Source organism: Rhinoderma darwinii, chromosome 6 (genome assembly GCF_050947455.1).
Source record: "Rhinoderma darwinii isolate aRhiDar2 chromosome 6, aRhiDar2.hap1, whole genome shotgun sequence".
Classification (NCBI taxonomy): domain Eukaryota; kingdom Metazoa; phylum Chordata; class Amphibia; order Anura; family Rhinodermatidae; genus Rhinoderma; species Rhinoderma darwinii.
The window spans coordinates 35,375,884-35,447,972 of record NC_134692.1 but is presented as its reverse complement, the minus strand read 5'-3'; the positions used below and the strand labels follow the sequence as shown (position 1 = coordinate 35,447,972).

Genomic DNA, 72,089 nt, shown 5'->3' with positions numbered 1-72,089 from the left:
TATTATAAACTTTATTAAACTTTTTTTTAAGTCCCACTAGGGGACTTTACTGTGCGATCTTTTGATCGCTTTTATAATACACTGCAATAATTTTATATTGCAGTGTATTATTGCCTGTTAGTGTAAAACTGACAGGCATCTGTTAGGCCATGCCCCCTAACAGGCAATCACTAGACTAGAGGCAGACCTGAGGATCTTTGTTAGGTCCCTGGCTGCCATGGAAACCATTGACACCTTGCGATTGCATCGTGGGATTCCAGTTGGGTGAGAGAGGGAGCCCCCGCACTCTAAATCCACTCAGATGCGGCGGTCGCAATTGAATGCCGGATCTGATGGGTTTAATATGATCGGAGACCACTGCTAGTAGTCTCCAAATGTTGCCCTGAAGCCTGAGGCTGTTAGCAACTGCACGACCTTCAGGAGTTTCCCGCCGATGCAGGAAAACTTCTTCTGAAGTGCCAACGTGAAAAGGACGGCACTTCAGAAGAACTACCCCGAACAGCCGCCTTAAAACCACTATAACTTCCCCTTCAAATTGAGGCCAATCAGTGAGTCTATCTGATAGCAAGTTAGATAACCCCTAACGAAAATGACAGACGTAACTGGCTTCCTTCAGCAGTGAAAAGAGTAACTAGCTTCCCAATTGGTTTACAGCAAAAAATTTAACTAGCCTCCTGATTGGTCTGCAACAAAAAAAGTTGTTGGCTTCCTGATATGTGTACAGCGAAAAGGGTAACTAGCTTCCTGATTGGTCTATAAAAAAGTGACTGACTTCCTCACTGGTCCTAGACTCCATGTTATCACATGCATCAATCACTAAGCAGAGCGTTGCTAGGGACGCATCGCTGTGTAAGTGAAGAGAGAAGGAAACATAAGGAAACAGTGGGGTATAGTTAGAAAAAATTGCTGATCCTATATAGACATAATAAAATACAGAGGTAGTGTGGACAGCTCTTGATGCCCAGTAGGAGCGGATAGTTGGTTTTTTGACCAACCCCATATTTAGCGTTAGGTTTAAAAAAAATTTAAGTACAGGGACACTGGTGGGGTTCCATGATGAGTAGATGGATGTGGGTTTCTGTGCAATAAACTGTCTTGCATATATATTTGCCTGTTGAACAATTAACTCCAGGACTTGCTCACTGAGAAATATGTGGAAGAAGTCCAAAGGGGTATAATTAGCAACATCTACTTTTATTCCTGGGATTGCTGACAGTTGCGGGACTTGGGAGGGAAAATGAAATTGCAGGATCCCAGAACATGGGAGGCACTGCACCATTAGGCCTTGATCCACTAGGCCCTGCACCACTAGGCCCTGCACCTGGGGATTTGACAGCGACAACTGATTCCACCACCATAGGGCTATGGGGTCCAGAGATAGAAGTAGAACTTGAGTCGTCACTGTCTGAAAAAAGTTCTACCACTGAAGCAGAGTTGGTGTCACTACCTGAACTGCCGGATCATAGCAAGGTGTACGCTTGCTCCGCAGTAAACATTCTCCGAGCTATTATTTAGGTAGAACTGTAACCGTTAGGCTACTAGCTTTTTTTTAGGGTTTTTTTTATTATTTTATTTTTTATTTTTTTTTAAAACTAAGAAAAAAAAAAAAAAGATACCCTGCCTATCACTAGGTAGATAAATAGATTCCTAAAAGTAGCGTCGAAAAAATTACGTAAAACTGGCTAACAACAGGTAATAAATAACCTGACGCTGCCAGAAAACGTACTGATCACTTGTGCTCACACAGGGGATGAGGGGGCACAAACGGGGTGATCAGGGGGCACAAATGGGGTGATCAGGGGGCACAGACTTGAAGTTTGTGTGTTTTTTTCACTTTACTTCACTTCTACAGCTCAGGATTTGGTTATAGTGCCTCTCTCTCCTCTCAAAGATCAACTACAGTGAGGGGAGAGGAAGACACAGCCCATGTCCTGGCTGTATTTTATAAATATAACATAGATCACTGTGATAGGTATATCACAGTGACTATGTCAGCAGGGACCACTCAGATTGGACCCTGCCTGTTACTATTTGCCATATGCTGCCACAGGCAGCATTGGCAAAATGCTAACGGCGCATGCGTGCACCATTTTGATTATCAGGGATGGGGATTGGGTGTCTAATAGGGGGTGCTGGCCCTTATTTTTACTATTTCTCTCTTCTCTCACAGAATATATTCTGTGAGAGAAGAGAGAGCACTAACCACCGCTGTTTTTACAGTGATCGCAGTTATTTGGTGAATAACGTCGATCACGTGACCGGGGACCGGAAAAAACGGTCCTCAGTCTGTGCTCCGAGGCCTCAGCTACCTCCATAGCTGAGTACACAGAGTTTAAGCACCTCCCGGGGGTGATATCTTATGCCAAAGTGCCACGTGAAAAGGCGGCGATCTGGCATAAGTACCCTTAATGGCCGCCATGAAAACACGTCTAGGCGGTCATTAAGGGGATAAAGTTAATAACTATTATTTATTGCATATATGGAAATTTTAGAAATAGCATCAATAGTAATAAACGAAAAGCACAAAAATCACCGGCCCCAACACCGGCCGCCAACACATTATAAAAATGGTGTAAATGTAAAGCCTTCATTCAAACCCTTTGGGGAAAGTGAGTCCAACCTGTAGATGCCTCTGGCACGGCCTAATATGCATATAGTAAGGGCAGGCCTGGGGGCCTTTATTAGGGCCCCGGCTGCCATGACATCCCATCGGAGGCTCGAGATTACATTTGCAGGCCGCCGATCGGTGAGAGAGAGAGCTCCCTCTCTCTGTAAATGATTTAAATGCCACGGTCGCTATAGACTACAGCATTTAACCGGTTAAACGGCCGCGATCAAAGTAAACTTCGATCGCTACCGTTGGAGCAGGAGCCCGTCTCCCCTACAAATTAATTGATATTTATATGTCCCGCAAATAAAGAAACAACATTTTTTTGGGGGGTAAACTAAGAAACAATTTTGCTCTGGTCATGAAGGCCCAAAACTACCCAGGTCATGAAAGGGTTGATATTCTCCTCACTTTTAAACCTATTCTGTCTCGTTTTGCAATAGAAAAGTAATATATAACAAAATCTTTAGTATGTATTCCATATCAGCCATCTAATTTTCACAATTCTCTGCCTTGTTTGTTAGACAACTGGCTGCAGAAGGAGCCTTCCTCTACTGCTCAGTCAGAAAAAGAAGACATAGAATGTTAAGCCCCGCCTCCTTAGCTAAGTCCCAACTCCCCAGCCATCTGGCAACCCAAAGAGAACTTGGAAGAGATCAGAAGGAAATGAACAATTATGTTTTCGGTAAGACTTCTACAAGACTGCTTGTTTCAGAAAAATACGGAAAATTCTGCAGACTGACAAACACTATGGGTAAGTTTATCTCCTGTTAACTTTTATGATTAAAACCTAGGTTTAGTGTTCTTTCAAAGGGGGTTAGCAAAAGAGGCGGGGCTTAACATTCTTTGTCTCCTATTGCAGACAGAATAGTTGGGCAAGGCGACTTCTGCGGCCAGTTGTCATACAGACAAATCAGGACTTTTAGGGTAAGGCCACACTGAGATGCCCCCGACACGGTCGCAACGCGGCTAACAACCGCGCAGGCACCATGTTCGGTGCGGCAGTCAAACAGCCTGTTAGTGGCTGCACGTTAACGCGGGTAAACCGGCCCTTTATCTGCAAAATCATGCGGCCATGAATTAATACACCCTGTATGGCCGCACAATTTTGCAAATTACAACAACTTACCACCTATTAATTCCCTATGGCAGCGTCGGAAAAAGCCGAACACTTCACTCGGCTATCTCCGGCGCTCCCATAGAGAATGAATGGAGCGGCAGCACGCATGCGCATGTAACTGGAATACTCCTTAAAGAGGCTCTGTCACCAGATTATAAGTGCCCTATCTCCTACATAGTCTGATCGGCGCTGTAATGTAGATAAAAACAGTGGTTTTTATTTTGAAAAACGATAATTTTTGACCAAGTTATAAACAATTTTAGATTTATGCTAATTAATTTCTTAATGGACAACCGGGCGTGTTTTTACTTTTTACCAACTGGGCGTTGTGAAGAGAAGTGTATGACGCCGACCAATCAGCGTCATACTCTTCTCATTGTTCCAGCCCAGCTTCTTTCACTGCACAGTGTGACACTGGACACTTATAATCTGGTGACAGAGCCTCTTTAACGAGGTATTTGACAGCCCCTTCTACATAGTGCCAGCGCGGTTGTTGGCTGCGTTGCGACCGTGTCAGGGCCGCTCCCTTACCTTACCCTTATAAAGAAGGAAGGGGAAAATGGCTGATCTCTTGGGAGACATATATTTCTAAGTTTTGATTGTGAAATGACACAAAACAGGATCAATTTAATGGAGGATATTAACCCCTTAACACAAAATGACGTAAATGTGTTAAAGGGGTATTGAAAACATCAATATCATGGTCCATTCAATCACTGCTAAAATAAATTATACATTTTTGCAAATACATCTAATTAACTAAAATTAACCAGTTCAAAGATATTACCCTATAAAATACCCCATCCGTTTAGTTTGTCAATACCCGGTTGCCCTCTGAAACATTCCCCAGTAATTATTTTGCTACAAACCGAGCATGTGCATAACTTCATCGCTATGTCAGTATAGCGCTTCTCTTCCTTGCTCTGTGAAGTGAGACCGCACATGCCGTTTTCCCAACCGTGCAGCTCTTCTTGCTTTCAGAGCACAGCACACACAAGAGAGGGCAGGTTGCACCAGAGAAATGTTCCAAATAGGTGCGCAGTGGTCAAGTGGTCCATAGTGTTGAACCACTCATTCTGCCAGCGTTCCTGTAATACTGTGACAGAGCCACAGATGATCCATTTGAAGACTGGAAAAGACAGGTTGGTGTGCATTTTTAACATAAAAATGTATATGGGACTTTTCATTTAAGGCACAATGCTGTACATGTAATCGCATAGTGCGATCAACAGCGATAATTGGCAGCCATGCTCCCGTTGTAACTGCTGGGATCAGGTAAACCTCTGATCTTGGCAGTTTAACCCCCGAAATGTCACAGTCAATAGCGACCGCTGCATTGAAGGAGTTTAACAGAGGGAAGGGGCATCTTCTGTCAGCCCATCAACACCCAAACAAGATTGCGAGGAGCCGATGGGTTACCATGGCAGCCGGTGAACTAAACAAAGGCGCCCAGGTCTTTATAGGCATGATAGATTAAAAAGGTAATAATGTTTTAGAATACTATGTATTCCAAAGCATTATGTAACCGAGCAAGAAACGTAAAAACAGTTTAACAAAAAAAAGTCTCCCCAAAAAACTAAAAGTAAATCCGTAGGCGACATGTGACGTAACTGTATGTCACAACCGCCAAGGGGGAGTATGGAGTGGGCTCTCAAACTGACCCCGTTCCATACTCAACGGGTGCCTGCTGTATGTTACATCCGACACCTCACCGTAATGGATTACGTCGATCCCGGCCATTAAACCATTTAGATACTTTGGTCAATAGCAACCACAGCATTTAAACCTATAGAAAAACGAGGGCTGGTCTCTCAATCAGGACATTGCCTTCCCCTGCGCAAAGCAGTCGCGGGGTGCCGATGGTGTTCATGGCAGCCTGGGGAACGAATGAAGGCCCACAGGTCTGCCATGTTTCTCCTTCTATTAAACCCTGCCAGAGGCAGAGCTTAATAAAAGCCTGTTAAAAGTTCCATATACTGTGTGGGGGCAGATATTTGGCATTATACTGTGTGGGGGCAGCTATTATGGCATTATACTGTGTGAGGGCAGCTATGGGGAAATTATACTGTGTGGCGGCAGCTATGGGGGCATTATACTGTGTGGGGTAGCTATGGGGGCATTATACCGCATGGGGACAGCTATAGGGCATTAATTATACTGCGTGGGGGCAGCTATGGAGCACTATAGTGTGTGGAGGCCACTATGGGGGCATTATACTGTGTGAAGGCCACTATGGGGAGGGCATTATACTGTGTGGGGACAGCTATGGGGGATTATACAGTGTGGAGGCAGCTATGGGGGCATTATACTGTGGAGAGGCACTATGGGATCATGATACTGTGTGGGCTGAACTGGGTGTATATGGGCAGGGATAGAGGCATGGCTTAACGGGAAAAAAATTGCCATGGCGCATCAGTTGTCCCTCTGTACAATGCTTGAAAGTTGGGAGGTATGACAGAGCAGAATTCACGAACTGCAGAAGGTGAGGGTGTGTCCCTTTACTGCCTGTCCATGCAAGTCTATGGAGATTTAAGGGCGGAGCAGGAGGAGGGAGCAGATAAAGAAAGACATAGACAAGCTGCCCATAGAAGAGGGGAGGGGGAGAAGGGACGAGAGAGAGTGAGTCAGTAACAGACACGCTGCATACAAATCTTTGGAGAGAGGAGAGGTGAGTAGGGGGAGGAAGCAGGAGTTAAGGAATCCTCAGCTACACTAGACATTAGTACAGTTTAATGTCCTCCATTCTGCTGCAGTTTCTTTATATATGTGATAAATAGAGATAGTAGAGCAGGATTCACACACATTAGCTCAGAGACAACAGAGAATTAGAGATAGAGCCTGCAGAGGGGAAAACTGCTAAAAAAAATGTCATATACAAGTCATAAAATGGCCCGAAATAGTGTTATTCCTCATGCACCCAGGCTATGGCAGAATATGTCCTCCTGAATCCACCGGCTGAGATGTTCCAACACCTGCGCGTCAAGGCCCTGGAGTCCGGACTAGTAGGTGGAAGTGGCATATTCCGGACACTATGGTGGCGTGGAGGCCGGCGTAGCAGCTCACACTTTCGAAGAGGCAGGGACGGACATCTCTGCCAAAGTGGACTCTTCGAGGCTGCTTGCTTTGGAGTCTGTGCTGCCTGGAGATCGTGTGTTCACAGGCCCAGTTACCATTTGTGTGCCATCTGAGTCCAACATTGGCTCTGGTTGCTGAAGATTGTCCTTTGTACTATTGTGAGAAAAATAAAATTAAACTTTTTAAAATCTGTCTTGGATACAAATGATCTTGGAGTATGCTATGTACCACTGGTGTCCATGGTACCTAGCATAGTCGCATGCATCACAATATGCACCAAAATGCACACAATTGAATAGTAAAAAAAAAAAACTACACAGCTTATCCGCCCCGGTAGCCGCAGGGAATTCTGCCAGCAAAACCGCACCAAATAGTGGCGCAGGTTTCGTGAGGCATGTCCGCTGCGGGAATCCTGCAGGGAAAAAAAAGTTTAGACTTACCCGGGCCGTAGTTTAGGTGACGCATCTCTCTCTTCTGAACGTAGCCCCGCCTCCTGGGATGACGCTGTAGACCATGTGACCGCTGCAGCAGTCACATGGGATGAAACGTCATGACAGGAGGCCGGGCTGCGCTAAGAATAGAGGATCACGTCACCAGGACTACGGCCGGGGTAAGTCTAAACTTTTTTATAAATGTAAAAAAGTACCTTTTTTTTTTCTCATTTGTGATTTTTGCGGCAGAACCGCAGCATTTCCGCAACAGAGGAGCAGCGATTCCACAGAATAAATTGACATGCTGCGGCTTAAAAAGCTACACTGCAGGTCAATTTTTTTTGCAGCGTGTGGATGAGATTTGTTCAAATCTCATCCACTCTGCTGCGACTGTAATACGCTGCGGATTTTCCGCAATAAAATGTGTTGCATCAAATCCGCAGTGTTCATGCCTAGTGTGTTCCTACCCTAAGGCCAGATTTACACAAGCGCGTGCTTTTTGCGCGCGCAAAAAACGTGGCATTTTGCACATGCAAAAGGTCCATAACAGCTCCGTGTGGCAGCCCTGTATGATGCGCGGCTGCGTGATTTTCGCGCAGCCGCCATCATTATGACACTCTGTTTGTATGTTTGTAAACAGAAAAGCACTTGGAGCATTTCTGTTTTCATTCATAGTTTATACTGCTGCGGAAGTGCTGGGCGTGATTTTCACGCACCCATTAACTTCAATGGGTGCGTGATGCTTCGAACAATGCACAAGTATAGGACATGTCGTGAGTTATACGCAGCGGACACACGCTGCGTGAAAATCACTGACAGTCTGCACGGCCCCATAGAGTAACATAGGTCCGTGCGAGGCGCGTGAATATCACGCGCGTTACACGGATGTATTACACGTTCGTCTGAATAAGCCCTAACAATAAGGCCCAGTTCACAGAGTTTTTGGGCCTTGATATTGACTCGGACACTGCGTCAGAATCAGCACCAAACAACTTCCAAAACCGCCTCCCATTGATTTAATCTGAAATCAATGGGAGCCAGGCGCGGAAAAAAGAAAAAGCAGCACGTCTTTTCTTGCCGCTGTTCCGCCTCTGACCTCCCATCGAAATCAATGGAAGGCAGAAAATGCATTTTTCGCTGCGTTTTTTGTCTGCTGTCCTCAATCGCCGCGTTCGTGAGTGCGGGCGTTCGCGGGTGCGCGCTCGTGGCCGCTTGCGAGTGCGCACGCGCGGGAGTTTGCGGGTGCGCGCGATCGGTCGCGCGCGCGGGCGGTGTTTGACGGCCCCCATGACGAGATGGGGGGCCCGCAAATCACGACATTCTTTTGGTGAAAAGGCAAGTCGCGGCAGTTCCCGGGCCCCCCTTTCAATTAGGTTTGGCCGGGCCCCTCACATCAGTACCCCTAATACCCCTCTGATGGCGGCCCTGTATATATGTACTGAGCTTGGGTCTGGTGTTGTATTTATGTACTGAGCTTGACTCTGTTGTTGGATTTATGAACTGAGCTTTTTTCTGGTGCTGTATATATGTACTCAGCTTTGTTCTGGAGTTGTAGTTATGTACTCAGCTTTGTTTTGGTGCTGTATATATGTACTGAGCTTTGTTCTGGCGCTGTATTTATGTAGTGAGCTTTGTTCTGGTGTTGTATTTATGTACTGAGCATGGTTCTGGTGTTGTATTTATATACTGAGCTTGGTTCTGGTGTTGTATTCAAGTTCTGAACTTGGTTCTGGTGCTGTAGTCATGTACTGAGCTTGGTTCTAGTGCTGTATTCATGTACTGAGCTTGGTTCTAGTGCCGTATTTATGTACCGAGCCTTGTTCTGGTGTTGTATTTATGTACTGAGCTTTGTTCTGGTGTTGTATTTATTTACTGAGCTTGGTTCTGATGCTGTATATATGTAATGAGCTTTGTTCTGGGCTGTATATATGCACTGAGTTTTGTTCTGGTGTTGTATTCATGTACTGAGCTTTGCTCTGGTGTTGTATTTATGTACTGGGTCATGGCGCAGGGTGTGCACCCACTGGGCCGTACCGCGTAGGATAGCAGCTGGCCAAACAGGTACAATGCAATGTCTATAGTTCAGAAAGGGTACCTGAGGCAATGTAGACGGTAGCGGTGGATTCAGTAGACGAACAACAGTAGACTAACACCCGGCGGGGTGCAACACAATAGATGCAGCGGAGGGCACAACACGACTTCCACTCTTGAATGCACAGGGCCACGGTAGCACGGGATACAGGATACAGGGTACAGGCAGCCGGAACAGGTAACACTGGGGACTGGAAAACACTAGGAGACCATTTGCAATGACAAACTAAAGGTAACACAACAACGCTCAGGCAAGGATCGAGAGGGCAGTGCCCCTTTTATAGTCCTAAAGCATTCTGGGATGATTGCAGTATTCTGCAACTGTTCGCGTACTGGCCCTTTAAGGCCGTGCACGCACGGGCACGCGCGCCCTGCGCGAGACAGTGTCCGGACCAGGAAGTGAGTGTCGGCGTCTCTCAGGAGGGAGATGCCGCCGGGAACTCACTCGTCCATGGCCACGGCCGTCAGAGGGTAAGTCAGGATGACGATCCGCCAAAAACGTTATACTAAGCTTGACTCGGGTGCTGTATTTATGTACTGAGCTTGGTTCTGTTCTGTATATATGTACTGAGCTTAGTTCTGTTGTTGTATTTATGTACTCAGCTTGGTTCTGGCACCGTATCTGTGCATTAGTTGGGAGATTTGTTGCGGTTTACTGCGCACGCCGCACTGTCCTCCACCCTTCTCACAGTGCACAGCCTAACTAAATGGGCTGAGAATGCTTAGGATATTGAATGTGCACATATAGGCCTATATGTAATGGGTGAGTTTAATATAATGTGTGGGTAGGTAAGTATGTACGCTTATGTAATTATATCATACCTCCCAGCCGCCCAGGGACAGCGGGACACCGCACGGAATCCTGGACTATCCCGCTGAATCCGGGACGATTTGTACAGGGGACACTGAGCCGCTATGTACATGGGCACTATCTACAGTGTCACTGTCACTATCTACAATGGCACTGTCACTAGGTGCAGCTAAGGGGGCATTATACTGTATGGCGGCAGCTATGGGGGCATTATGCTTTATGGGGGAATTTGTTTTGGCATTATACTACATGGGAGAATATGTGTGGGCATTATACTGTATGGGGGCATCTGTGTTGGCTTTATACTGTATGGGTGCATCTATGAGGTAGTATACTGTATGGTGGCAGCTATGGGGCATTATGCTGTATGATGGCAGCTAGAGGGCATTATACTGTGCAGCTATTTGGTATTATACTGTGAGCGAGGCACTATGAGAGCATGATATTGTGTGGGCTGAATCGGGTGTGTATGGGCGGAGATTGGGTGGGATTGGAGGCATGGCTTAAAAGAAAAAAAAATTGTCACGACGCGCTGCATCGGTTGTCCCTCTGTGATACTTGAAAGTTGGGAGTTATGATTATATACATAGTGTGGCAATCCAGTTCAAAATTACAGATAGTAAGTTTCTTTATTTAGAGTTCACGTTAATATATGGTGTATTTGGGATATTGCAATTGTTTTATTTGATTATTAGAAAAAGTTTTCATGGTGCGATACACCCCGAAACACCGCAACAAACCTATTGTTAAAAATTTGAATCCCACCCCTGCCAGGACAGTGTTAGGGCCTGTTCACATCACCGTTCGCTTTCTGTTCAGGGGTTCCGTCTGAGGTTTCCGTCGGGTGAACCCCGCAACGGAAAGTGAAATCACAGCTTCCGTTTCAGTCACCATTGATATCAATAGTGACTGAAACATCGCTAATGGTTTCCGTTAGTCACCATTCCGGCAGGCTTCCGTTTTAACGACGGAATCAATAGCGGAGTCGACTGTGCTATTGATTCCGTCGGAAAAACGGAAACCTGCTGGAATGGTGACGAACGGAAACCATTAGCGATGTTTCCGTCACCATTGATATCAATGGTGACTGAAACTGAAGCTGTGGTTTCACTTTCACTTTCCGCTGCGGGGTTCACCCGACGGAAACCTCCGACGGAACCCCGGAACAGAAAGCAAACGGTGATGTGAACAGGTCCTAACTTGAATGCCAGGGGTCACATGACTGTCACCATGTTTAGTCCATTCAGTTATCCTATGGATGCATTTCTATGGACTGATCCGTGGGCTATACCATTTTTTTTTTCGGACAGAGGCAACTACACTGGTATAAGAAAGGTATGTGAGAAGAATTTGAAATACATGTATATTAGAAATCTGTTGGTTTCCTATTCCATAAATAAATTAATCGAAAAAATAAAAAGTGGACAACCCCTTTAACCCCTTAGTGACCACTAATACGCCTTTTTACGTCGGTCACTAATGGGCTTTAGGCTAGGCTGACGCCTTTTCACGTCAGCCTAGTCTAAGTCCAGCACGGGTCCCCCGTGCAGGCTGGAGCCGGGGCTCTGCTGTCTGATGACAGCTGAGCTCCTGCTCCAACGCCCGCGATCGAAGTTTACTTCGATCGCGGCCGTTTAACCCGTTAAATGCCGCCGTCAATAGCGACCGCGGCATTTAACTTTGTTTACAGAGGGAGTGCGCTCCCTCTGTCACCCATCGGCGGCCTGCGAATGAAATCGCGGGTCTCCGATGGGGTGTCATGGCAGCCGGGGGCTTGATAAAAGCCCCCAGGTCTGCCCTGGACATATGCCTGTTAGGACACGCCGGAGGCACGTCCTAACAGATTGCCTGTCAAATTTACAATGACAGGCAATAATGCTCTGGTATACGAAGTATACCAGAGCATTATAGCAGCGATCGGAATATCGCACAGTAAAGTCCCCTAGTGGGACTAATAAAATAAGTCATCAAAGTGAAATAAAGATTATTAATAAAAAGTACAGTAAAAAATAAATAAAACCATTTTTTTTTCATAAAAAGTGGTTTTATTTAGTAAAAGTGTAAAAAAAAAAAAAAAGTACACATATGTGGTATCGCCGCGACCGTAATGACTCCATTAATAAAGTTAATATGTAATTTAAACCGCAAAGTGAACACCGTAAAAAAAAAACGCAAAAAACCATGGCGAAATTGCAATTTTTTTCCATTGCCCCCCAAAATAGTCATAATAAAAATGAATCAATAAGTCCCATGTACCCCAAAACAGTACCATTCAAGACTACGTCTTGTCCCGCAGAAAACAAGCCCAAAAAATCACTACATTGATGGAAAAATAAAAAAATTACGGCTCTTGGAAAGCGACGATGCAAAAACAAATAATTTTAGTTCAAAAGTGTTTTTATTGTGCAAAAGTCGTAAAACATAAAAAAACCTCTACATATGTGGTATCGCCGTAATCGTACCGACTCATAGAATAAAGGTAACATGTTATTTACGTCGCATAGTGAACGGCGTCAATTTAAAAACGCATAGAACAATGGCGGAATTTCAGTTTTTTTTTATAATCCCCCCCAAAAAGGTTAATAAAAGTTAATATAAAAATTATATGTACCCAAAAATGGTGCTATTAAAAAGCACAACTAATCCCGCAAAAAACAAGTCCTCATACAGCTATGTAGATGAAAAAATAAAAACGTTATAGCTCTTTGAATGCGACTATAGAAAAACGAATAAAATAGCTTGGTCATTAGGGCCTAAAATGGGCTGGTCACTAAGGGGTTAAACTATATGGAGGCACCGAAAAATAGAATATGGTGTGTCTACGGCCAAATAATACAGAACTGTAGGGAACCTGCGTGTATAAAGCCTCTGCTGCCACAATTTGAGCTTTCCCGCCAGTTTTAAAACGGCCACGTCACTGACTGCCGCTGTCACACGCCCTCGTCGTCCCATTGGCTGCCTTGCGGTCCGTGCGCGTGACGGCGGCGTCTGAGGAGTCGAGGGCGTGGATGGATTCTTGCTGAACAACTGGCGCTGTGTGATTATTTGCAAGTGAAGGTGGAGGAGGCGGCGTTGGCTTTGTTCTAGCCCTGTCACTCGCAGGTAACGCTGTGTCCGTCTGTAGGCTGGCTAGTTGTGTACGGTGGGGAGCCGGCGTCTAGGGCTGGCGGAGGCCTGTGAGTTGAGCTTGTCGCTTTCTGTCACCTGTCACTTAGCACGGCGTGGCCGTATGACAGCTGCAGCTCGAGTCATGACTGCAGGCACAATAACTTGTCTGTCGTAAGGATTATTCTCGCTGCAGTAGCATATCCCGGGCATTGCAGCTGCACTAGACCTATAGTTTATACTCTCCACATGCGCTATATAGTTATGTGTAAGCATCCATTTATACTGAGCAGATTCTGTTATGTTCCTCAATGACAGGAAGTCCAGAGAAATATTTACTCGATCAATACTTTGTCACATGTTCAGTTCTGAGACCCCCCCAGAGACACTTTTGAGGATACGTCTCCCCTTAAAGGGGTATAGTCCTTTTCGGCATCTATAGCATTCCCACGCCTATCAAAGAACTGGGGGTCCTGAGACCCCTATTTGTGTATTTCCATGGACTTCAATGGCGGGAGCCACGAGCAACCAAGGCCACCTCTCTATTGACTTCACAAAGCCTTGACTTGGCGAATGGGGGTCGTGGAGTTCCCATTATCCTGATCGGTCCGGATCCCAACTCTGTCATGAATGGCATATACTGTGGATGTGCCTGAAATGAGGATATCCCTTTAATTATGTCTGTATATTAGGGAATTGCTTATGACAAATCCCCTATGTGATTTTACTATTCTATCCCATCGGCCATTTGTGTCTGCTTCGCCATATACCGTATCCGTGCTGCCGTAAAACTCTTCTGTAATCTACTGATGGTCACACAAGGTACCGACCTGTCACTTACCTGTTCCCTAAGGCCTCGTGCACACGACCGCATTCGGGCCGTGATATACGGTCCGTACATCGGCTGCATTTCCCGGACTCTTCAGGGAGCCGCACTCCTAACATAGTTATATATGATGCTAAGTGTTCGGTCTGGGAAATGCGGTCCGTATATCACGGACCGAACGCAGTCGTGTGCATGAGGCCTACGGCCGGGTTCCTACGTAGTATAAATGCTGCAGAATTTCCGCAACAGAATTCTGTGGAAATTCTGCAGTATTTACAGTAGCAGCAAAATAAGTTATACTTACCCTGAAATCCCTTCTGCTCCAGTCTGGCCTCCTGGGATGACGTTTCATCCCATGTGAACGCTGCAGCGGTCACGTGGCCTGCAACGTCATCTTAGGAGACGGCACTACACACAGAAGAGAGGAAGGGGTAAGTATAATCGATTTTTATTTTTTATTTTTTATTTTTTTTTTATTTTTTTTTTCAGCGCCTCTTTCCGCCGCAGAAATTCCACCCAATAAAAACGCACCATGTTGTGGGTTCCAGGTCGGATACGCTGCGCAGTTTTTTTTCTCAGCGTATCCTACCCGTGGGAACCTGGCCTGAGGCTCCATTCACACGAGCGTATCAGATTCACGCGTGTTAATCTGGTCCGTGTATGTTGCGTTATGCATCAGTGTGCTTTGCGAGTTGCATGTGTTATTCACGCACTTGCAAAGCGCATCTTTTTTTTTTTTTTTCAATCTAATGCGCAAATCACGCATCGCACATAGGTGTGCATCCGTGTGCAGTGCATGGTTTTCACGCACGCATAGACATCAATGGACGCTTTGGTGCGTGAAAACGCGCCAATATAGGACATGCAGTGAGTTTCACGCAGCGCACTCTCGCTGCGTGAAAACTCCTGCATGTGTGAACGGCCCCATTGAAATCAATGGTAATTCAAACAGAAGCTATGGTCTCTGTTTGGCTTGTCGTTCGTCGGTTCCTCCGATGGAAAGGTTGAACAGAACCCATGAATGGAATCCTGTAGCTGATGTGAACAGGCACTAAGCCCTTATTCACACGACCGGGTTACGGCCGTTCATAAAACAGCTGTCACCCGGCTGCAGTAGGAACAATATACCCCTAATGGGGCTATTCACACGACCGATTTTTTTGACGGGCTGGGAAAACCGGCCGTCAAAAAATGGGACATGCCCTATTTTCGCCCGGCTCCCATGGAAGTCTATGGGGCTGGGTAATACACGGCCATCACCGGAATGTGTCCCGAGTGACGGCCGTGTCTACCGTCGCTCGCTCTCTTCTCACAGCGCAGAGTGCATGTGAGGAGGAGGAGTTTATGCCATTCGGACGAAGCGCTGTATGCTGCAGGTAAGTTTCTACAGTGGGGGTGCTGTATACAGGGGTACTGTGTGGCAGGGCCGGGGTGTATAGCAGGTGGAAGGGGCGCTGCGCTGACTCCCTTCCCCTGCTTGTTTTAAAAGCACCCTGGCCCGATGACCCCTCCCATGGCCGATGGCGCAGCTAGCGGCTGCTACTGCTGTAGCGACGCCACTATAGCAGAGCAGGGAGGTATCTCCCTGCTCTTCTATGTGCTAGCCCGGGGCTAGTAGCCCCACTTTAGCTCCCTGAAGGAGCGGAATCCCTGTGTGTTCGGGGATTCTGCTCCTGGACAGAGCGCTTAATGTCTCTGTCCATATATGGACAGTGACATCAGGGGAAACTCCTGAAGTGGAATCCCCGAACACTCTGTGACCGCGGATTCCACACCAGGAGAAGCCAGTAACGTTCAGTCTCCATAAATTGACTCAGACGACAGGGGCTTTTCCTGAAGTGGAATCACCGGCCACATGGGGATTCCACTTCAGGAGTTGCCCCTGTTGTCACTGTCCAGATATGCCCGGCTCGCAACGGAATCGGAACGGATGCAAAGCGGCCGATTTTATCGGCCGACACTCGGACCCTGTCGTGTGGATGAGACCTTATCCTTCAGGTACAGTAGTATTTTCATAATATAGATGGCCTGATGTAGAGAATTTAGCAGACTACAGACTGCTTTATCATTTGTCTCCTTCACCGTAAACAGCTTGTGTTCCGCTCGTTTCTGATTATTGGCCCATGTCAATGGGCCTTAAGGGTAAGGTCAGTGCCAGATTTGTTGCAGAAATTTCTGTGGCTGGAAATAGTTTTTGTACATTTTTTTTTTTTTTTTTATATAGCATGTGCATGGATTTCTGTAAGCCCCATTCAGATGAGATAGGCAGTTGCAGAAATTTTTGTAACAAATCTGCCTCATTTGAATCTATGTTGGTAGCGGCAGTCTCAAATATTGCATAGACTATTTCAATTGTATACATTGCTGAGTTTAAACCAGGACTAAGGCCCAATGCACATGAACGTATTTTTGTGGCCGCAATTCACCCGCAAATCTTCATTTCAATAGGCCAATGCACACGACCGTGGTTTCCACGACCTGGACCGCAAAAAAAAGCTCGTTGAAATTAACGCACACGGCACTGTGCACGGCCTGTGATCTGCGGGTGACACTCTGGGGCTGTCCAAGCCTCAAGTCACGGCCCGTGTACGCCACTACTGTCCTGTGCGTGAGGCCTAAGGGCCCATAAACACTAACGTGAATAACGTCCGTGTGCTACGCGTGGAAATCAAGCGCAGAACACGGACCTATTGATTCCAATGGGGCCGTTCACACATGCGTGAGTGTTTACGCAGCGAGAGTCCGTTGCTTGAAACTCACTACATGCCCTATGTTGGTGCATTTTCACGCACCTACGCGCCCATTGAAGTCAATGAGTGAAAACCACGCACCGCAAATGGATGCACATCAGTGTGCGGTGCGTGATTTGCACATCAATTCAATTGAAAATAATAAAAATAATAATTTGCTTTGCGAGTGCGTGAATAACGCATGCCACTCACCGAGCACACTGATGCATAACGCCACACACATTGACCAGATTCTCGTAGCCTAAGTTCAACATTAGCCTAAGATCTATACAGGTTTTTGTTCCCTGGATATAAACAAGAATATTTTCATTTTGGTCGAAAGCAAAGTTGTTGAATAGTGAGGAATAGAAGCCAAGAGGCAGATTTACTAAGCTAAGTATAATAACACATGAATGTTGTTAGAGCGGGGCTGCGGCTGTGTAATACATCCATTGCCCCGCTACTGAGTCCTGACAAGTGTGCGCGTGCATTCAGCATGAGGTGATTCGAACAGCGCTGCACTAATGATTGCCGACACTGAAGACAGAACATGGCGGACGCACTACAAAACACCCCCATGTTCTCTGTCTTCAGTGCCTGCACCGCTCTTCATTAGTTTATTATTGTCAGGAGCGGGTCAATGGCTGTATTAGACAGCCGCAGCCCCGCTCTAACGGCGGAGATCAGAGAAACCTAATCTCCGCCGCTATTCTGAATGCTGCGATCAAAGCTGACCGCAGCATTCAAGTGGAAAATGAGAAGGGGGGGGGGGGGATGTGCTTTGGATCACGTGTCAGGAAATCCCTGTGATGCGATTGAGGGACGTACCATATATGGGCAGACAGCCCAGGGCCCATTGAAGGACCCTAGGGCTGTCTGACCATATTTCCTCTTGGGTATGTCCGAACAACTGCCTGTGTACTGTTCGCTAATAGATATATGCCAGTACATTAAAGTTTAAAAACCAAAAAGTAAAAAAAATACAAACACATTTTTTACAATAAACATTAAAATAAGTTTCAATAGATAAAATATACACATTCAGTATCGTCGCGACTGTATTAACATATTTTTAGCGCCATTTATGATGTTTATGCGGTTATAAATAAAAACTGCTTTCTTTCACTTATTAATGTGAGGCATATGGGATTATGAATTTTGAACCTCCATGTGCCTCACATTAAGGCCTCGTTTACACGAGCGTGATATACATGCGTGCGACGCGCGTGCTTTTCACGCGTGTCGTACGCACCTATATTAGTCTATGGGGGCATGCACACAGTCCGTGAGTTTTGCTCAGCGTGAGTCCGCTGAAAAAAACTCACGACATGTCCTATCTTTGTGTGCTGTTCGCGCATCACGCACCCATTAAAGTCAATGGGTGCGTGAAAATCACGCATGCCACACAGAAGCACTTCCGTGCGAACTGCGTGATTCGCGCAACAGCTGTCAAACTCTGAATGTAAACAGAAAAGCACCACGTGCTTTTCTGTTTACAAACATCCAAACGGAGTGTCATAATGATGGCGGCTGCGCGAAAATCACGCAGCCGCGCATCATACGCTGATGACACACGGAGCTGTTAAGTGCCTTTTGCGCACGCAAAACGCTGCGTTTTTTGCGTGCGCAAAACGCACACGCTCGTGTAAATCAGGCCTAAGGCCGGATTCACACGAGTGTGCATTTTGCGCACGCAAAAAACACGCCGTTTTGCGTACGCAAAAGGCACTTAACAGCTCCGTGTGTCATCAGCGTATGATGCGCGGCTGCGTGATTTTCGCGCAGCCGCCATCATTATGACACTCCGTTTGGATGTTTGTAAACAGAAAAGCACGTGGTGCTTTTCTGTTTACATTCAGAGTTTGACAGCTGTTGCGCGAATCGCGCGTCACACGGAAGTGCTTCTGTGTGGCATGCGTGATTTTCACGCACCCATTGACTTCAATGGGTGCGTGATGCGCGAAATACGCACAAAGAACGCATTTCATCACACCATATGCCTCACATCAGAAAATAGCTATATTTTTAAAAAAAATTTTTGGGCAAAGTATCGTTTTGGTATTGAGTATCGCAATACTACACAAAGTATCGGTATCCAAGTCCAAATTCTGGTATCGTGACAACCCTAGATTATACCGCAATAATGAACAGTGTAGCTGTGAATCCAGCACTGGGGTGATCTATAACACTTATATATATCTCCTATAAGACACAGATGCTATAAAGATAAGAGGTATGCAAAAAATAGAAAAATCTTTATTTAATTACATAAAAAAATAAGAAATCCATAGACTGACATAAAAAGGACCGTACGCTGTGCATCTCATGAATAGACAAGAAGTGCAAGATGTGCCAGTGAAGCAACCTCCAAAAGAAAAATATAGACCAAAATTAAGTGACCATATACAAATGCAAAAGGTGCCATATAAGAACATAATCTATACAGTATTAAGAAATGTATTGGGTCAATATTAACATGGAGAACAATTACACCAGGAAATGCATGAGCATATCAAAGGGATATAACATACCCATAATGGATGCAGAAGAGACAACACCGAGAACGTCCACCCCAACGTGTGTTTCGGGGATCATGCCTGACACTAGGAAACGGCTGCAGCATCTTTTTCTTTGTCTTACAATGTTTCTTATATTCAGTTGTACTGTTGATTTATGCAAAGTTCAGGACGTGAACTACCCTCAAGCTGCCTCGTGCTGATTGGTCAGCGTCAGAGGCAGGGAAGCTAGCTGATGTCCAGCGGTCGGGGTTCTAAAAACCTGTGCCATAGAGTATTTACGGCACTGGTTTTAGCTGGCTGCCCTAACGATCCTGAGGTTTTAGCTTTTGCTGCTTCTAACGTCTCAGATCTATTGTACACAGCGCTCAATGAGCGCTGCGTATATGGACAGTGGCAGCACCGCTGCCTTTGTTGGTCCTGGTGTTCAGGTGACTGGTCACGTGATCGCTAGGTGCCGTTAGTGGCAGGCTGCTGTTGGGTCTAACCCAGCAGAGCTCTATTAGCGACAATAGTCACTATAAGAGGGCTGATTTCCTCTGGGACCTCTGCATCTCCAGTTACACTGAAAAAATAAAGTGTAAAAGAAGAAAAAATAGTCCACCAAAGGTCTTCTCTGACCTTTTTGAGGGACAGACCATAATAAAAAAAATAAAGTGCAAAAAAATAAAACTACACCCAAAATAACCCCCCCCCCCACTAATCATTGTCGTAACGCTAGCCCCGACCCAATTACCCTAAAATAGACATGTAATATATAAAAATTTACGGTAGACAATGGCGATCATAAGTAAAAGGTCTATTTTAGGGTAAAGTTACCGAAAAAAATTAGCTGAAATGTAAAAAAGCATAAATTAATTTTTTTACTATTTTCGTACTTTAAGATTTGAAATTCTAAAATAGGAAAAAGGATGCGTATAAAAATGATAAAAGAAACCTGCATTGTCTACAGAAAAAAAAACATTGCAAAAATTACGTTGCTCGCCCGACAAAAAGTTATAGCATTTAACTGACGTGCATCCGTGTGCTGTGCGTGATTTTCACGCACCCATTGACTTCAATGGGTGATAGGTGCGTGAAAAACACCAATATAGGACATGCAGTGAGTTTTACGCAACGAACACACGCTGTGTGAAAACTCCTGCATGTGTGAACAGCCCCATTGAAATCAATAGGTCAGTGTGTTGTGTGCGTTGTTTTCACGCACAACACAGTTTTACGCTCGTCTGAATGAGCCCTTAGTCTGTGGTGGTCTGTTTTTTTCTATTATGCCTGAAAAGACGTTAATGACCAGCTCAATTTTTCTGTTTTTGCCTCTCTGCGTTTCAGCAGCCATAACTTTTTTATATTTTCATTGACGTGGCTGTATGAGGCCTTGTTTTATGCGAGAAAAACAGTATTTTTTTTTTTCCCACAGATTGGTGGTAAAAAATTTTTTTTTACGGCGTTCTTATAGGAAAAAGCGATTCTCGGTTTAGTTTATTTTGGTTTCTTTTTTATCTCGTTCACGTTTCACACTAAATAACCCATTAGATTAATTCTTCAGGTTATTACGGTCGTGTAGATACCTAATATGCATAGGTTTTTTGTTTTTATTTAGTGTAGGGGCAATAAAATGTATTTTATGCAAAATAAAAACTCTTTTTGGGACTTTTTTTATTTATTTATTTGTTTTACTTTTTTTTTTTTTAATCCCATCAAGGGATAACTTTATTTGTAACTTTATTTTTTACTTGTAATGTATTAGCATACTCCTGTATGCTAATACATTACACTGTGTCACTATGACACAGGCTGCTGATCGGGCAGCACATAGTGTGCCCGAACAGCAGGCACACGGAACAGACAGCCCTGGCGTCCTTTGTAGGTCCCCAGGGCTGACTGCAGAGGGATTCCCCGGTGTTTGATCGCTATCACTGGAATCCCGGTAATGCGATCAAAGAGGGGAATTCCCTTTGATCTTGCCGCGGTCACGGACCGCGGTAATCAAAGAGTTAAACAGCTGGGGTTGGAATGTTTGCCGACCCCAGCTGTGTTCAGGAGGCTGCTCTAAGATCAGGAGCTGTTAGTAACAGCTCCTGCTTAGGGGACGAGCGCTCTCACGAGCGCTCATCAGCCTGATCTGCAGCGACGCCAAAAGACGTCTCTGTAGATTAAGCACCCGCACCGCCTGACGTCAAAAGACAGTGGGCGGTCGGGAAGGTGTTAACCCCTTAATGACCAGCCTATTTTAGACGTTAATGACCAAGCTATTTTTTAAGTTTTTCCATCGTCTCATTCCAAGAGCTATAACTTTTTTATTTTTGCGTCGACATAGCTGTATAAGGTCTTGTTTTTTGCGGGACAAGTTGCATTTTTTAATAGCACCATTTTGAGGTACATATTATTTATTGATTAACTTTTATTAACCTTTTTGGGGGGGGGAATAGAAAAAAAATCAGAAATTTCGCCACTCTTTTTTGCGTCCTAAATCTACGCCGATTACCGTGTGCTATAAATAACACAATAACTTTATTTAGCGGGTTGTTACGATTGCAGCGATGCCAAATTTGTATAGTTTTTGTATGTTTTACTACTTTTACACAGTAAAAATGCTTTTTTTTTTCAAAATTATTTGTTTTTGTGTCTCCATATTTGAAGAGCCGTAACGTTTTTATTTTTTCGCCGATGCAGTTGTATGAGGGCTTTTTTTTTGTGGGACGACTTGTATTTTTTATTGGTACCATTTTGGAGTAGATGCGACTTTTTGATTACTTTTTAATCACATTTTTTTAAAGTCCGGATTCACAGAAAACAGCAATTTTTCCATCTTTTTTTATTTAATTTTTTACGGCGTTCACCGTGTGGGTTAAGTAATGTAATAGCTTTATAGTCAGGGTCGTTAGGGACGCGGCGATACCAAATATGTGTAACTTTTTAACTTTATTTTGTTTTTTTAATACTAAAGCAGTTTGTAAGGGGAAAAAGTGGGTTTTTCATTTTTTTTTCACTTTTTTTTATTAACTTTATTAAACTTTTTTACTAGTCCCACTAGGGGACTTTAATATGCGATTCTCCGATCGCATATATAATACACTGCAATACTTCTGTATTGCAGTGTACTATTCCTGTCCGTTTAAAACGGACAGGCATCTGCTAGGTCATGCCTCCGGCATGACCTAGCAGGCATTCGCTACAGGCAGACCTGGGGGCCTTTATTAGGCCCCCGGCTGCCATGGGAGACACAGACACTCGGCGATCTTATCGCCGAGTGTCGGTGGGATGAGAGGGAGCTCCCTCCCTCTCTCCAAAACCACTCAGATGCGGTGCTCGCTATTGAGCACCGCATCTGAGGGGTTAAACGGGTGAGATCTATACTAATATCGATCTCACCCGGCAGAGCAGGGACGCTCCCAGCCCTCAGCTGCCTCTGGCAGCTGAGAGCAGGGAGATTTGACAGCTCCCTGCTCTGTTTACTTATTCCGATGCCGTGACGTAAAAAGTCTATGGCATCGGAATAAGGCCCGTTAGTGACTGACGTAAAAAGACTATGCGCCGGTCACTAACGGGTTAAATTAACGCAGTTCACTGTGCGGCGTAAATAACACGTTACCTTTATTCTATCAGTACGGTTACGATGATACCACATATGTAGAGGTTTTTTATGTTTTACGACTTTTGCACGATAAAAACACTTTTGAACTAAAATTATTTGTTTTTGCATAGTCTTTCCAAGAGCCGTTGTTTTTTTTTGGCCAATGTAATGATTTTTTGGTCTTGTTGTTTGCGGGACGAGATGTAGTTTTAATTGGTACTATTTTGGCTTACATGGGACTTATTGATTAATTTTTATTATGACACTTTTGATGTGCAATGGATAAAATAGCAATTTCGCCATTGCTTTTTGCATTTTTTTTTTACGGTGTTCACCTTGCGGTTTAAATGACACTAACTTTATTGTTTGAGTCCTTACGGTCGCGACGATACCATATATGTGTACTTTTATTTATTTTTTACACCTTTACTAAATAAAACCCCTTTTTATGGGAAAAAATTGCTTTGTTTCTTTACTGTAATTTTTTTTTTTATTACACATTACTTACTACTTTTTTTTAGTCCCACTAGAGGACTTTACTATGCGATCTTCAGATCGCTTCTATAATTCTTTGGTATACTTAGTTTACCAGAGCATTATTGCCTGTCCGTGTAACTCTGACAGGCAAACTATTAGGACGTGCCTCCGGCATATGCCCAGGGCAGACCTGGGGGCTTTTATCAGGCCCCCGGCTGCCATGACACCCCATCGGAGGCCCGCGATTGCATTTGCGGGCCGCCGATGGGTGAAGGAGGGAGCTCCCTCCCTCTGTAAACAAGTTAAATGCCACGGTCGCTATTGATCGCGGCATTTAGCAGGTTAAACGTCCGCGATCTAAGTAAACTTCGATTGCGGCCGTTGGAGCAGGTGCCCGGCTGTCATCAGACAGCCGAGCCCCGACTCCAGCCTGCACGGGAGACCCGTGCAGGACTTAGACTGGGCCGCCATGAAAAGGCAGTGGCCTAGCCTAAAGCCCCTTAGTGACCGTCGTGAAAAGGCGTATTGGTGGTCACTAAGGGGTTAATATTTTATACACAACCACCTTCACACAACGTTGCATCAGTGATTATAAGCAAATATTGCACAGAAATTCTAATTTGTGAATAAAATGCTTACTCAAGCAGACCCCATATGCGAACTAAATGTAATCTGCAAAAAACTGTAAGATGTGAGAAATTCATACATCCCACACATGTCTACGTTCACTGTTGCGTGTGTTAAAGAAACGCCAAAGCCACAAGAAAGTACCAACCAATTTTTGCATGTAAGTTTATTTGGGGATTATAAATGTATGTATTTTTCCATTCCACTATACGAACTTTGATTCAAAATCACAAATATGTAAACCTAATCTAATGCATGAAGTAATACTATTTTTTTTGTTCGGAACTAATTGAAAACTATTGTCATTAGTCAATAGGGGAAAATTCGATTTATTGACTGACGGAAATCTGTTCCATTCGTTAGAAATACCTTGTCTAGTGATAATGATTATCGCTATGAATCAGCGTGTAACAGGTATCGCTAGAGAAGCGGTCAGAAAATTTTACTCTGATTGTCCTTAACTTGTCTGTATCAGGTGATGTAAAATGTAGAAGTTTTATTGATCTTTGTGTAATTTGACTTATTTGGTGCTGTGATGTGGATGCTGGTAAACATCCGTGTCAAGCCATCAATAAATTACCTAACTAGCCACTGTGGGGTGATTTAGATGAGCTACTGCTCATCTTCTCATTCCTTTTTTGGAAAAAGACAAGTCCCACTGCATAGGACAGTTGGCATATGCTCTCTGACTGAGTGGTGATAACTTAAAGAAAAGTTCATCCCTGTCCCTGGGGTCATCTGAGGCATGCAGGGACATGCAGTGAATCTCAGATCCCCCTCCTTCTCCCTGCACGTTGCCAGCACGTCTGCTATGAGCAGGTGTAGATTTGCACCATAATTTACACAAGTTTCTGGCGAAACTGTCGGTCTGTGCAAACCCAACCACCACCTGCTAAACCCAGCCCACTCTTCTTTAAGTGGCGATAGGTGTGAAAAGCTGCAAAATATATTGCAAATATTGTGTGTCCTAATTTGCGACTTTTCTACGCTACTATAATGGCATAAAAATTTTGGTAAAGCATATTAGAAAGTTGACCTTTAATGCATAGTGATTAAGCGTTGTTTTATATTAAACCAGAAAACTCCTGGTTAGTGATTTGGTGTAAATCACCTGAATCACACCTCCTCCCTTTCAGGGCTGGTATTGGTATAGTGGTGGTTAGGGACTTGTCCCGGTATGCATTAGGAGCCTCAAAGTGACTATTTACCAACAATAAGCTGATCATAGGGTGGTCTGCTACTTGGACCTTCAACATCTATCTGTAACATTTGAGATCTGACATAGAGTGCTTAATTCCTCTGCAGTGCCACCTCAGAGGTAATGAAGCATTGCGACGGTCCCAAAATCAATAAGCTGTCCGTGTAATGCATGGACATTCCAGGACCAATAAAGTAAGACTTTTTGCAGTTGTTTTCCGCTCTGGAAAAGACCAGCTTGAATGCTGGCATACAGCCAAAACTACCTGGGGTGAATTTAACAATGTTTCGGGCCAAATCTTACAAAGTCATGACTGTCTTTTTCGCCTCTCTACATTTTTAAGTGGACAGAGCTTAGTGGAAGCGGACGAGGCCACATGCAGCCCACAGTATTTACTGGCCTAAATTTTATGTGCTTGGCGTATATTTAATTCAGTGGCAAACGGACAGCTGGCAGTGCGCCTCTTAAAGGGGTTTTTCACATTCTGACAACTCATGACCTGTCCATCAGTAGGTCATCAGTAAATCATCGGTGTCTGACACCTGAACCCTGCATGATCAGCTGATACGGCTGCCTCTGGGCACCGGATGTTTTGAACGGTATGCAGTAGATGGAGCCGCTAAACAGTTGTCTCCAACCACTGCATAGCGGCCATCCGGCAGAACTGTGGCTCTGCTCCTATTCACTTGAATAGGAGCAGTACTGCAGCTCAGCTGCTGTTCTTTGATCGGATCCATCTGTTTCCGGCGATATCATCCGATGCCCGGAGGCAGCCGCAGCAGCTGATCAGTTCGGGGGCTGAGTGTCGGACCCCGCACCAATCATATACTGATGACCTATAGAGTGAATGGGTCATCCGTTGTCGGAAAGTGGAAAACCCCTTTAAACACTTTCGATTGAGCAGTCTGAGGGCTTTTTTTTGTGAGGCCAGCTGTAGCTTTTATTAGTACCATTTTGGGGTACCTAAGACTTTTCGATCACTTTTTTTATTCCATTATTTTTTAGTTCACCATCCAAGTTAAATAGTGTTAAATTGTAGTAGTCAGAAGGTGCGCCACCCTACTTTCTAATGGCTTTTGACCATGGCTTCTAAGGGGTTAATCAAGCGGGACCCCACTCTTTACACTGAAGTGTTGGCTGTAACATACGATTGATCCGCTCATCTTATGATCATACTGCCCTTGTTTCATCTAAAGACTGGCGTATGGAAACGCCAGTCTTAACTCGAATAAAAAGGAACTCTCTTCACCCGTGCGTGGGTGAATAAAGTTCCTTTTTATTTGTTGTGCTACCTGAATCTCCTTGTTGTTGCCATTGTGTCGGACGATTGGATCCAGTCTTCCTGGGCTCTGCACTCCCATTTTATTCGTACCTTTTCTGGTGCTGTAAAACATAAACTAAGCTAAGACTAATGCAAACAATCACGTAACCATGGACAAAATTCTATGGAAGTCTACTGAAAGTAAACAATTCCTACCGAATAACAAGCAGAGATTTTGAAACTGAGTATTTATTACAGAAAGTTTATTAGAAAATTACGTAACTTTTAACCATACAAAAATGAACATTAATTTGCTGAAACCGGACAACCCCTTTTAAAAATTAGAGACCGCATTTGTTATGACTCATGGACAGATACTTAACACTTAGTCATGATTTCTAATTGCTGTCATCGTAACTGGACCAATTTTTAATAAGTGGTTTGTTAACATAAGCGAGTATAAAAGGATATTCCTTCATTAGTCGTTGACATACTTAAGCAAAACAAGGATTTGTGGTTACAAATGCATTTTCAATAAACTGTCTACTTGCCAACAATCGTCTTAGTACTACTTCCCAAAAACAGAAAATAAGTGGAGTCCTTTTTCCTTGGCATGGGCTGTACAAAGTTTATTTTCCCCCTGAAGAACATTATAGTGTAGTCTCCTGCGCTATTCTAGACCGGGAAAAAATTCAGAATGGTGACCGGCCCCACTATTTCAGTGGGAGGTCATTTCTGTCATGGATCCTCTGAAAAAACCATGCTGTATGATAAATTTGGTGAATCTTGTGAGACACATTTTTTATTTTTATTTTACATTTTTTTTTACATTTTCTTATTTCACCTATTAGATGCCTCAGTTTACACCAGATATTGGCACATTTGAAGCTACACATCCTTTCCGCTAAGCCACAGCTCTTTCCTGCAAAACCACGCTCCTTTCTCAAACGTGTCGAACAAGGTGTCTAAAGCTTTAAATGTGGCGGAAAGCATGTACCCCAGAATTCTGCCTCCATTTGGAATCCTGGTGCACTATTAATAGTATATCTGCCCCACTGTTTAGTGTTCTATAAAAATGACTTTTTGCTCTGTGTAGGATTGCACAATTTGGCTCAGATCTCTCCTTTACTTCGCACATCCAATCACTTACATGCTCCTGTCACTTTCACCTCAAACATCTCCAGAATCCGCCCTTTTCTTACTGTGGAAACATCCAAAACTCTCGAATTCACTCTCGTCTTCACTGCTATAACTCCTTACTAATTGGCCGTCCCCTCACTAAACGCTTCTCTCTTCAACCCATCCTTAAGGCAGCAGCCAGGCTCCTCTTTCTTACCAACCGCTACACCAACGCCTCTACCCTGTGCCAGTCACTACACTGGTTTTTCATTCCCTTTAAAATTCAAACCTTAGTCTCACCCACAAAGCTCTCCACTGTGCTGCACCTCCTTACATCTCCTCCCTCATTGCTCTACGTTCTGCCAACAACCTTAGATTAACATCCTCCATAATCTGAACCTCCCACTCCTCCCTGAAATTTTTTTCTCATGCTGCACCAGTGTGCTGAGTGCATGATTAGAGACTCTAGTTGGTTATGCTAATATTGCTGAAAATTTACCAAGTCATTCAGTTATTGTTTGCCATTGTTATGGTGATTTTTATTTTATTTTAGCAATATTTTTGGTAGGGTTTTCTTTTTAAGCATGGATTGGGAGAAGTTTGTCAAACGTTTAGTTACACTTTAATACCGCCAAGTTTTAATGTCTGAATAATGTGCAAGATAACTTCAGGCGCGACGCCAAAACCCACATGGCTCAACTGAAGCAAGATTTGGTTACCCAACAACCCTATGGTGATCAAATGGGTACTGCTAAAAAAAAACTGTTTGTTACTCTAGTCTGAAACTGGCCTTAGATGCCTCTTCCTTACTCATGGCTTTAGTGCGTGTACATGAATATTTAGCAAAAGCAAAATGGTTCACATTTTACACCGCTTAGCCATGCCCCGTTTTTCTAGACTTTTCAAAACTGTCAAGGTAGGCTTAAAATATAATACATAATAATTCCATTCACTGTTAAACTATTTCTCAAAGACTTTTGATATGTTACCTATGTGAGCACACGGGCAATGTGACTATTACATTCTGCCTTCAAATAATGTGGTATGTTGTAGCATTGACGTTCGAAAAGTAACATGGATCTAAGTGATTATTTTGGGCAGGTACGCTGTGTATTTTGTTTTAATTCTGGGCATAATTCTTCTTTTTAGGTGGTGGATTTCACAGCACTAGTGATTTGAATTTATCTCCAGCTACGTAATGGGTGTGCTCTTTTCCAGATGGAAGGTATGTATGTCAGATCAATTAAAGGTGTTGTCCAGAAGTATGACATACTTAAGTTGCGTGCAGTGATCTTTCAACATGGTAGCATATGTGTAGTAGTAGAAGGGAGTTCGGAGACTACTAGGTTGAATACGTTTCTCCTTCATCCATTAACAGGCATGGATATTGCTGTTGGACATCAGACATTAACAATTTGCTCATAGCAAATGAAAAAAAAAAAATCTTAAAGGATATATACGCCTATTTGAAATAGTCTTTTTTAAAAAAAATAAAATAAAATAAATGTCTGGTCCAGCTTTCAAAATACTTTTAATTTAAAAATATTTTTAGTTTTTAAGATACAGCTGCTTTGTATCCTGTAGACAGAGTAGCTGTATTGTGAGCTAAGACCTTAATTTGTCTGGTCCCTGGGACTGACTGGTTCAGAGAAAGCAGGATCCACCTGTAATCTATCACCGCTAACACTGAACCGGTCAGTCCAGCAGACCTGACAGATACAGGTTTCAGCGCTAGATACAGCTGCTCTATACAAAATACAAAGTAGCTGTATCTCAAAGTAAAAATTATTTTTAATAAAGTATTTTGGAAGTTGCACCAATCACTCAGACACTGTTTTATTAAAAAACAAAAACCGTCAAAGGTTTACATAGCCTACAATACCTGTTCTATTTATGAAGCTACAAGATATAACATTGAAGGCTGTAAAAAGAAAAAAATCACACACATCAATAGCACTTTATACACTGTATAATAGGTTCCAAAGGAGCACTGATCATTTGGGAGAGAGCAATTTCTAGTATTTCCTCACTTCTGGGCAGGAGAAGCTACATGGGATTGACTATACCTAAAATGAGTTCCTTGTCAACTAGCCTTTGGTTGCAATGTATTGAGAAAAATGTTGGGAAATTTCTCTTTCTGTTAGGGTTCCTCTTTAAAACGTTAAAATGTTTCTTGGGGCATTACACTATATAGTAACGCAAATTTCAGTTGTTTATATACCTTATAACTACGACTTTATTTAAAGGGATTATTCGACCGTATGTGGTCTGTGATGGGGATTGGAGAGGTACTTATTTTAGAACATCTGCTTTTTTTTTTTCTCCCCATGTCTGATAATCCCTTTTAAATAAAGTCGTAGTTATAAGGTATATAAACAACTGAAGTTTGCGTTACTACATAGTGTAATGCCCCAAGAAACAGAGTGGGACTAAGCTGTTATTTTTTTCAGAAGTCTGATAACCCCTTTATTTAGTTTTTTTTATTTTCAATTTAAGAAATAAACAAAAAACCGTTACAAATGTGTATCCAACTTGTATTTCCCCTCCCCCCCCCTAATAACCGCTTTTTACTTTGAGCATAATTTGTAATAAAGACTTTTTTTTTTTCTTATCCTATCCCTATTTGGCCTATAAAATGAAGAATGAAGGTTACACATGCATTCTTTTATTTTATTTTTTTGGAGGTTTTAGTCTTTGCTTATGCAGTGATTGACATGCATTGGATGGCGGATAGACCCCCTTAACAAATGGAACAACTTGTAATTACTATTATACCATATGAATAAGTTATCTTACTAATAGAGGGCGTCTTTTGTTCTTTTAAATAATTTACTGCATTAACGTGTGCTATGTATGGCAGGCACATGGTTCACTTGATTGTTACATAGACAACGTTCTTTTTTTTTTTGTAGAGGAGACGAGGCATTAATGTGTTGGTGTGTGTATATAATATACACATTTTTTAATTCTTAACAGGCAAAGCCTTCTACTGTTGAAGTTTTGGAGAAAATGGAAAAGGTACTATTAACTTACCATTACTTTTTATTAACTGATTAGTTGTAGGCAGAAATGTTTTAAAACGGTGAGCTGGGCTACATTTATTAATATCTGATTACATAACTGGTTCCAGTAAATATTTTAGTATAGAAAATGTATTCACTTCATTGATCGTTAAGCCAAATATTAATCTAAATGCAGAATTTACCATAGATTTTTTTTTTTTTTCTTTTTTTTTATTCATTCAATACAATATAAAATTCCATACAAGGAATAAAGAAAATACAATTATACACCTATTTCTACATTTCCCCCTACTCCCACCCCCCACCCTCTCAAGACCGATCTTGGTAAAAGAAAAAAAACCAAAAAGAACAAAAATTCTTACCGCTCCCCCCAATAGGTTTTACGGTGTTTGCCTTGATTATAGATTTTCTCATATTTCATTATAATTTTTACATTATTTACCCAAGCATTAAACTCCGGTGGGGAGCCAGATATCCACTTTCTAACTATTAGTAATTTTGCAATAAATAGTTTTATTAATCCACATTTTTTTTTCCTTAGAAATATTTAATTTGGAATCATCACCCAGCAATACCAGTTGAGGTTGAAACACTATATCTGGATCTATTGTTTCCAAAATGTTTTTAAAAATTCTATTCCAGTAATCGGCAATCTTAATACAATTCCATAACATGTGCAAATAGTTTGCGTCCGCTGCACCACATCTGGGGCAGTTAGAAGCGTTATTAATAGAGAACTTACTCAAAAGGGCTGGCGTATAGTAAAGCCTATGTATCAAATTGAACTGAATAAGCTGATGGTTCATGCTTATCGATACTTTACAAATATTTTGAAATATTATGTTCCAATCAAGAACACAATCGTTATTCAATTCCTTCTCCCATTTTATAACACAATTAAATGTTATTTTCCTTGACTTTATTTCCATCAGGGATTTATACAACCTGGAGAGTTTTTTTTTCACATTTGTATTTTCTCAGTTTTTTGTAAAAGTCATCCATATGGTCTTTATTGAGAGGATTGCCATCTTTAAATGTATCAAATGCGTGCTTTAATTGAATATAGGAGAATCTTTCCTTCTCCGTCAAGTCAAAATCAACTGATAATTTTTCCCATGTTTTGATTTTTCCTTCTTCCATTATATCTAGTACATATCTAATCCCTCTACGTTTTAACAATGGTAACTCTGGGATAGCCTTACATTCTTCTATATTAAGATTGTGCCATAACCGGAAAAGGATAAAAAACCATTTCGACCAGTCATATTTCTTAAACTGTTCCAGCATTCATGCAGGAGTTGTGCTGTCAACACGTTTTCCATAACTCCAGATTTTAATTGACCAGATTCTAACACCTCATAAATATCTGAAAAGCGGCCTTTAATGTTAGTGATCAACCATTGTAAGAACTCGGCCTTATCCCATTCTTGTATGTATTGTAATTGTGCTGCTAAGTAATATACTCTAATATCTGGAAATGCTAGTCCTCCTTGTTCTCTTGAAGGACATAAGTAGTCTAGCTTAATCCGAACCCTCTTCCTTCCCCAAATCAGGTTATTAAAGATAGTTATGATTTTCTTAAAATATTTATCTTGTATCCACACCGGGGTAACCCCAAAAACACATAAAAGTTTGGGGATTAGGACTGTTTTAATCAAGACAATTTTATCGGCTTTTGATATTGGCAATTCGTTCCATATTCTTATTTTTTTTTCCATTTCGTTTATATTATATTTACCATAGATTTAAAATTCTATATAGGGATTTTTTATTTTTTTATGTGTCTAAATCTTATTTTTTTTATTATAGGAAATTCACTCTTTGGAAGAGTTTCAGGACAAGAACCAAAAGCTGCGGAAAATTTGGATTGGAAGATTGCTTCTCTATTCTACATTAGTGTATCTTCTCACGTGTTTCATTGTTTACCTGTGGTACCTTCCTGATGGGTTGACAGCAAGACTACTAATAATTCTTCCATTTTTGCTATTCCCAGTATTGTAAGTTTTTCATGGTTTACCAAATTTTGTTTGGTCTTAAATTATAAATCAATGCTTTTTAATATTGATTTAAAGGGGGATCCACAGGATATGCAACAAATGCCTGATGGAGTCCGGTCCCACCTCTGGGAACCGCACTTATTTCTAGAACTGGGCCTTATGACCCCAGTCCTGTTTTCAATTGCTCTCGCTGCTCTCCGGCCACAGACTAATCAGGTGGTTGGGAGTATTGAAATAAATGAGCTCGTTGAGCTATTGTTTCCATGACCCCCATAGAAATGAATGGGAGTTCCGGAAACCGCGTAGCACCGTGAGCTAGGCTGTTACTATAGCTCCAGAGTTCTAGAAACTGTGTACCTAGGCTGTTTCCGTGCTCCCTACCACCTCGTCAGTGGGCTGAGAGAATGGGATAACACATTTAAATAGATGACCATGCCAGGCCTTCTGTGCTTGCCTTAAATATCAAATGCAAAGTTTCTAATGCTTGTCAGTGGGTAAAAATAGTTAAAAAATTTAAAAAAAAATAATTTTTAAATTGAGGAAATAGATTTAGCAATGCTGTAATCTATGATTATGTAGAAGTAGAATTCGTTAATGTACATGTACGTATGCTTGGCAGGTTTATCAATGTCACAGGGATGAGTTTTGACATCACACATTATTTTAGCTCTTATCAAAGTGCTTACTCTTGTAGTGTTTAATTGACAGTCATTATCTTATTTTTTTTTTTTTTTGTTTTAAAAACAGAATATGGTTTGCTAGAACTTTGCTAATTGTATGGTTCTCCAAACGAACAGAGAGAAATAGTAAGTTTACCTATTTATTTTAGTTTGCTAAATGTTATACTGGTAAAATCTTATTTTTGCTTGTTTTTGTTTGCCTGCTATATCGGGTCATAGCAAACCTGGCTTTTAAAAAAACAAACAAATTCCTATTCGTAAGTTTATATTGTATCTATTAAAAAAAAAGTAGTAAAAATAAATCCAGATTACTAGTGTATGGAACGTGGCCACTTAACCCCTTAGTGACTACAAATAAGCCTTTTCACATCGGTCACTAAGGGAACTTAGGCTAGGCTGTCCGCCTTTTCACGGCGGCAGTCTACTGCATGGGTGTCCTGCTCCAATGGCCTCGATCGAAGTTTACTTCAATCGAGGGCGTTTAACCCGTTAAATGCTGCTCCCTCTCTCACCCATCAGTGGCCCGCCAATGCAACCCCCGGCCTCCGATGGGGTGCCATGGCAGCCGGGGGCCTGATAAAAGCCCCCAGGTCTGCCCTGGCATATGCCTATTAGGACGTGCCTAATCAGATTTACATTGATAGGCAATAATGCTTTGGTATACTGAGTATACCAAAGCATTATAGCAGAGATCTAAAGAACGCATAGTAAAGTCCCCCAGTGGGACTAAAAAAAAATAAGTAATGTGCAATAAAAAGTATTAATAAAAATTACAGTAAAAAAAACATTTTTTTTCCCATAAAGTGGTTTTATTTAGTAAGTGTAAAAAAGAAATAAGTACATATATATGGTATTGCCACGACCGTAATCGCTCAAACAATAAAGTTAATATGTAATTTAAACCGCAAGGTGAATGCCGTAAAAAAAAACACAAAAAATGCTGAAAGTGCTATTTTTTTTTTCCATTGCCCCCCCAAAAAAGTAGTAATAAAAGTTATTCAAGAAGTCCCATGCACATCAAAACTACGTCTTGTACTGCAAAAAACAAGCCCAAAAAATCACTACATTGACGGAAAAATATGACGGCTCTTGGAAAGCGACGATGCAAAAACAAATTTTAGTTCAAAAGTGTTTATATTGTGCAAAAGTCGTGAAACCTAAAAAACCTATACATATGTGGCATTGCTGTAATCATACTGACCCATAGAATAAAGGTAACGTGTTATTTACGCCTCACAGTGAACGGCGTCCATTTAAAACGCATAGAACAATGGTGGAATTTCAGTTTTTTGTTTTTTTTTATCCCCTGCCCCATTAAAAAAGTTAATACTTTAATCGAAAAATATGTACCCCAAAATGGTGCCATTAAAAAGTACAACTAATGCCGCAAAAAAGTCCTCCTACAGCTATGTCGACGGAAAAATAAAAGTGTTAGCTCTTTGAATGCCACTATAGAAAAACTGAAAAAATAGCTTGGTCATTAGGGCCTAAAATAGGACAAAGCCTAACAGAAACGAGCGCTTCTGCCGCTTCGTTTGAGCGATTGGTTGGGGTCTCGGTGATCAAAACTTCTGACGTTCCACTATGACGTGTCAGAAGCTTGGATGTTTAGTTACATTTTAATGGTAACTGTGCCTCATTAAAGGGAACTTGTCACTGGATTTTAAGGCACTAAACTACCAGGATGTCATTATACTGCTGGAGTTTACGGTCCTAAACACGTCCCTCTCAAAACTGTCCATTTGAGCATTTTGCCTAAAAATAAGTAATAATACAGCATGTGAATTACCAGAGAAGAGTCTGAAGATGAAGCCAGCGGCATCCCGCACATGCTCACTGCTCAGATAAAGGCAAGGCCAGTACACCCGGAGTCGTCTCAGGACTCTTCTCTGGTATTTTACAGACTTGAACTAGTCGATCCATTTGCATGTTTTTTTTCCCAGTAAAAGCTGAACTATTTTGTAAATGGAAATTCCAGGTTCTAAGCTGCTTAAACCACCTGGTCTCCCACTATCAATCATTACACGGTCAAACTCAACCAGATCACATAGGCCTTCTGGTGTGCTGCCTGAAGATTGTCATATATAAAATCAGTAGGGGTCTGGTCATTGGGATGACTTGTCTCTTTTTGGCTTCGTGCTTGTGAATTTGTATATCCAAGCACAGAAACCTGTTGACTTTAGTGGAACTTTTGCTGCAATGTTATACCCATTCCAGTTGTAAATGCAAATTTCTGCAACTTAATTGGAAGCTGGGAATATTGAGCTATAGACCAGAAAGCACAAAGTTGTTGATGCTTTCCCCTTTAACCAAATCAGCTGCATGCTACATTTATTTTGTGTGTTACAGATGAGGCACTTGAAGACTTAAAAGCACAGAAGAAAAAAATTGTGAGTAGGCTTTTAAACACACTACACTTTGTCTTTTTTTCCAATGAATGTAAAACTTTGATGGAGTGCAGAAGAATTAATAACCCAAAAGTAAAATCTAGCATCCATGCGACTTAATACGACAGATAACCTGACAGCTATCATCAGATGTCAAAGAATCTTAACAGTTTTTTTTTTTTAATGTTTTTTTTGTGTTTTTTTTTTACCATGCTGTGACGAGGCGGCAGGGCAGAGCTTCCTCCTGCAGTACAGCGCAACTAAAAAAAAAACGATTTAATGATTCTGTTAAACAGAATAATCAGAGGCCTTGAGGGCGTATTAATTTGATTAATCGCGCAGCCCTAACGTCAGCTATACAGATTTTTTTTATTTTTTGGCTGCATAGAATAGCCTGGTCTACTATACTATTCTAGCCAGAGGCATCCAGTAAAAAAGGATACGTTTAACAGACTCCATAATAGCCTATGGGTGATAGATGCCTCTCTATGGCATCCGTCATAGGCCTCGGTTAAACGTATGCGTCTGGGAGCTTCAATTCTGTCACTGCCCTTTATATTACCAGTTATCACTGGCGCTTCCGTGTTCAGAGTGGTGCTGTGCCCTCCCCTTTGCTGCTTTCCACCCTACCTCTCCTCTAGCATTGCTGAACTACCCAGCACAAGAGCTGGGTATGTGGGGGTGCCACACATCCCCCTCTTCTCTCACTTGCATCCCATGGATTCCAGCCTCTAGCGTCCGGGGACAAACACTGTGGGTGAGAAGTGGGAACCTGAGGCACCTCAACATACCTGGCTCCTCTGTTGGGTAGTTTATCTATTACCTGTAGCTAAGTTCTCTGCCTGGGGACTCCAACCTACTTGGTCATCCTGTGAGTTTATGGTTTTTGGTTTCTCCAGAGGCCACTTATTTTGGTGACTACATTAGCCAGCTGGAAGTGACAGAATAGGTTTCTCTCTCAGCCACCTTCCCTGTTGCTCCTTTTCTAAAAAATCTGCAAATGTAGCTTTTTGTGCACATTAATTTATATGGGATTTAGTTCCTACCGTTGGGTTACATGAGTCCATCATGACCGCACAACTGGAGGTTGTCCCTTGACCTCTGTAGGGACAGTAACAGATTAAAAGGCCCCCTCCCTGCACATGCTTTAGTGTTTTTAAAGAACTACGCCAGATATACCTGTAACATTTTTATGTGTAACCATACAACTAATGGTGTGAAACATGGTGCTGTCAAAATGGACTCACGGAAACCAAATTACTCATCAATCAATTCCCATATTACATTCTATCCAATCCTGACAGCACAACTGGAGCAATACCAGATTAATAATATTTAGGGAGGGACAACCATCTGAACGACTTTCCGTCCAAAAGAAGTATCAGAATTAGCCAGTACGTCCCATCTGTAGGGTCTGCTAAAGGTGTTCATATTCGACCAGGTAGTCACTCGGCAGATCTGTTCTGTTTTAAGCATTTGTCTGCATAGCTCAAGAAGATGATACAGCTCTGGTAGAATGGGCTTCGGGACTCTAAGGAAGATCTTTGAGTTGGGTTTTCTACATTTCTCGGATGGCCTCTTTAATCGATCTTGCGATAGTACTTTTTGACACTTTGTTGCTTTTATTCTTTTCCATGGAATGATTCGATTATTGATTCTCCAGATATTAGTTTCTTGGAGATAATGGGGAACAGTTATGTTAACGTCAAGCAGATGGAAAGCCTGCATCATATAGTTTCTTGGATCTTGACAGAAGGTGGGGAATATATTTTCCTGACTACTATGAAATTGGGATACAACCTTGGGTAAAAAAGGAAGGATCCAAATTAAGAACTATATTATCTTTAAGAACCTGAAGATAGGGCTCTCTACAAGAAAGTGCTTGAAGTTCTTCTTTCTGAAGTGATTGCCACAAGAAAAACCCCTTCGGGTGGGTCTCAATCCTGTGGCTGCCTTAATGAAATGTATAATCCATTTATGCTCTGCTATGGAGAAGTCAAAGAAGGTGCTCAGGACCGATATTTTCTTTTAAATTCAATACATTTTTATTGTGATTTTATATTACAGTACAAAACATACTCCAATCCCATAAACAGTCATGTTACAAAAGTGTACAGAAAGTACAATATGCAATGAGTCAAAGAATAGACCACGTACTCTATCCAATATAATGTATCCGGTGATCCACATGAGCATAAGAGAATGTGTATCCGGTAGTCATAAGTCTCGTAGCATGTCATCTCTCCTTCCTTCATGTAATTGCTAGAAATTTATATATTAACCCATATCACGGTTGTCCCACGTTTATGGATCAAAATGCTTCCCTCCCCCTAAGAGCCCAACAACCTCCAGGCAGTTAAGCAATCCAAGTATGGACCAAAGTACTATTTTAGATAAGACCCAGCCGGAATGTCATTAATTCTCTGGACAAGAAATGGGATGTATCAAGCCTTGGTCCCAATACTTTTTCCAGCTTAGTCAGTGTGCCCCTAGGGCCGATATTTAAGTTTTGATGGTACTTAGGCTGAGTTCTTTATCTAGAACCTCCTGAAGGAAATCTAGAATACGAGAGATAGTAGGGTTTTGATGATCAGGACAATTGTTACCACTCAAATACAGAACTACTTCCATAGAGTTAAATAAATGGATGAGGTAACTTCTTTACAGCTATTTAACAAAGTAGATATTACCTTTGTTCAAGAGGCTTTGATTTAGTTATCTTTCCCTTTTAGGATGCCAGCAGATAGCTTTAAAGTTCTCCATATTTTGGTAGCCTAGAGGATCTTGACAAAAGGTCTGGATGGGCTGGAAGGATAAATGGATCTTCCATGGCAAGTTTCAGGGAAAGTTGGATAGGATACCAACTTTTTAATTGTCCACGGTGGAGCAATTTGAATTATTCTGGTTGATACTTTTTGTGGTATCCCGAGGATAAGTGGAATGAACGGGAAGAGGAAAAGCATAGGCCAGTTTTTAGATATTATGATTGGGACAAGGCATCCACTCCTGATGGTCCCTTTGGTTCAGGGGAAATGTATTTTTTGTTAAGTTTTGCTTTTTCTTTTGAGGCAAAGAGGTCCATCTGCGGAAGAACCCACCTCTGAACCAGAACTTGGAACAACTCTTGGTTGACGGGTTTTTCCCCCTGGTTGACCACGGGTTGACTAAGAAAGTTTGCTGTTGTGCTCTTGGACCCTTTTAGGTGAATGGCTGACAGGGATAGGATAAACGTCTTCGCCAGGAGAAGAATATCTCTTGGAATAATTCACGAAGATGTGGATAACTCATACCTTACTGGTGTCTCAAGACGGTCGCTATGTAGTCGGAGAACTTTTTTTAATGACCGTTCTGGATGAGAGCCTGATCTTCCTGGAAGGCTTCCCATACCGCTCATAGCTCTTGATTATTCGATTTACCTTTTTTACTTGGAAAGACATTGTCCCTTGTATGAAGTAATCGAACGCACGAGCCCCCCCAGCCCCAGAGACTGTTATCTGTGCTCACTGATATGAATGGGGATTCCCTTGAAATGGTTTGATTGCTTCCTCCACCAATTTAGGGAATTTGAGATCCAAGGAGGAATCTAAATCTGTTTGTTTAGGGACTTTTTTTTTGTCCCAACATTATAGACGTGCTTTTGTAGAGGCCTGGAGTGAAATTGGCTCACAAGAGCCACCTGAATACAAAATATCATCATTAAACCCAGGATTTGCATAGCTTTTCAGATGCAGGAAGATTTTTTTTTTTTTTTTAGGATAGCGGAGATTTTTATTACGATGTCTTCCAGCTTGTGACGTGGAAGGAAGAAGTGTTGGGAGGAAGAATCCAGTAGAACGCCCAGAAATATTATCTACCTACCAGGGGAAAGTTTGACTTGGTTAAGTTGATAATCCACTCTAGGTTTTGTAATAAATTTATAACAAAATGGAGTAGTTCTGAAGATTTTCTCTAGAGTCCACGATTAGGAGAAAGTCGTCCAAGTAGGGAATTGTTTCTTTCCCTCTCCATATTGCTACCATCCCTATTACCACCTTTGAGAACATAGGGGGATAATGAGATCCCGAAGGGGAGACATTGAAAGTGGTGATTTTTGTGGTCCTCTTGGATTGATAATTTCAGATATTTCTGGTATTTTCTGATGAACAGGGATATGGTAGTAAGTATCTTATAAATCAATCGTACGCACCCAAGAATTGTGTTTTATTAAATAAGTAGCTGTTCTAATCGACCCCATTTTGAACCTGCAGTATCTGGTTCAACTGTTTCAGGTTTATAATTGTTTGGAAAGAGTTGTTTGATTTCTTCACCAAAAAAAGAAGGAAATAGTGACCTTCAACCTTCTACTTCTCTTGGAACTGGAATCCTAGCCCCTTTTAATCTTTCTTGAAATGAAAAGGTGGCTGATGTGTGACAAATCTTCTTGGAGGAAGAGAAGACACTATCTTTTATCCGGATTCTATGAGCAGAAGAACACAAGGCTTTTGAGTAAACTCAATCCAGCACACTGGCATAATCTTCCTTCAATTTTCCCGATGTCATCGTTTGATAGCCGACTATTTGGGATTAAAGATGTTTCTCCCTCTGCCAACCTTGGAATAACTCATTCTTAACAATCTTCCTTTGTAATTTCAACATTGCATACGAGGCTTGTGAAATCGGGATTCTTTTTGCTTTGTCTCTGGAAATCCTTTTTTCTTAGATGCTTTATGTGAAGTATTTTCAGATTCTGGAACAAATGCGTAACTTCATTGAAAAGGTATGGAGCGTAGTTTTTTTTTTAGTCATCTCCAGCAGAAACCATAAGGTTTGCAGATAAAGACTCCTCTAAGAATGCTATGGCCAGTTTAAGAAGTGGAAAGGATTCAATAACTTGGCCTCTAGATATTTTTATCTCAGTTAATCCAGATAAACATCAATCTGGCAAGTAGCAGCAATGTTCGTATTGATGATACTAAAGATGCCTAGAGTTTTCGAAGGGAATTGATAGTTTTTTGGTTTTATTTGTTTTGTTTTTTTTAACCACCATGGCTACTTGTGTGTTATCTTCTGGGATGGTATCCAAAACCTCTGCGCATTCAGAATTTAAAAAGTATCCTGCTCTCGAATTCCCGGTAGATCATGAGAGACTTCTCCCTGCATCCTCCCATTTGTCCGAGATCCGTTTTTTTAAGGTTATCATTAACCGGGAAAACTAGCCTCATGCGAGCACGAAGGCCCCCAAACTTTTCATTTAAAATTGTTCTAGGTTGTAGATTTTCTTCCAATGTCTTCAGAGGAGAACAAATATTTTTTTATCTTCCTTTATTTGAGGGGTGAAATCTTCATATTTCTCTAATTCCCCCCTTAGATAGGCCTGCAAATTCTGAGACCTTTGTCAGAACTAGACTCCACCTGGATACGGGAACGCTTCTTTGGAGGGATTGCTAATTAAGACCTGAAAAAGAGGCTTGAATTTCCTCACGGACCATAGTTCTGAGATGATCTTCTACCATGGAAATTCTTTCCTCTCAAATTACTTTATTCACTGGAGGTATATAATTGTTTTATGAATCCTCCTCCAGTTTTTTTGGTACACGTGACGTAGTGTCTGATATCATAATTTTTTTTGTGTCCGGTTTACATTTTTGTCTTTCATAAGAGGTATATAGGAGAAAGCCAAACACACACAAAGTAAGGCCGGATTCACACGAGCGTGTGCGTTTTGCGCGCGCAAAATGTCCATAACCGCTCCGTGTGTCAGCAGCATATGATGCGTGGCTGCGTGATTTTCGTGCAGCCACCATCATTATGACACTGTTTGTAGCACGTGGTGCTTTTCTGTTTTCATTCATAGTTTTTACTGCTGTTGCGCGAATCACGCGCGTCCCACAGAAGTGCTTCCGTGTGCCTTGCGTGATTTTCACGCACCCATTGACTTCAAAACAGCAATTCTACTATTTTTGTTTTTATCCTTTTTTTTTTTTTTATATAATTACGTCGTTCACCGTGCACTACAAATGACATGTTCACTTTATTGTGCGGGTTGATACGATTACGGTGATACCATGTCATATCCTTTTTAATAGTATCTGGGTGCCAGCCCGCCCAGGTCAGTGCTAATAGACCTGCTGCAATAAGATCCAAAAATCAGACCGCACTCCAAGGTATAAGTAAAGTAGAAAAAGGTGCTTTATTGGTTCATAGAAAACACGACGTTTCAGCTCCATGCAGGAGCCTTTTTCACTTGAATAAATGCGTCGGGAGAAGGCATAACACTGGTTGCCTGGATATATATATAAAGGCGGCTGTCGCCCGGCAGCCGTGCCTGCAAATGCGGCCCGTTTTTTTTTTAATTTGTACTAGTTCTCTTTAGCCTTAGACCTGCAGTTATTTACATATGGCGACTTGTTAGTTTGAGATTAGGTTGGAGGAGCTTCAAGCACAACTTCTTCGAGTCTAGCAAAAGAAATAAAGATCTTTCAGCACTCGCAGAAAATGAAGCCTTAACCTTTAAAGACAAGCAGGCAAGTTTCAGAAATGTTTTCCTCTTATTGAGTTTTCACAGCATTTGGGGCAAGCTAATTGCTTCTGCTAATAAATAATCTACAATCGATGCTGACAGCAGTTAATTGGCACCGAGACTTTATTCAGCAAAGCGCTTGGCTAACGACCTTCTTTAAATTAATAGCATTAAATGGTACGAGGAAATAAATCTGAGGAATTGCCTGTCATTTGCTGTCATGTCTAATAACTTCCAATAATGATTGCTGATAGATTTTTGCAGATTCCATTATTGAAGTTGCTGCATGTAATTATTCTCCTCATTATATGTAAACAATTAGCAACATTTGGTGTTTCCTTGCAATAAAGCCGTTAAATACCAACGATACATTTCTATCCTTTTAAAGAGCTCAAGTAACGGAAGATCTGGGAAAGGAGCAGTGCTCTATTACGTGAGATGCCTGTAGAGTAGACGACATCTCTGGAAATGGCCTAGATTCAACACCGCTAAAAGGGAATATTTTTCTGTTTGAAACCTAGTTGTACCGTGGACACTTAAGAAGTGTCTATCACAGTAGGTTAATGTCATTTATTCATGAAAAATGTCCTTCAGTGCTCCTGCGTTCACCATAGGTAAAGTTGACTGCAAGGCTCTCAAAGTTTGAAAAATGTTAGCATTTCAGGGCAGGTAGGATGCACTCGATGCTTTGTTTTGGGGCTTTTCGTTTAGCATTGTGTATGTATATGAAAAGTATGGTGGCTCATTGATTAGCACGGTTACCTTGCAGCACTTTAAGATCCAAAACCTCTGCATGGAGCTCATGTACTCACTGTTCTGCGTGCGTTTCCTCCTACACCCCAAAAACATACTGTAGGTTTATTGACTTCTGTAGTGTGTTTTGAGGTAGTGAATCTGGGTTGGGAGCCCCATTGGGACAGGGACTGGTGAGTGATGAGTCTCTGTACAGCGCTGCATAATATGTTAGCGCTATAGAAGGAACAGGAAATAAAGTAAATGTTTACAGCTTAAAGAAGTTTTGTTTTTTTTTTTAGTTTTTTTTTTAATAAATCCGTTTTTATAACTGGTTTTTAAAATAAACTTTTAATTTCTCATCCCATTTAAGAATCTCTGCTTGCTGTCTGAAATATGTAGTTAACATCAAGATGTTGAAACGTCATCCTAAAAATGTAGCCTAGTGTCTCCATGCGATGTGACCCTATGGTAGGCTTCGGTCAGAACAGGTTTTCGGCTCCTCAAATGTCTTCAAATTCTTCCATTCACTCACGTCAAGCAGAGCTCTTGACAATTACATTTGATTATTTGAAAGCTACAGAACTTTTTATTATACAATGGTTAAAAGGCTTGTACAGACACCACCTGTAATTTGCCTCCATACTTGAAAATATGAATCTGCTGCTATCCCTCCTTCCCAGACAAGCGATGAACAGGAGGGCAGCGCAGCTCCTGACTTCTGTTTTGTATTGCCAGCTGTCCAGCTTTTATCTAATATAAATAAGACTGACATTGCTGCCCTGAATTAAATTTTATCCTACAATATGGATATGGTGTGTGTTTTTTTACTTTTGCACAGCATCTGCAGATTTACACCACTATTACCTCCTATGGTAGGAAGTAGTGCATTCTATAATAAAGTATGGGCAGTGCTGGAAAGAGACACATTCATGCAGCTTATATATTTGTAAGATGAAAAGTAGTGCAGGGCAGCAGTCCGGCGAAACGTTGTTTGGAGACAGCCCTGTGCCTGACCGTTACGTGGGGGCAGGTTAAATGCCTGTCATACAATCAGGAAGTACAAAGGAACCTCAACAGAGAGGGAAGGAGGATCCAATGAGTAATAATCATGAGTCATTTTTCAATACACACATACAAGTGCTATAAATTTGTGTGATCTGTTGATTTGGCCACTTTTTTTTTATATATTTTTTTTATATAAAGAGACCAACGCTGTAAGCTTTATTTACAGAATGGGAAAACTGCTTTTTCTAGAGTATTGGTTCTGAAAATGCCCCAAAAAACTTCTTGGGGAATAGCGTTGTAATCCATGTGCAATTTGTGGTTAATCGACTCGTGTGAAAATCATACAGAAAAAAAATCAATTTGGCTGCAGCCTCGTTCTTTGTTTCCTTTTTCCTCCCCGCTTTCCAAAACTGGTTAATATTCTTTTTACTTTTTTAACGAATAAGTAGAAAAGAGCATTTCACCCTGTCATGTATTTATTTATTTATTTTTTTCTTCTTGGGAGCCTTGCTTGGGAGAAGAGACACAAAAACACGTTGGGCTGTAGGCAAATAATGTGCTCTCCGCAGTGGTCAAACCCGTGTTATTGCCTATAACTTACTTACATGTTTTAGGCATCATTGCTTTAATCCGCATTACAAGTTTCCTGTAGCGTAACTGTCATAAACTTAGCATAACTTTTGGATATAGAAAACGAATGGTTGTGGCTACTTCCTTGCACTGCCTTTTATTAGACGACCCATGTTACAATGAATGCAATCCAATGTATACTATGTTATTTGGTTATGCCGGCACTGGAGAGCATAAAAAGGAGCAGCCTGTGGGCAGGAGTTCGGAGCTCTGCATATTGAGTGCAATGTGTTCTTTTGTGGGAATGCAGCTCCACTCCTACAGTAAAACATGTCCCAGTGTGCCGGCTTCTCATGCTGCATTCTTTACCTTAGCGACTGAATTGTATTAATCTGCCTGCAGTTGAAACAAAGCGGTTTTACTTGTATTTAAGTGTTTATAACCAATAACAGACCTGAACCCTGTTTTGTCTAATGTGTTTTATATAACAGCTTGAGGAAGTCATGGAAAAAGAAACTTACAAAGCAGCCAAACTGATTCTTGAAAGGTTTGATCCAGATTCGAAGAAAATCAAGGTAGTGTATTTTATTATTCTAGTAATGAAAGATGCAAGGGAAATGTGCTAGAACCATACTACCAGCTAGCAGTTTCTTCATAGATTTCTCCCATCTTTATACTTTTAAATAGGAAAGTGAAGAAATTAGGCTTCCCTGGATTTTCCGTTAGCTAAGATAAACACGCCTAATGCCATCACTCAATCACTCGTTCGCTATTGAATATTGTAATTATAAAAATACAATTGCTGATTGGCATTAAACAGATGTCATAGATGAGGTACCCTACGTCGGGTCCCCTCCCTCTGAGCTAGAGTAGGGGGTCGCTAAGTAAAGCTGGCCACACACACACTAGATGTTGGTTGATGGTTGAATTAGCCTTTATCCGGATAAACTATCAATTGGGAGCAGAATTTACAGTATTTAACAATCTGCCAGGTTGTATTTGCCCTGCAATCTATAAGCTACATGTTATTTCATGATCCCGGTTGCTAGTCACTTTTTATTTTCTCTCTTTGAAGGAACTTGAACCTCTTGCTGGTATACCGAACACTCCAAGGCCTGGCCAAGGTACATGGAATCACGTCTGTATATACTTTTGTTATATGTATAAAAACTGGTGCACTGGTAAAAAAAATGATATGCCTCTTCACAACTTGTGCACTCACTTAGTCTCTCTCACTTAACTTCAACAGGCTGATCATGTGAGCACACAAGCGATAACCTAAGCATGTTTTACAAATTCATATTTTACACCAAAAGGTGCTAGCATGTACCCAACAGGATAGGTGATAAATATCTGGTCAGCGGGGTCCGACCGCTGGGACCCCTACCGATCACAAGAACGGTCTTACTTTGCTGTTCCTAGGAGCCCAATAGGAATGGAGTGGTAATGCGCTTGCTCGACCACCGCTCCATTCATTTCTATGGGGTTGCCGAGCGTTCTCTTCGGCAGCCACATAGACGTGAATGGATCGGCGGCTGAGCATGCACACTACCGCTCCATTCCTATGGGGCTCCCAGGAATGGCAAAGTACGCCTGCTATCATTAGGGGTCCCAGCAGTCGGACCCCCACTGATCAGATATTTATCACTTATCCTGTGGATAGGTGACAATCATTGATTATGGTGAACCCCCTTTAATTCTATGGGAGAGTTTTGCTAGGCAGACTCTGTAACCTATGTAGAGGTCACTGTGCAGGAAGCGGTAGGAGAGGAGCTGTGTCCACCACCTATTGTCAATAGTGGATCCGGTGTTCTTTAAATGTAGGCGTTCATTCTGCCTGTGATAATGAGATGACTGCTGAGAAGTGATCTCTACAGAACAGGAAGTGTCAGTCTATTCTGAGGCTCGGTGGCTTGTGCGAAAACGGCAATATTTTAAGATTATTTTTTTATTAAAAGATATTTACATCGAAAAGAAGAAAAAAAATCCCCAAAAATAATTTTACAATGACTAGCTCACCATGCAGGATACAAGGAGACAAGTGATGATGGGGCTTGGATGATGTTAAAATATCTTGTGTTTTATGTCAGTCAGGCTCCATGACTCATCATTTTTGACTGCAAATTTTACCTTTTCCCAGCCTCGGAGGGGCTTCATTGTGCACACCCGCCCACTAATATCTTTATAAGGAGAGGTAATTAACATGCTGCTGACTAATTACTGGTCTCCCAAAAATGTTAGTAATTTAGGATAGTAGCCACTAGATGCTCCAATGTAGAAAATGTGGAAACTAAAACTTTACAATTAAAAAAGTTAGGTTTACAAAACATTACATCTGAGCCTTCCATTGGACGTATAAGTCAGGAGAATTGTCCGCTGGAAGACTCTGATATATGCCACTGTATAGGCTTACGGCGCTCATATGCTCCCATGTTAAATACTTGCAGTATACGTTTTTTTGGCGGGATGCCTCTGCATAGAAGAGCATAGTCAATTACGCTTTTCTATACACCAAAAAAAAATAAACGTATACTGACTTATACCAGCCTGACTGAGGCCAAAATGACTTTTTTCTTTTTTTTTACTTTGTCGGTGAATGCAGCCCTATGGATGCGTTTGCTATGTACACTAGGAGCTTTTCCCATCTTAACCCCTTCCCGACATTTGACGTACATGTAAGTCATGGAAAGCATTGACTTCCCGCAAAATGCCGTACATGTACGTCAAACGTTTGGCACCGGCTCAGAAGCTGAGTCGGTGCCATCATCGTCGGATCTCAGCTGTATCTTACAGCTGACATCCGACTGTAACGGCGGGGACCGAAATTAGCTTCGATCCCCGCCATTAACCCCTTAAGTGCAGCGCTCAAACGCGATCGCTGCACTTAAGGTGTTTGCAGCTCATCGGAGCCCCAGCAATGAAATTGCCGGGGTTCCGGTGGCTGCAATGGCAACCGGAGGCCTAATACTGGCCTCCCGGTCTGCCTAGCACCGAAGCCGGTCAAGATCCGCCCGGCGGCGGAGCCTGATCGGCTTCCGTAGCTGCCGGCAAGATGGCGCCGGGTCAGGAGCTGATCCGGCGTCATCAGCGGTGGAGGTCAGCTGTACTGTACAGCTGACATCCACCTGTAACGGCAGGAACCGGAGCTAGCTCCGATCCCTGCCATTAACCCCTTCGATGCAGCAATCGAAAGCGATTGCTGCATCGTAGCGGTTACTAGCAGATCGCCAGCCCTGACAGGCAATCGGGACTGGCGACTGCTGTTATGGCAACAGGAGACACAATGGTCTCCTGCTCTGCCATTACGGAAGCCGATTTAGGCCCCGCCGGGAGGCGAAGCCTAAACGGCTTGCTGTCGGTGAATGACTGACAGATCTAATACATTGCACTACATAGGTAGTGCAATGTATTAGAAAAAAAAAAATCTGACCGTTGGACCTTCAAGTCCCCTAGTGGGACTTGAGAAAAAGTGTAAAAAAAGTATAAAAAAGTGTAAAAAAAAGTGCAAAAAATAAAAGTTTGAAAACAATAAAAGTTTCAAGTAATCAAATAAAACACAATCCCCCTTTTACTCTTATCAAGTCCTTTATTATTGAAAAATAATAATAAACCATATGTATTTGGTATCGCCACGACCGTAACGACCGGAGGTATCAAAATATTATATTATTTATTGCACGCGGTGAACAGCGTAAAAAAACCCCGTAAAAAACGTTACCAGAGTTTCTGTTTTTTGGTCACTTTGCCCTACAAATATTACAATAAAAAGTGATCAAAAAGTCGCACGTATCCAAAAATGGTACCTATAAAAACTATAGCTCGTCCCGCAAAAACAAGCCCTCATACACGTCCGTCGACAAAAAAATTAAAACGTTATGGTTCTCACAACTTGGCGACAGAAAAAATACATTCTTTTTACAAAAGTAATTTTATTGTGCAAAAAGTTTTAAAACATAAAAAAGTGCTATAAATGAGGTATCGCCGGAATCGTACTGACCCGCAGAATAAAGTTAACATGTAGTTTATAATGCGTGGTGAACGCTGTATAAAAAAACGAAAAAAGCTGTGCGTTTTTTTGTTTACCTGGCATCCCAAAAAATAGGATAAAAGGTGATCAAAAAGTCGCATGTACCCCAAAATGGTACCAATAATAACCACAGCTCGTCCCGCAACAAACCAGCCCTCATACCGCTACGTCTATGAAAAATAAAATTAGTTATGGCTCCAATAAGTCAGGAAATAAAAAAATATGCAGTTGTGCCCGAGGGGAACATTTCTTCTGTTTCAAGAGGCGATTTATCAAGGACCTAAAATTAGGGAACCAGGAAGGGGAGGGCCCAAACATATCCGCTGGAAGCGACGGTGCCCGTATTATACCAGGATAATACTTTCCCATCAAAATTCCCCCAAACTACAAAGGCGCGGAGTGTGGACCAAAAGGGGGATAAGAAATGACACCATTTATCAGTGCGACACCGGCCTGTGCAGAAAGGATTGCTTCACAGCGTAACACACATCTATGGATTATTTTTATTTTTTTATACCACCTGACTATGCCCCTTATATACTCCGCCCCGCTTACATGTACCCCCACATTATAAAACACCAGCAATACTCAAACAAATATAGTGCCAAGCAAAATCCGCTCTCCAAAAGCCAAATGGTGCTCCCTCGGCCCTGAACCCTGCAGCGTCCCCAAACAGCAGTTTCCTTCAACATATATGGCATAGTCATACCCGGGAGAACCCTTTTAACAATTTTTGGGGTGGGTGTCTCCAGCGTCATAAGCTTGGCATGACATATTTGCCACTGAATGGCATATCTAGGGAAAAATATAAATTTTTAATTTGCACCATCCACAGCGCATTCATTTATGGAAAAGACCTGTGGGGTGAAAATGCTCACTACACCCCTTAATAAATGCCTTGAGAGGTGCAGTTCCATAGTGGGGGTCACTTATCAGGGGTTTCTTTTTATTATTTCACATCTGAGCGTCTGCAGTTGTGAACCAATACTTTGTAAATCGCAAAATTAGGCCTCCACTCCGCATGGTACTCTTCACTTCTGAGCCCTGTCATATGTCCAGACAAAAGATTAGTGCCCCATGTAGGGTGTTTCTAAAACCGGGAAACACCGCATAATAATTAGAGAGCTGTCTTGTTATGGTGGCACAAGCCGGGCACCACATATTGGCATATCTATGGAAAAAAATCCCATTTTCACTCTGCAACATTGAGCGCACACTAATTTCTACAACACACCTGCAGGGTTAAAATGCTTACTACACCCCTTGGTAAATGCATTGAGGGGTGTAGTTTCCAAAATGGGGTCACTTCTGGGGGGTTTCCACTGTTTTGGGCCCACAGGTGCCCAGAAACCAATCCAGCAACATCTGCACTCCAAATGGCGGTCCTTCCCATCTGAGCCCTGCGGTTTGCCCAAACAGCAGTTTATGACCACATATGGGGTATTGCCGTACTCGGGAGAAATAGCTTTACAAATGTTGGGTTCTTTTTTTCCTTTATTTGTTGAGAAAATGAAAAAATTTGCGCTAAAGCTACGTCTTATTGAAGAAAAAGGACTGTTTTTATTTTCACTGCCTAATTCTAATAAATTCTATGAAACATCTGTGGGGTCAAAATGCTCACTACATCCCTAGATGCATTCCTCAAGAGGTGTAGTTTCCTAAATGGAGTCCCTTTTTGGGCGTTTTCATTGTTTTGTCCCCTCAGGGGCTTTGCAAATGTGACCTGGCCTCCGCAAATCATTCCTGCTAAATGTGATCTTAAAAAGCCAAATAGTGCTCTTTCCCTTCTAAGCCCTGCCGTGTGTCCAAACAGCCGTTTATTACCACATGTGGGGTATTGTTTTACTCGGGAGAAATTTCTTTACAAATTTTATGGTGCTTTTTCTCCTTTAGTCCTTGTGGAAATGAAGAAAAATTAGCTAAACCTACATTTTATTTGAAAAAATGTAGATTTTCATTTTCACAGCCTACTTGCAAAAATTTCTGCAAAAAACCTGTGGGGTCAAAATGCTCACTATACCCCTAGATAATTTCCTCAAGGGGTATAGTTTCCAAAATGGGGTCACTTGTTTGGGGTTTCCACTGTTTTGTCACCTCAGGGGCTTTGTAAATGTGACATGTCCTCCGCAAACCATTCCTGCTAAATGTGAACTCCAAAAGCCAAATAGCGCTCTTTCCCTTCTCAGCCACGCCGTGTCTCCAAACAACCGTTTATTACCACATGTGAGGTATTGTTTTACTCGGGAGAAATTGCTTTACAAATTTTGCGGTGCTTTTTCTCCTTTAGTCCTTGTGGAAATGAGAAAAAAAATCGCTAAACCTACATTTTCTTTGAAGAAATGTTGATTTTAATTTTCACGGCCTACTTCCAATAATTTCTGTATAAAACCTGTGCGGTCAAAATGCTCACTACACCCCTAGATAATTTCCTTGAGGTGTCTAGTTTCCCAGATGGGGTCACTTTTGGTTGATTTTGACTGTTTTGGCACCGCAAGAGCCCTTCAAACCTGACATGGTGCCTAAAATATATTCTAACAAAAATAAGGCCCCAAAATCCACTAGGTGCTCCTTTGCTTGTGAGGCCGGTGCTTCAGACCAGTAGCACGCTACGGCCACATGTGGGATATTTCCTAAAACTGCAGAAACTGGGCAACAAATATTGAGTTGCATTTCTCTGGTAAAACCTTCTGTTTTATAAAAAAAATTGTATTAAAAATGTATTTCTGCAGAAAAATATGAAATTTGTAAATTTCACCTCTACTTTGCTTTAATTCCTGTGAAATGTGTAAAGGGTTAAGACATTTTCTAAATGCTGTTTTGAATACTTTGAGGGGTGAAGTTTTTAAAATGGGGTGACTTTTTTGGGGTTTCTAATATATAAGGCCCTCAAAACCACTTCACCACTGAACTGGACCCTGTAAAAATAGCCTTTTGAAATTTTCTTGAAAATGTGAGAAATTGCTGCTAAAGTTCTAAGCCTTGTGAGGTCATAGAAAAATAAAAGGATGTTCAAAAAACGATGCCAATCTAAAGTAGACATATGGGTGATGTTAATTAGCAACAATTTTGTGTGGTATAACTGCCTGTCTTACAAGCAGATACATTTAAATTGAGAAAAATGCTAATTTTTGCAATTTTTCGCTAATTTTTGGTGTTTTTCACAATTAAATACTGAACATATCGAACAAATTTTGCCAGTAACATAAAGTCCAATGTGTCACGAGAAAACAATCTCAGAATCGCTTGGATAGGTGAAAGCATTCCGGAGTTATTACCACATAAAGTGACACATGTCAGATTTGAAAAATGAGGCTCTGTCAGGAAGGTCAAAAGTGGCTAAAGAGGGAAGGGGTTAAAAGCCAAATGTAGGGCTCAAATGCAGTGTGAACAGAGTTTAAGGAACACTATGTGCTGGCTTATTTCTGGCTGAAATGTTCCTTTTCATTTTATGCTCTTCATCAAAGGGCATATGCTTGGCATGTAAATGCCTTCAGCAGTACCAGAGAATGTTTTCACCCCATTAAATAATAGCAATTGTTTTGTAGCCCTTTTGAGCTTTGCAGACTGTGTAAATTATTCTGTTTTAATATAGATTAAATAAAGAACGAAGACTAGATTAATTTTTTTTAAATCTGGAATTGAATATTCTCTCCGAGGTTTGCCCTATTTCCTAAGATCCTATAAAATGCTCAATTTAAGGACACAATTGGGTGGGAAACTATATATAAAAGTCCTAACATAATTATTTTAGGAACTTCTATTCCTTTCCAGTCTCCCAGTGGGGTTAATATTCTACTGCACCAGTGCCTCTTAAACTGTGAGGTGGGCCTTATTGATGAGGTGCCCCCCAGTGGTTGGTGAGGCGTTGCTGAGAAGGCATTTTTGACAAGTGATTATACGCTGCACAGGTTAAGGCAACATAACTAGAACGCCCTTTTGTTTTTTTTCTAGTGGGTTTAGGAGACAAGTTTTAAGACTGTGTAGTTCATGATTTTTTTTTCAATTACCTCAATCTAAGGTGAGGCCTAGGCATCACCATGTTCTATCTGGTGAGGTTCAAGTAGAAAAAGATTCAGAAGCCGTCAACTACACTTGCTCTCCTGCACCAGTTGGTAGGTGACAACTACTAGTGGCAGCCACTACAGTGTCCAGCTTTCCATCAACCCTGAAGGGCGTGTAAATCTGCATTGTTGTTGGACTAAATCTTTTCACACAACTCCATAGACCTGAGAATTTTGTCGGAATCCTAAACGTTACTTTATCGGATCCTACATGTTAGTCCCCCTACCCCTGGCTGCTGGGGGTACCACTGATTTGATAGGTTGAATTTTCTCTGCCTAACCAAAAAACAATCTCCAATTTTTATCTGCTGCATCTACAAGAAAATGTGTAGACAGATGCCACATAAGCTAAAGGATTGAGAAACTTAGAACCATAATTGGACTCCGATAATTTTTTTTGTGGCAATTTTTATTGATTGAACCAGCTACAATAGAGGAAATCAATTTCACCTAAACAATGATAAAATTATTTGGCTACACTGAGAAAAGTTCCGTTCATTTTAAAATCGCAGAGGCAACAAAGTAGTGGGAGGGGGACTGCAGTGAGATGCAAATTGGCAGTGCCCAGGGGCAGGGCGGAGACAGTAGTGGGGCAGGAGCTTTGTCCGGGGACAAGGTGGAGAGATGCTAGATGGCAGAGCTCTCTGGGAGTGGTGGTCTAAGAGCAGAATGTGAGGGGCGGGAGTTGGGCTCTGCACCCTGACAGGGGCTCTGTGGAGGAGCAGGGGGAAGACCAGTGAACGCGTGCTCTGTGCGAGGCCAAGGGTGAGAAAGTTCTGGCTCCTGCAGACTCTATGATCCTCTAGCGCGTGGCATGCCTACATGAAGTTTATGCCTTTTTCCTTCTATATCGCACCTATGTCACCTGCGTAGACTCCAGACACAAAATTATTTAATACCCCGACCAAACCCTTAAATGAATTCAGACCCCTAAATAAACTTATACCCCCAATCAGACACCTACGTTAATTCAAAATCACAACCTGACATCTAAATTTAGACCGCAGACTTCTAATTTTATTTACACCCAAAATTAGAGTACCTGAATTAATTTATACCCCAGTCCCCCACCCCAAAAAAAAAAAAAGTAATTCAGACCCTTTGTGGGTCTTCTTGCCTCGTACTCTGGGGCTGGGGCCCTGCTTCACAAGACTGACGCTGCCCAGCGGTTCATATAATGCCATGACGCCAATGTCAGGACGTTGTATGTGCTGTCACACGTAACGCGTTGACGGTAGCCAGCGTCAGTCTTGTGAAGAAGGGCCCCATAGTTCGTTACTTTGGAGCAAGGAATGGGCCCTGCAATATAATTGGGTGCGATCATTTTTCATTCCTTGCTGGGCTTGCTGATGGGACTACCAGAGGTCCTATTAACAGATTATTTTTTTTATAGTTTGTTTTTTTTGGAGGTGACAGTCCCTTTAATTACCACCAAATGTGCCTTTTTATAGCTGTAATTAGGGGACACTTTTCAACAGTGCTGTTAAATAATGGAAGATTGCAGGTTAAATGGAAGGTTGTGCAGTTGTGGTTCAGGCAGCCAAGCACCCTCTAGGGAAGGCAGAAACCATACTTTGCCATTTCTGCCTCCCCGATCTCTGTTTACACTGTGCTCGGCGGAGGCGTGGTCATTACTGCTACTCCCATTGGTTCTGGTGGACTTGTGATCGCCAAGTATTTGGTCATGTGACCCTACTACTGGATGTAACTGGACCCAGCACAGCCTTGAAATTGGCAGTTGTAAAGTAATGTAGTGTGAAAAATCATTCACAAAAAAATCCATTTATAGGTCTTCTGACCCTTTTTGGGGGACATCTCATCATTTAAAAAGATAAAGTAAAAGAAAAATGTAGTGTAAAATAAAAAAATGGCTGTCGGCCAGCTTTATCAAAACCGATGGAGAAACTTTTTTGTAACAAGTTGTTAGAAGGCAAATCGTCTTAAATTAAGAAATCACTTGATATTAGGGGGAAGTACTCGTTTGTAGGCAATTCTTTTTTTGGGGGGGTGAGTTTATTACAAGGTTTAAATGGTCAAGTGGATTGAAGGTTATGACTTGTCTTTTATTTGCAACTCTGTCCAAATACTTTCCATTTGTACTTCTAGTTTTGCACCACTTATTTTCTTGTCGCTTATTTTCACATTTTGTTTTTTTTCCGGTGACCAGTTTTACAGTGTTACGTGATCTCTATTACTTGCTTTCAGCAGGGTGTAAAGTATCATTAAATTTCTTATGTACTGTACACACTTCCCTCAGATCTGCGCCAGAGGACGGCAGCTCAAAGAAATATAAGTGTGTCTACCCCAGTAAACCCAAGCCAGGGAACTCCCCAAGTTCCTGGGATGTTGGCGGCAACTCCTGGTCTTCAAAGGGACGCTTCAGCTCCTGGTGGACCCCCTGAGCGGACTGTTCAGCCAGGATTACAGTCAGGCCTCGTACCAAGACGCCCTGGATCGCCTGCCACTGCAATATCTGGAATGGGTAAACAGAGCACTTACTGTTATTTACAGTTTATATCGTTTTCTCTGGTTACCAATAAACCAGGTAATATTCAGACACCATGGAAATGGCATTTCATTTGGAAATAGGAGCTCAGTTATCTGATTAAGCAGGAGTTCCATATTCAATTAGCCATAACTCTTTACAGCTGGCACCTTGTGATACTGAAGCCTATTGCTGGAGCTCGTTTAACTGTTATGGCTTCTTTGTTTAAATGGCAATAAAACTTTGCAGTGTTCTGTAGTCAACGATATATAACATACCTTTTTACAGCCTTGGGTTTAGGAAAGCTTCAGATTTATATGGATCCGTTATAAAGGCAAACACGTCTAGAATATATATTCTTACTTTACAAATACCTGCAGTTTTGTTTTAAAGATTTTGTCTATAGAGCTTATCAGTCTAGAATCAGTCAACATAGACCGATAGGCATCAAATGTTTTTGTTAATGTGTAAATACACCCTCGCTATCCACAAGTCATTATTTTTTATTTTTTTGTCTCAAATTACATAATCGCTAAATTACGCCATTTTTAAGAAAAAAAACTACATAGGTAGCAAAAGATGCTCATCTCAGGTTGTATTTACTTGTTTAAACTTTTCAGAGACTTTTTTTGTTTAGCACGCCTTTATTTTAACTTGCCTATTTACTTGCATGCTTTAGATGTGATATCCTATTTTTTATGACTTGTCAGTCTTTTTTTTGTTCTTTAAGTAGAAGAATACGGTGCATAGTTTTTTTCAGAACTTAAACTTTCTTCTGTGGTCAATATTAATGTAAAATAAGAGACATATATGCCAGTGCCAGCCACCGTACTCCCACTCTACGCAACTTTCTCCATGATCCCGCATATTCTGCTGCAAGACAGTTCACTTCTTGTTCCTTTGCCAATCTGCACAGGATAATGTCTTCCTGCATCTGTAATAGATTACGGTACTAATTCCTGGAAGCATGTCTTAGGCCTGTTTAAATTCCTCAATCTTGGATGTGAGGCATGCCGTGCCTCATCAAGAACTTGGTGCCTCCCTTTGAGAAGCATGAGTAACAGTGGCATTTTAAGATGGAGTGTATACATAAAGGCTGTGTACACATTTGAAATTGTGTTTTTGTTTGTTTTGTTTTTTGTTTGTTTTTTAAATGTCCATTGTGTTTTGTGCAACTTTCTAAATACTTTTTATTTAAAAATTTATTTTGAACCAGTCCGTGACGCTGACTTGACTGATTTAGGTGTCAGCGCTAGATACAGCTGCTCTGTATACAGGATACAAAGCAGCTGTATCTCAAAGTAAAAATAATTTTTAATAAGTATTTGTGTTTTGTGTAACTTTATATAAAAAATAAAAAAAAATGATTTCAAAGGTGTACATAGCCTTTAATCCACTGTGCCAAATATCCTTCACATTAGCACTGAAATTTTATAAGATTGGGTTTTAGTGTTCATTTACTAAAGGAATTGTAACTGAATATTAATCTACTAGCAATAAGCCTGTCTTGGTGACTCTCCTTTGAAATTAGGCAAGAATAAGCTACTTGTCATGCACCATCCATCCTGCTCCACACTGTAAAAGACCTACACAGGCGAGTCAAATTATTATGACCACCAGCTAATACCCAGAGTAACCGCTGTGTGCAGCACGGACAGCAGCTAGAGGGGCCGGGAGGGACTCAACAAGGTGCTGGTAGGTTGTCTGGTATCTGGAGCCATGCTGGCTGCAGTGCATCCCAGTGCTGGATGGTTCGTGAGGAAGGATCCATAGAGTGAACAAGATGATCGAGGTGGTCCCACAGATGCTCAATTGGGTTAAAGTCCGCCAAATTAGGGGCCAGGGAAGTACTTGGAAGTCTTGGTCGTTCTCTTCCGACCACTGTTGGACATTTCTAGCCATGTGACATGTCGCATTGTCTTGCTGGAAGATTCCATCCGCTCTAGGGAAGACAAACAGCAAGTATGGGTGGACGTGATCTGCATCGATGGATTCATACCCAAATCGGTTCAGAGTGCCTTCCATATGGATGAGTTGGCCCAGGGAATGGCATGAAAAAATTCCCCAGACCAGAACGCTTCCGCCACCAGCTTGTGTTCTTCCAGAAATGGTTGCAGGGTGTTTGTTCTCTGGTATTTCTCTGCTGACACGCCAAAGTCCATCCATTCGATGAACCCGAAAGAGTGACCGCTTAAAGAAGGAAACCCTTTGCCAATCATCGGTGGTCCAATTCCGATACTGCCGTGCAATTTTAAGCCTTTTTTCCGATGCACCTTTGTTAGCATAGGAGCAGTGACCATCCGTCTGCTTCGGCACCCCATACTTAGTAGGGTTCACTGAACTGTTCTAGACACGAGTCTGGTAGCCCCCTGGTTGATTTTAATGGTGAGCTGCTCCACTGTAGCATGTCGTCCGGCCCTCGCACACCTTCGTAGCGAACGTTCAACTCCCACCACAATGGCATGTGGTGCACTGCAGTTTCCACATCGGTTATTTCCAATGGTGCTATTTGTCCACTCACGATATACTTTCACCACAGCAGCATGCGAACCGTTTACAAACTGCGCTGTTTGAGAAATACTGCCACCCTTGGGCTGGAAGACAATCATCCCTTTTTGCAACTCTGCTCGCCCTTTTACCCATGGCAACGACGAGTGATGTGTTCAGACATCCTATCACACAGCTTATATACCCACCAAGTCAGCCCACGACACCTCACTTCCTTCATGTGCTATGCACTGCTGACGTCGAATGTAGGAGGTGGTCATAATAATGTGACTCGATTTGTGTATAAGCATATACAAATGTAGCAATCTTTATCTTGACTGATAACTTGCTGCAGTGTGATAACTTATAGCTTAAAGTGGTTATCTGGGGTTTTAAACTTGATCCTTAGGATAGACCATCAATGTTAGATCAGTGAGGGTCTCACTTTTGGCACCCCCGCCGATTAGCTGTTTGATGGGGATGAGGCACTGATGTGAGAGCTTCGGTCTCTTCATTGTTTACGTAGGTTTTATTCCGGTTCTGTCTTTAACATGGCTTTGCTTTTGTAGTGGCTGTGCAAGGTATTGCAGCAATGTCCCATTCACTATATCTAGATCTTAAATCGCATGAAGCCAGAGGGGGCCGTGCATGACTCCTTCATTTTATTCCCTCTGCAAGTCCAGTGCAAAGTGCTATTTGGCTGATCAACCTGGTCTTTGATTTGGAGGATCCTCAAGCAGTAGATCTTGCGGAGTGGGGTATGTCTGGCTGTTTTTCATACTGTAAGGGTACGCCACACGTAGTGGATTTGTTGGTGACTTCCGGGTTACGTGTGGGTTTTGCTACGGATTTGAAAGGGGCGAAATCCTCAGTGAATGTCTAGTACAGAATGAACATGCTGTGGATTTAAAAATCTGCCGCATTCTCTAATTTCACTGTGGAAAATATACAGCAGCATGTCTGCAACAAATCTATGTATCCACAAGGCCTAAGGCTACGATCACACGGCTATAATGCAACTGCGTTTTTAGCAAGCACTGGACTTTGCACCATTCGAGTGAATCAAGCTTAGAAATCCGCAGAACACTATGCTGTTGTAAGTTCGGTTCACTTGAATCTCTAGGTCTTGCGGTCTATACAGAGACCAAAAGGTGGCTGCGTCTTGGGTGCTCTGATCCAAACTAATTTTTTCTTTTGGTCTTGTGATTTTATACACCCACTAACTATTATGGAATATGAGTTCAACTTTACGAAATGAGTGATGCAAAAAGCCAGAAGGTTATTCATGTAAAAGAGGCTGCGATCTGTATTGCAAGCTTGTCCAGTATGCCCCCATCCCCTATTCTATAAGAAGGGGAATGAATGGAATTTCTGAATTGCCTGCCCATTGTGTACTTGGACACTCGCTGTGAAGAGAGCAGCTGGGAAGCTTGACTGTTTCTAACCCGAGTAGCAGATGACAGTTTTGGCCTCCCTGTGCATCCAATCAGTTTTAGTATTTTACAAAGTATGGCATTAGGAGTTCAGTTGTACACATTTATATTGAGCTACAGCGCACACCAATAAAATATCGGTAGCTAGCAATCAAAAAGCGTTCAAGTCTTCACAGGCAAAAAATATCACCTAAAATATCTCCTCCCAGGTCCGTAACATTTTTATCTGCTTTATTTCCCAAGAATATTTGTCATTAATGCACAGAATGTAGCAAGTTGTAGTAATTTGATATAAAATGTTCCTGTTCATATTTCACATTGTTTGGAGGGAGAATCAATTGTATAATTCCTTTCTACTGTGATCCCATATGTTTGAAAATTGTTAACCAGCAGGTAGTTGAGAGTATGCCAAACCTACAGAATGACCAGTAGTCCCACAATGATCGCTTTGATGTTAATATTAATTACTGCTGTCGGTAACAGCGTGAGTAACAAGATGCATGGCTGGAGAGGCACATGAATCCAAAGAGCGGTTTGAGGAAAGCGCTGAAGTATAGTAATGTGCCTCTTGATACTCTGGTTCATTTCGAAGCACCTTATAAACATTGGGATGCAAATCCAAATAATGTGCAACAGTTCAGGCTGTTTTTAGGTGGTGGTTTTCTTCTAAATATCAGTTTTTTTTCTATTTGTAAAGAGATCTGCACAAGTTCTACAGAAAGCGGATGTCCTCTAAAAATGCTGGATACTGTCAGATTTGAAATCGTGAAACCTTAAAGAGGCTCTGTCACCACATTATAAGTGCCCCGTCTCTTACATAAGGAGATGGGCGCTGTAATGTAGGTGACAGTAATGCTTTTTATTTAAAAAAACTATCTATTTTCACAAAGTTAGGAGCGATTTTGGTTTATGCTAATGAGTTGCTTAATGCCCAAGTGGGCGTATTTTTACTTTCGACCAAGTGGGCGTTGTACAGAGGAGTGTATGACGCTGACCAATCGGCATCATGCACTCCTCTCCATTCATTTAGACAGCAGAATCGCGTTCTTACTAGAACATGATCTGCAGCCACATACACAGCGATTCTGCTTGATTAACAATAATCCAGTGTCCTGATAATGAATACACATGACCATCCAGCCTGGACGTCATGTGTATTCAGAATCCTGACCGTAATGAATCTTTTCTGTGAGATTCCAGCAACGGATACGAAATCTCGCGAGGTTACGGAGGTAAACGAGATTTAGTTTCCCTCGCTGTAAATCGCACAGAAAAGATTCAGAAGTGTCAGGATTCTGAGTACACATGACGTCCAGGCTGGATGGCCATCTGTATTCATTATCAGGACACTGAATTAACGTTAATCAAGCAGAATCGCTGTGTATGAGGCTGCACATAGTGATATATCTATATCTCTAGTGCAGTGTAAATGAATGGAGAGGAGTGCATGATGCCGATTGGTCAGCGTCATGCACTCCTCTGTACAACGCCCACTTGTTCGAAAGTAAAAGTACGCCCACTTGGGCATTAAGAAAGCTCATTAGCATAAACCAAAATCGCTCCTAACGTTGTGAAAATAGATCGTTTTTTAAATAAAAAGCATTACTGTCACCTACATTACAGCGCCGATCTCCTTATGTAGGAGATAGGGCACTTATAATGTGGTGACAGAGCCTCTTTAAGTACTGTAGTTGTGTTTTTTGTTTTATTTTCTTTAGCGTGACTTCTCTTGGTATTTTACACAGTTGCAAATGCTTAGTGACAGCCAATAAAGGGCATTAGGGTCACGTTCAGCTGTAGGTTTGTACCCAAAATAAAAATCTGTGTGGACTTTAAGGTAAGCTGCTTTGTTAAATCCGCAGCATGCCCTATATATATTACTTGAATTTGCTTCAGATGCCACACTTTGTTTGCAATGCAAAGAGTTTATGAAAAACATGATATCAGCTTGGCCCTCTGTAAAAGCTGGGATTTATTGGTCACCATTTTACCATATCTGTAATAGAATATAGGATGACGACTATACATTTTACCCTATTTTAAAGGTCAATGTTTTTTTAAACCTATGCTTTAAATTCAACCAATCCAGTTTTAGTGAGATTTACTAGATAACCATTTTGCATTCAGTTACTCCTTAGCAACGAACTCTAAACTATCACACTGCCTGCGTTCACTGTTACAACTTGTCCCACAAAAAAAACAAGCCCTCATACGGCTGTGAACGGCAAAAATAAGTTAAGGCCCTCGGAAGGCAGGTAGAGAAAAACGAAATAAAAAATGGCCTGGACCTGAAGGGGTTAATCAGTAGACTAATGTGGATAGAGGTGTCCCAAGTTGTTGAGCTGGATATTAGGAAAAATTTATTTTATACACATACGATACAGATAAACGTACTACTTTAAAGATTACGGACACCCTTGGGGTCTTTTCTTATTTGATTTTCTTTTTTTATTTAATTTTTGTGGGGAGAAAAACAGTTTTTTGTAATTTTAACTTTGAATTAAAAAAAAAATATATATAATTTTCTCTTACGCATCACAGTACAAAGTAGCTGCAAAAAGCGGTTCTGAGCAGAATCAGTCAGTGAGCTGCACTGACGGCATAGCTGACCACGCACGGCTCCTGAACAATTTTTCCTATCAAGTCAAAGGTCTGCCAGTGAATTTTATCACAAAATAAATGAATTTCAATGAAAAAAAAAACAAACCCAAATGTGTCTATAGCCTGTTAACAACAATGACAAGATTGTAAGTAGATGGTGAAGGCAACCAAGGTATTCATAATATCTGATCCAGTGGTTTTCTCGTCTTATATTGGGAAAATCTGACCACTGCTAATTTATATAGATCTTAGACTGTGCGTATATAGATATATCATTATTTATTTATTTTTTAACTCCTCCACCCTCCTTTCTAAAGCAGTTCATCCACCAGGACCTCCATTGGCAAGACCAATTCTTCCACGGGAGAGGGGTGCTGTCGATCGAGTTATTGAATACCTAGTTGGTGATGGTCCTCAGAACAGGTAACTTGAGACAAATGCATGAAAATAATTTGGCACGCTTTTGTGCATTTAAAACTGAAAAGCTTGACATAAGTCAAGGAAATTGTTTGCTTCTTTAGCCGCTTCCCGCCGCCAATCTGTAGATATACGTCCTGTGCAGTCAATGCATTTATCTACAGTTCTAACCTTAATGGCAGATCAGGCTGCATAGCGCTCTGCCGTTTAAAGAGATCAGGCTCCGTGTCAGCCCAACTCTCCTGAGGTGTAGGGCTGGTGATTCTGCCAAAACATAAAATCGAGATTCAGATCGAAAATCGCCCATAGTGTTGAAAAAGCTACATTTTCAGATTTTTTTTTCAGTTTTATTTAAGTCATACCAAGAGATAATTTCATAAAGTATTTTCTTATTATAAATAACTTTTTAACATATACTGCTATAATAATTGTACGTAACTTCACTCATTTTAACCTCCGCAAATACTTTTTTTTTTTAATCCGAAATACAATTGGAAAACTTATATCTAATTGATAACTTCTGTGTTCCCCGGCAGGGAATAGGTTAACAGAATCTATAATCCATTATCCACTGCGTGCACTAACGTCCCTATCTGCCGGTCGCTACCTCAGCTGGTCTCCGACATTGCAGATGAGGGCAGTCTAAATTGCAGCAGTGCCAGGCAGATAGCGCCGAACGGGCACTTTGGGGAGAGATTACATTCGTGTCTGAGCAGTATCCTGTGCAGTACTGTCCCCATGATGATCTTTTAAATAAATCACACGACTGTGATTGCACCGTGAAAAACGGTACGTGTCTCAGCCGGATTGCCCGGCCCGACCACGGTGCATGTGAACGGGACTTGTGGCGTCCTAGTCATTAAGGCTACATTCACACGACCATGAAAAAAAATGGCCATTAAAAACTGATCAATTGTCAGTTTTTCATGTCCATTTTGCACCCGTGTCTCCAAATGGATAGGGTTTTTTTTTTAAATTTTTTTTGTCCCAATCCCCTGAAAACACGGCGACGCCAGGTCCCTGTAGATGGTGACGCCAGGTCCCTGTAGATGGCGACGCCGGCCTTGTGGGAGCTACAGTGGCGTGATCTACTAGAAGGGGGAGTGGTGGAGGCGCAATCCACAAGGGGGGGGGGGGGCTGGTCCCATAATCTGTGTTCTCCTAGCATTCCTCTGTATACAGTTCACTGCTTATACTGATCTATTGGCCAGCAGGTATCCGTCTCACTGTATAATGTTTATGTATGCTCAGAAACCAGACAGTCTGAAGTTTCTGCACAATATCATGTTCTGTCTTAATACAAAGCTGATTAAATATACAGTGTACCGGCTCTATATGGGATTACATATTAGATTTCATGGATCATTAATACTTATAATAGCTTTTCTATACCCATTAAATAAGTTGGAGATGCGTTAGTCAAGCGGTCATTAATTTGATCATCATTAAAATGGGGGAATGAATGAAATATAATCATGGTATTAAAATTGAGTAAAGCTTAATTGCTTATAAAATATGCTTTTGGGAGATGGGGAGATTGTAAGACTAATGTCCTAGATGCTTGCAATGAACAAGAAAATGAGGAGAACATTCCATTCATTACATTAGATGATTTTATATGATTGCAGTAGTATACCTGCTTCTCATTCTGACTATTGCGGTGCATGACAAGTTTTTAATTAAAATTGGATAAAGCCATACCTTATAAATCTAAGAAAATGGTCAGGCTTTCCATTAACGCTTTCTCTAGCTCCCTGGAAAAAGTTTTTGCAGTGTTTACGGTAAACACGTTCTTTGATTCACTGAATCACTTGTGCTAAATCTACAAAAAGAAAACGAGGTTATTTGGAACTTTGTCCCAAAAAAGTTGAGTTTACAGATAACAATCTGACCCACAATATGATGTCAGTGGGATCTGGTCAGTTTATATACTGTGGAAATCATGGCAAAAATTTCTTAAAGAATAAAAAAATATATTTTCTGCTAGTTGGAATGTCCGTTTTCATCGTGATGATTTTTATCAGTCGGATCATAGTGGTAATTTCTATGGGTAAATTTAACTCCATAATAAAACTGTATGCAGGAAGGAAGCTCCCTCTAGTGGCAGGTGCAGGCAGCCAGGATGTTGCCATTTTTAATCTATGACTGTCTATGCAAGTCCTGTATGGTAAAATAATGGCGCATTCACTGATTTTAAAGATATTCTAAAATTGATCAGCTCAAAAATATCCACGTTTTGACAAAAAAAGTATCCTCTTTAAGACTGAGTTCCGAGAGGGCGGATACGCTGCGTAAAAGCACGCAGCGTAGCCGCCCTGTATGACGCAGGGAACTCCTGTGGGGCAGTTTTTTACCCGGAATGTCCACTGCGAAAAACTGCAGCACTTGGCCTTCCTGCTAGCAGGCTGGCCTCCTGGGATGACCTCTTCATCCCAGGAGACTGCTGCAGCCTGTGATTGGCTGCAGCGGTCACGTGGGATGAAACGTCACCCCCTGGAGGCCGGCCTTGAGGTAGGAAACACTCTTAGGTAGGTATAATTTTTTTAATTGTTTTTTGCAGCGGAATCGCTGCAAACCCGCCGCAAAAAAATGCAACAACTGCTATTTGTTGCGGGCTTTACCTCCCCGTTCAATTCAATGGGGAATTCCCGCAAACAAATAAGCAGCGTTTATGCAAATACAATTGACGTGCTGCGGACTAAAATTCTGCACCGCAGGTCAATTTCTGAAAGTTTTTTCCGCTCCGTATTTATGCAGTGTGTGGATGAGATTTGTTTGATCTCATCCACTTTGCTGCTACTGTATTTGCTGCGGGTTTTCCGCAACGAATTCTGTTGCGGAACATCCGCAGTATTTATTAAACGTGTGAACTGACCCTTCAAGACCACAATAATTTATCTGAATTTTCCTACTGGTTTGATCCCTTGATGTTAATGTTCACTTATGTTTTTTTGCAAAAGATACGCCTTGATTTGCCAACAATGCTTTTCTCACAATGGAATGGCGCTAAGGGAAGAATTTGAGTATGTTGGTGAGTATTTATTTAATATTGATTTTTATTTTAGTTATTTTTACACTATAGTGTAATTTATGTAATTGCCGCTTCAGTACAGTCTTTAAGGGGTTGTCCAGGTTCGGGGCTGTTATTTATACTGATGACCTGTCCACACTCTGGGTCATCGGTAAATGATCGGTGGGGGTCCAATGCCCGGACCCTGCACCTATCGGCTGTTGCAGCTGCCTCCGTGCACCGGGTGCTATGCAGTGGTCGGTGCCTGAAGCAGAAGGCTCTGGTCACGGTATAGCGGCCATTCTGCAGTAACCCTGCTCTGTTTTGTTCCTATTCAATCAAATAGGAGGAAAGCTGCAGTTACTCAGCACGGCCGCTATGCAGTGGTCGGAGCCTTCTGCTTTTGGCACTAACCACTGCATAGCAGCTGATCAGTGCAGGGCGCCGGTGTCGAACCCCCCACCGATCATATACTGATGACCTATCCTGTGGTTAGGTCATCAGTGTCAAAATACTGCCATGTGAATGTGGCCTAAGGCTGGTAATTTACTATATAAATTCTGCCTTACCTAATATTTGTTTGTTAATTTACCACATTTTTGTCATCGGCATTCAGATGTTTACTGTGATCAAACTCTACAAAACAAGCACGGGTTTTGGGTCTGTCTTAATGAAAGTTGGCACCTGATTAGGCGGGTGCTGGATTTCATTTATGCAGTTCGTCTTTCTAACAATTTACTCTCTTTGCTATAATCCTGTGTTAAAAACAGTGAGAAGAACAACATAAGTGTAGTAATCGTTTACAGGGAAAATCAGCTTTAGCATTTCTTTCCTTGCAAAAAGTTCATTGTATTCTCTATAACCGTTGTCCATTGTGCAGTTTGCTGTGTTTGTGCCTAGATCATCCCAATAATAGGTTACCTTGTTGTGATCACTTTACAGCAGACATGCTGAAAACCAGTTCATTTGTGGTAAGTTGAGAAACCCTGCCAGTGAGTCCATATTATCGAGTTTGATCTTTGTGGATATTCCCAGAAGACCAAAATAGAACCTTAAAGGGCTTCTGAAGGTTTCAAGTTGTTTCAGAGACGGCTTGTGCTCTTGTTTTATGACTCTATCTTATGTAAAAACTCTGCGTGCAAGAATTGGTCTTCTGGACCTCTAAATGCAATTACTTTTTACACTGCAGGTTCATTCATCCAGACAGAGCCTTTTACAATGTGTGTGCATAAAACTTGCTTTGATAAGCATGCCTGCAGCAACTTGCAAGTAACTCAGTGGATTAACTTTTAGGATTGAACCTCACCTTCAATGTGTTGTCACAACTGGACAATCCCTTCTTATTATAAAGCTGTTTTGGCGACCAGCCAATTGCTCCGGGTCTGGCTTCTCCAACAGCTTATGACTGAGAAGAGCTGTTTGTGGCCACTCGTTTTGGAAATGTAGCATTACATGGCGCCCATTTTAAATACATTATTGCCCATGTAACACTTTGTTGTGACGGGAACCCATATCATGAGCCACACTCTGTAATATGGGGCATAATATGCCATCTGGAAAGAAATTGTACTTTTTTTTTTTTCACTCTTAAAATCTATTATGTGAAGTAGTGATATAATTTAGTATCACTAGTTACCAGGTCAGTACCCAATGCATGCAGTCTGAGCTGTGGGCCCTTTGCATATAGTATTTGTAAAGACTAGTTCCTCAAATGTCAATGTACAGCTGTCTTTTTTTTTTTTTTTCCTTGTCTGTAGCACTACTTGTATTAAGTGTCGCTTTTCAAGCAATAGGAATGTCCTAGATGAGAAAAGCCAATCGATTATAGGTTACAAAGAGGATGACTAAAAATACTACAATGTCTAGCTCTTGTGGTTTTAGAGTTGATATAGAGCAGTCCATTGCCTGTTGATGGTTTCTTAAGTTTTCGGTAGGACAACACAAACACCATGCGGGATATACTTATTGCTTTACTTCTGCAACATGAAGGAGAGATGGTTTTTTTGGGGTGGGGGGGGGGGGGGTTTTTCCTGATCATTGTTGTGGTGGACTGTCCAGAGAATTCAACATACATACAGGAATAATACTCATAGACAAGAATATAGTGGCATATACAAAACAAACCAAACCATTAAAAAATAAAAAAATGGTCTTTCTCCCAGTATAGTATGTAGGTTTGCTGCAGAGTTACACTGCCTGTGATTATTAACGAGTTTGATTTCCACTTATTTTTTCTTACTTACTGGACAAAGCTTCCTAGCACATTCTAGAAGGCTGTGGGCTATTTTATTTATGTTGCTCCACGGGACAGGCTTACTGTCTTTGACTATTTGTGGTTTATGCTATGCTAATCTTCACTCACAAATGTTGAACATGGTCATCTTCATGTCTAGTGTTATTATAAATTCTTATGAAAATATACTTTTTGAAACAAAAACAGAAGAAAAAAAATATTAGATTTAGTATTCTATTTGCCGTTGTTTGCTATTATTGCTACCAAATACTTTTTATATGCATCCAAAAGCAATATTTTGCAAAACTCTATATATAATGTATATGTATAATGGTGAGTATTTTGTGGTCTTGTTTGCAGTCTACAGGTTTTAAATTTGGTTCACTTTTAGGTTTTATACTTATACTCATTTGTTTTTATAGCATTCAGATGTGCATACTGTTTTTTCTTGAATCCTGCAAGAAAAACTCGTCCACAAGCGCCACGACTCCAAGAATTAAACCCTGAGAGAATGCAAAGAACGGACTCGCAAAGTTCCACCAGTATTTTGCAGGCCGCCACTGAAGAACTGGAAGACCAAACTTCCTCCGGTAGTAATTTTGTGCATTAATGACCAGGGATTATTTTTTTGTTTTTTCACTGTTGCATTTATTCCGTAGACATAGCCGTAGAAGGGCTTGATTTTTTGCGGGACGAGTTGTATTTTTCAGTTGCAGCATTTTTGGGTGCATATAATATATTGAATAATTTTCATTAACTTTATTTTAGGAAAGAATTTAAAATAAATGGCTATTCCAGCATTGTTTTTCACGTTCTAAATTAACGCCGTTCACTATGTGGCATGGATAACATGTTACCTTTATTCTATGTGTCGGCACGATTATGGGGAGACCAAATATGTAAAGGTTTTATGTTTTCCTACATTTGCAAAACAAACTTTTTTTTTTCTAAATTGTTTTTGCATCGCTGCATTTCAAGAGCTGCAACTTTTATTTTTTTCCCGTCGATGTAGCCATATGTGGGCTTGTTTTTTGCGGGACAAGGTGTAGTTTTCATTGGTAGTAATTTGGGGTACAGGGGACTTATTGATTAACTTTTATGTTATTTTTTTTATGGTGGGAATGGGAGAAAAAAAAAGTGTTTTGCCATTTTATTTTTGGGCGCCGTTCACCCGGCGGTTTAATGAATGCGTTAACTTTGTTTGAGTCGTTACGATTGTGGTGAGACCATATAGGTGTATGTTTCTTTTTTTTTTTTTTTTTACTTTACTAAATAAAACTACTATTTTGGGAAAAAAGTGGTTTTATTTTATTTACTTATATTTTTATTTTATTTTTTTCATAAACTTTATTTAAGTTTTTTCAACTTTTTTTTTTTTTTTTGGTCCCACCAGGGGATTTCACCATGCGATCTGCTGATCGATTTATATAATGCTTTGGTATGTTTAGTATACCAAAGCATTATTGCCTGTCGGTGTAAAACTGACAGGAAATCTATTCTGCAGATGAAGCCAGACCTGGGGGCCTTTGTTAGGCTCCCGGCTGCTGTGGCAAAACCCAACGGCGCCCTGCGATTTCTTTGCGGGGCGCCGATCGGGTGACAGAGGGAGCTCCCTCCATTTTTCAACACATTAGATGGATAAAGAGAAAACCCGCACGGGTATATACATACCTATGCGTGTTCTTTGAATTTATCCATTGTAGTTTTTAAGGGTATGTGGCAACATTTATGCGGTGCCCGCTGGTGCATTTGTCTAACACATTAGATGCCGCTGTCACTTTTGACAGCGGCATTTAAGGTGTTAAACTGCCGGAATCGGAGCACGCTTCGATTGCGGCAGGAGCCAGGCTGTGTATAACAGCCGCGCTCCTGCCGCTGATTGCGTGGGTACACTGGCAGTACCCACCCGGTCAGAGTGAGGGATATATCCGTCGCTATGCCGGAACTAACACCTGCTTGCGACGGATATATCAGTCGTTAAGGGGTTAATGGAAAGGAATATTTGTGTGTATATGTAATATATTTATTTTATCCGTATGCCATTTCAGACAAAGCGTTATAGATGAGCATTAATATTAATACCTTTTTTTTTTTTTTTTTTTTTTTTACACCTCCCTTTTTCAGCAGATCCATCGGTTGTAGGAGATACCCCAGATGCGGAGGAAGATGTTGGCAAAGAGGGCCAATGCACAGAAGAGTTATGTGATGAAACTGTGAAAGAGGGAGAGCAAGATTTGGCTGAAGAAATTGTACCACCAACCAATGTTAATGAGACCGAGGAGTCGTTAATGGAAACTGAGTGAATGTGCTATGCGCCTCCTTTAGTCTATGGCAGCTTAGGTCTCACAAGTTGTTTCTTGTGAAATGAACACTCCTGACAACTCTAGCTAGATCTGCCTCGCGTCCACAATCATGTGCCATATCTATGAGTCATTCGCATCAGTATAGCACTTGGTTAATGTGTACATTATACTATTTCACGCTAGAATTTGACTGGATGTGTCTCTGGCCTAGTACCAAGAATTTATAAGGCCTCCATAGCAGCATATTTTATTTTTCACTATTTTAAAGTAATACGTTTGCAGGTTTATTTATTTTACATGTAGCCGTAAGAAAGCAGAGGGTTTGGGTAAATACATTTTGAACCAAGGATATTTATATATTGAACTGCCGATGCGTGTGTGATGTGTCTGGGTGGTGAATGGACCACAGTTGGTACTTTTAAAGGGTCTCTCCAAACATCCAACCCATCACTACCACTTTTTTTTTTTCTTAGTGAGGAACGCACACAAGTATTTTTTGGCGCCTACTTCGTAGGGATGTCATTCTGTAGTTCATGTACAGACCCTGCTACATGTGTTTGCTGTTTGGTTCATGTTTACATTAAATAACATAGGAAAAGTTTTGTATTGTACTTGAATGCTGAGCTATATTTATAAATGTACGACAATGGTACACACCAATACATGTGCCTTTTGTGTGTTTTTATGTTTTTGTTAAATGTAAATAAAGTCTGGTTTAATGTAGTGTTTTTTTTGTTTTTTTTCCTTCAACTGTGTTTTTATTGAAATAAGAGATTTTGGATTTTTCCAGTACAAAAGTATACACATGTGAGTAACAAGAGTACAAACATTATAAAGTAGCAAAATCAGGACAATAATGAAAACCAGCAAGACTTGCATAGTCGGCACATAAGCAGAGGATAGCCAGCATCCATGTGGAGTGGCTTTAATAATGGTTAATTGAACTTTGCAGGACACTTGGAAAATTTGGTTTTGTATCAGGATATTCTAAATCTGGGCGAATAGTAGAACTGCAAAATACATTAATTAGCAAATTTTATCTCCAACAATGCCACAACAAAAATGGCTTGCCTTCAGCAATATTACATATATGAAAACTGCATTGAGGTTTATCTTCAGCCACAATGAGTAGTCCTATAGAGTTATTGAACCATGTCAATGATGGGACCGCAGCTGTGTGCCCCTAATCACCCATAAATATGCACATTTTATTTGGCATGTGGGATGAAAGCGAAGAGAAGATAACATTTCTGCTAGTCTCTGTATGCAATTTATCGACCCTTCGCAAACGTGTGACGTATCTCCGCTCACAAAATACACTGTTCTAAAGGTACAGGAAACCCTCACTTTTCTGACTTTGCTTTACCTAACTTATACAGATTTTGAGTTGAATGTTTTCTTTGCTTTTAAAGCTAACGTATTGGCAAATTGGGCCAGCATTTGATTGTAAAATTTTACATTCTAGTTGAACGATCTTTAAGCCAAAAATTCCTGTCTTAAAATAGAATTTTGGGATTATTTTTAAGGATTCAAGCAGAGTGTATTTAGTGTCTATTTAATTTAACCGGTCTACTCTCCATACATGTGTTTTTAGTAAATTATCAACAATGAGAGTACGAACAGACTGTAAACACTGCGTATTTTCCACAACTGATTGCTGAAAACCCGCAGCGTTTTACAGTAGCAGCAGTGGGTGAGATTTCAACAAATCTCGTCCCCACAGTGCGGAAGAATGCCGCCGAAAAAAACCGCACACAAATTGACGTGCGGTATCTTCAACCGGAGCATGTCCATTAATGCTGTTTATTCGAAGCTCTTCCGTTGTGGGTTTTCCCATTGAATTCAATAGGGTGCTTAAACCTGCAACAAAGCGGTGTGTGATGCGATATTTGCGGCGGAATCACAGCAATGCCGCTGCAAAAATCGCAAGTAAGAAAAAAAAATAATGTTTATACTTACCCAGAGTTCCATGCTACTTCTCCAGTCCGGCCTCCCTGGTTGACGTTGCAGGCCATGTGACTGCTGCAGCGTCACATGGCCTGCAAGGTCATCCCAGGAGGTCGGTCTGCGTGCTGGGAGGGAATATGAACTTTTTTTTTTATAATTATTATTCCGGCGATGCTTCGCAGCTGAAATTCCACCAGAAAAGGTGTGGAGCGATTTTTCGGACAGCTTTCCGTGCGGTGTTCAGGGCGGATATGCTGTGCAGCTTGACGCAGTGTATCCGCTCTGAATACGCTGTGTGTTCCTACCCTAATAGCTGCCACTTTCTAACAGACCAAACTACAACACTGCCACCTGATACCACTAGCACTAAGAGACACACTACCTGGATGACTGGCAGGCATATCCAAATACTGGGATCTAATCCATTTAAAGTCACACACCAGGCAACCAGCACTGGAGGTAAAACCGCAAAAAGGACATAAAAAGCTGGCTACCTGCTATTAATGAGGCAGCGGCCCAAGCGGAGCCTGATTCCAGGGCTGCTTTTCAGATTAGTTATTTTAGGTAGTAGAAGGTTGTTAGTGCGTAGTCGTGGTCCGGAATATAAAAGTATTGTGCTGG

At 41.6% G+C, this 72,089-nt stretch overlaps 1 protein-coding gene across 3 annotated transcripts; it reads left to right on the top strand.

The window, feature by feature from the left end:
* Positions 1-13,056: 13,056 nt before the first annotated feature.
* Positions 13,057-70,244, top strand: LNPK (lunapark, ER junction formation factor). 3 transcript variants are annotated; one of them, XM_075829503.1, is made up of 13 exons: positions 13,057-13,238; positions 28,718-28,793; positions 30,545-30,586; positions 32,401-32,588; positions 33,336-33,394; positions 35,618-35,658; positions 44,956-45,039; positions 45,540-45,588; positions 54,810-55,034; positions 61,876-61,981; positions 64,936-65,006; positions 67,641-67,808; positions 69,346-70,244. In XM_075829503.1, exons 2-13 carry the CDS (start codon positions 28,767-28,769, stop codon positions 69,519-69,521), a joined length of 1,236 nt encoding a protein of 411 aa, XP_075685618.1. In that variant the 5' UTR covers positions 13,057-13,238; positions 28,718-28,766; the 3' UTR covers positions 69,522-70,244. The 3 variants fall into 3 exon arrangements, with proteins under 3 accessions (XP_075685618.1, XP_075685616.1, XP_075685615.1); XM_075829501.1 differs by having other exon boundaries at positions 13,059-13,238; positions 61,879-61,981; positions 69,343-70,244; XM_075829500.1 differs by having other exon boundaries at positions 13,060-13,238; positions 69,343-70,244.
* The last annotated feature ends 1,845 nt before the right edge of the window (positions 70,245-72,089 follow it).

Coding starts and splice junctions, on each gene's coding strand:
- LNPK (XM_075829500.1), top strand. CDS start 28,767: ATGGGTGTGCTCTTTTCCAGATGGAAG. Junction 30,587..32,400: donor TTTTGGAGAAAATGGAAAAG/GTACTATTAACT, acceptor TTTTTATTATAG/GAAATTCACTCTTTGGAAGA. Junction 45,040..45,539: donor CAGATTCGAAGAAAATCAAG/GTAGTGTATTTT, acceptor CTCTCTTTGAAG/GAACTTGAACCTCTTGCTGG.